General features: G+C 44.2%; 1 protein-coding gene across 1 annotated transcript; it reads left to right on the top strand.

Moving 5' to 3' along the window:
* Positions 1 to 31,505: 31,505 nt before the first annotated feature.
* LOC143776462 (uncharacterized) lies at positions 31,506 to 55,374 on the top strand. The gene is made up of 10 exons (XM_077265878.1): positions 31,506 to 31,681; positions 35,952 to 35,986; positions 37,963 to 38,028; positions 38,759 to 38,824; positions 39,139 to 39,192; positions 41,305 to 41,337; positions 44,515 to 44,583; positions 46,410 to 46,475; positions 51,318 to 51,584; positions 55,181 to 55,374. Exons 1-9 carry the CDS (start codon positions 31,633 to 31,635, stop codon positions 51,576 to 51,578), a joined length of 699 nt encoding a protein of 232 aa, XP_077121993.1. The 5' UTR covers positions 31,506 to 31,632; the 3' UTR covers positions 51,579 to 51,584; positions 55,181 to 55,374.
* The last annotated feature ends 16,715 nt before the right edge of the window (positions 55,375 to 72,089 follow it).

A 72,089-nucleotide genomic window follows, 5' to 3' on the forward strand; every position in this document is an offset into this window, starting at 1 on the left:
ACTCCTGCAGTGCTCCCCACTTTGGCTGCACAGATTTATGAACTAGGGGTTCAGCGTGCAAAACCGGTGACCGCCCGTTGCCACGAGAAACTGGACTGTGATTTGTTTTAATTCATCTGAGGATACCACACTGGCCATTGCTGGTGCTCCAGCTGCCATCAGACTGTATGTGGATGAGGCCTTGAGAAGAGAATGATAAGTGTTGTTTCAATACTAGACTGTTGTGTTAAACCTTTTACTTTCCTTGTTTATTGTTTATTAGCTCCCTGCGAGGCGACCATTGCCATCCTTCTTGTCAAAAATTAAATAGCATTTAACAGCTTTGTTCTGCAATCCCTGCGTTACTGCATTCCCGCACCTGTTTACAGATGTACTCCAATAACCCTTTTAACAGACGTACATGAGTGCCTCCTAAAATCAATGCTCCCATTATTAGGAAGTTGGTACTCCGATACTGTTGGCATATGCAATGAATACAACACCTGTCACAAATTTGGATGCACCCAATAACCCTTTGAAGAGACGTACAGGAGATTCTCCTAAAATCAATGTTCCCATTATTAGGAAGTTGGTAGTCCCATACTGTTTGCCTATGCATTGAATGCGAGGCCTGCCCTGCACCAAATTTAGACGCACCCCAGTAACCCTTTGAAAAGACATACAGGAGGGCCACCTGAAAGCAATGTTCTCATTATTAGGAAGTTGGCCCTCCCATACTGTTTGCCTATGCAGTGAATGCAAGGCATGCCCCAAATTTGGACGTCTTATGAGGAATATTGGGCTGCGAGTACCTGCGTCATGCCGGGTCTGGAACTGTCAAGGCTGCGTCCAGTGTTGCCAGGGGAAAAGAATGGGGAACTGGAGAGGTCCCATGACCCGGGGATAGGTGGCGTGGCTAAGCCTGGCAGTGAGCAGGAAGCAGGGGAAAGAGGTCTCAATTTACCGTCGGCAGTGAGAGCAGAGAGAGTTGTGTGGCGCGCTCCGCAGCAACAGAGGCAGCGCGGAGATGTGCTTTGACAGAGCTCAGGTGAATGTTCCAGTGAGCCAGTGATTGTTCGCCGCACACCCAGCCAAGCAGAGTCAGTGCTCACGCGGAGGAGCTGGTGCCAGTGGCAGGACCCTGAGGTGCATTCCCCTTTGCTGATAGATGCACATCAGCACACGTGTGAGACAGAGAATCCTGCAGTGCTCCCCACTTTGGCTGCACAGATTTATGGAGTAGGGGCTCATTTGGCAAAACTGGTGACCGCCCGTTGCTGCAAAAAGCTGGACCAAAATTAGTTTTAATTCATCTGAGGACACCACAACGGCCATTGCCGGTGCTCCAGCTGCCATCAGACTGTATGTGGATGAGGCCCAGAAAAGATGACGATAAGTGGCGTTTCAATACCAGACTGTTGAGCTGACCTTTTTACTTTCCTGGTTTATTGTTTATTAGCTCCCTGCAAGGTGACCATTACCATACTTCTTGTTAAAAATTAAATTGCATTTAACAGCTTTGTTATGCAATCCCTGCGTTACCGCAATTGGGGCTATCATAAACTGCTCCATTCCCATGGCCTGGTCCCAGGGCTCAAGATGCTGGAGCCAGCTAGAAACACGGGGAGGTGGTGCTGCCACGGGGCTTATCAGCAGTCCCTCGGTCACTGGGGCAGGGACGGAGTCCTTACCTGCCGCATCGGTGTCTTCAGTGCCAGTCGGATCCGTTGGTGGCGGAGTCTGCAGCGGAGCTGGCAGCGGGTACGGAAGCTGTGCTGGAAGCGGTGCTGATGGATCTTCCGCAGGCGCCATCCGACATGTGGCCTTAGCGCTCAGCCCCATCTACAGGAGCTGGTCTATTAACTCCTCCACGCCGGCCTGCAGGAAGTCAGGACCAACGGGTGATGCCTGGCCACAGTGTCTCTCCAGGTGGCTGGGGGAGTCCTCTGCTTCCACCCCACGCTCTGGTTCTGGGGGCGGCTGGCCATGGCGTCCTCCTCGTGGCTGGCTCCTTCCTGGTCTTTTTCTCGCTCTCTCTACTTTGGAGGCGGTTTCTTTTTCTTTGTCTCCTCCCTCCATTGAGGATCAGGACATGTCCTAAAGGTACAGAGGTATTTGGCTGGGTGGCCATTATTTTTTGCGCTTCTCAGTTAGTCCATGCCCACGATGGCACACCCTTCTTCTCCAGCGCTCCTCGTGGCGCGTTAATGGCGGTGGTTTTGGCGGGAATTTTGTCCGTCTTTTGCAATACACAGTCCTTCAATAAATCTCTTTACCTTTACTAAAGACTTCAGCATCCACAGTCCAGAGCACCCGATCACAGGGCAGACAGAGTCTGGAGGCAAGTCCAGAGTCCCCTTGTCCAGGTGGAAATCAGTAGCCTTCCTCTAGCGCCTGTCACGGGGGTACTGGGTAGACTACAGCTGATTACCCGGGCCCCTGCGATATCCCTCAGACTAGGGAAAACCCTATCTGTCCCTCTCCCAGAATTTACACGGATGGTGTGCTTGTCTGGGCCACCAGGCCTGATCCTGACTCCTGTTTCAGCCCTATGCTGAAACCACCACCCACCACCCAGTGAAGAGACCACACACAAATCCCCACAGAAAGCACAGACTGGGAAAACTGAAAATGCACCACGCTGCAGACACACAGGAAAACACTATAATGTGCACAGGGCAAAACAAACACAAATATAGGAAGGAGAAATATGACAAAGGATTATACACCACCAGATACAATATTTCTTCTCCTAGATCACCACTCCAGACCGAGATCACCAGGCTCAAGACACAAGCTATAATCAGCGATGCCCAAAGTACAGAATGACTATTTAAAGGCCACGGGAGAGACCCAGCCTCCAACCCAATTACCAGCTAGATTAACCCCGGACAACCTGGATAAAGTCTAGCCGGCGACACTGAGCGTATAGTGGACGAATGTAGAATTACCGCTGTTTGTCGGACGCCCTAGTGTGAATAGCGTCCGACATGACAGTACCCCGCCTTCTACGAGGCACCCCAGGGCCCTCACGACTTATAGGACCCGGCTTGTCCGGATGGCGGCAGTGAAACATACTGACCAGCCGGTCCGCATGTATGTCCGAAGCTGGTACCCAAGACCTCTCCTCCGGCCCATAACCACGCCAGTGTACCAGGTACTGTAATGTGCAGCGCACTATACGAGAGTCAACCACCTTGGAGACTTCAAACTCCAAATTGCCATCCACCAAGACTGGAGGTGGCATCGGCGCCGCGTCCACGGAACCCACCACCTTCTTTAAAAGAGATCTGTGAAACACGTTGTGTATTTTATATACCGTAGGAAGCTCCAATCGGTAGGCTACCGGGTTAATGATGGAGGCAACCCTAAATGGACCAATAAACCTTGGACCCAATTTCAGGGATGGTACTTTGAGTTTTATGTTTTTTGTGGACAACCACACCCAATCACCCACACTCAGGTCCGGACCTGGCACACGTCTACTGTCAGCCACTCGTTTGTACCTTGCACCCACGCTCAGCAAGCGCTGTTTCACTCTCCTCCAAACGGATGACAGTTGTGCTCCTAGCTGGTCCTCCTCCGGAACGCCAGCAGAGCCACCCTAACGCAGAGTACAAAATTGAGGATGGTGCCCGTAAACACAAAAGAACGGGGACTCCCCAGATGATTCCTGGTGGTGATTATTAATGGCAAACTCAGCCAAAGGAAGGAACGTCAACCACTCCTGGTTGTCAGAAACAAAGCAGCATAAGTACTGCTCCAAATTCTGGTTCATACGCTCGGTCTGACCATTTGACTGAGGATGAAACGCCGAAGAATGCGACAACTTGATCCCCAGCCATGAGCAAAAAGCTTTCCAAAATTTTGCCGCAAACTTAGTACCCCTATCAGACACTATGTCAGACGGGACCCCGTGAAGTCTGACCACTTCCTGCACAAAAACCTGAGCCAGAGTCTTCGCATTAGGCAACGAAGGCAAGGACACAAAGTGCGACATCTTTGAAAACCGATCAACAACCACCAAGATGACTGTGTTCCCAGCTGAGGAGGGTAGGTCTGTAATAAAATCCATGAAGATCTCTGTCCATGGCCTACTGGGTACACCTAGAGGATGTAATGAGCCAGCAGGATGGGAGCGAGGCGTCTTAGCCCTAGCACACGTGGTACATGCTGATACGTACGAGACCACGTCCTGTCCGATTTTGGGCCACCAAAACCGACGAGACACCAACTCCAAGGTACCCCTAACCCCTGGATGGCCAGCCAGAACAGCATAATGATGTTCACCCAACACCTTTAGGTGAAGATGGAGCGGTACAAATGATTTGTTAATGGGAAGCTCTGGTGGTACTTCCTCCTGAGCCTCGGCAATCTCAGCCTCAACCTCTGTCGTGAGAGCCGAGACCACAACACCCTTTTGTAGAATGGGTACCGGATCTTCCCGAGGTTCTCCCCCCGGAAAACACCTGGATAAAGCATCTGCCTTAGTGTTCTTAGACCCCGGTCGGAACGTAACAAAGAAGTTGAATCGCGTGAAAAACAATGCCTAGCGAGCCTGCCTGGGGGACAGACGCTTGGCTGACTCTAAATAAAGCAGATTTTTATGGTCGGTGATAACTGTAACCTGGTGGACCGACCCCTCCAAGAAGTGTCGCCATTCCTCAAAAGCCAACTTGATAGCCAACAACTCCCTGTTGCCGATATCGTAGTTACGTTCAGCTGGCGACAACTTCTTGGAAAAGTAGGCGCATGGACGCAACTCACCCAAGGATGAGCCTTGTGACAGCACCGCCCCCACTCCAACCTCAGACGCATAGAGCTTATTTTCTCTGAATAGCTGTAACACCTGCCTCACATGCTCTAAATGAGAATCACGGTCACATGAATAAATGAGAATGTCATCAAGGTACACAAAAACGAATTTCCCCAGTACATGCGAGAACACATCATTTATGAAATGTTGAAATAGAGCAGGCGCGTTTGTCAACCCAAATGGCATCACCAAATTTTCAAAATGACCCTCAGGAGTATTAAAAGCCGTCTTCCACTCATCACCTTGACGGACTCTTATGAGGTTGTATGCCCCCCTGAGGTCAAGCTTGGAAAACCACTTAGCACCATCCACCTGGTTGAACAAATCAGGTATTAGTGGCATAGGGTATGGTTCACGAACCGTAATCTGGTTCAACTCCCTGAAATCCAGACACGGGCGTAGTCCGCCATCTTTCTTCTTAACGAAGAAGAACCCTGCTGCCACCGGCGAGGACGAAGGCCTGATGTGCCCTATGCTCAAACTCTCAGCAATGTAGTCTTTTAAATCTTGCCTCTCAGGACCAGAGATGTTAAACATCCTAGCTTTCGGCAATTTGGCCCCTGGTTTAAACCTAATAGTACAGTCATAGGGTCGATGTGGTGGCAATTCTGAGATCTAACCACACAGCCAAAATGCCGGGGTTAATAACCACTCAATAATGTGGTGTTAATGTTGCAATACTATAACCACCAACATAAAATACATAATTCATGTGCAGAAAAATTGCAACAATGTACAAATCATGGTCATGTAGCACAGAAAAAAGCCCTGGTGAACATGTTCCAAGGATGGAATATGGAATATGGTTTGAAAAATAATTCAGGAATATGCACATGTGGCCTGCGAGGGGAAGGGAGAGGGAGAGCTGAAAGATGCAAAAGCCCGAAAAACCTCAATCCCATAAGAAAACCCCATCATACCAAAAGTCCAGAACCATGACCATGAATAAGAGTCTGTGTGAGGTGGGGAAGCAACATGTGGGTAGGTTCCCACGCGTATCGCCGCCCAGATAGCGGCTTCCTCAGGGAAAAAATGACATATCACTTTGTTGAGGGAAGCATACTTCTTGTGGGGTGTCATTTTTCCTACCATAGGATTTGACAAATACTCCAGTATAGGCATGTTGTTCTTGCATCATTGCAATTTTAAATGTTTTTAAATGTTTTGTGGTATCGTTCTTTGCATGCATGTATATGCAGTTTTTGAGGTTCATTGTCAATAAAAGCATATATTTTGATATTCATAAATGTTTGGAGGTGTTCCTTTATATATGGGCATGATCTTTCCTCTGTTACTTCTAAGCTTCTCATAAGATCCTTACAAATGTTGTAGATATTGTCACTCTCTCTGTCCCCCAGATGGATAGGACAAACCCGTATGACCGGTGGCTTGAGGCGTTTTACAGGGACTCTATCATGCCCCTGCCTCTAAGAGGGTGCCACCTTGCCTTCTGCGTGTAGGGTGGACAGGTAACGTGAAATTAGCTGTCCTGCTGGTCTCTGGAGCAAGGCATAAAGGATCATTGCTCCCTTAGTGTTCCGGCTACCGGGATCCTGCACCTCAGAAGGAGGCAGCCTGTGTAGGGCTGATCCCCTCCTGGAATCCATTCCTTTGCTATGACTTCTTTCACCCTCTCTGCAATACAGTTCTCCTTCAGTGTCTCTTTCTAGAAGCTGCAGCTCTCAGGGCATGCACAGCTCTGTGTCCTTCTTCCTCGATCTCTGACAGGATCCCACCCCTGCCATGGACCAACTACCTGAGCGAAGTTCAGCCAGCAACCAACTAACTTTTCCTACAGGCAACCAGTTTTACCAATGTGAGGAGTGGCCTAATAAATAGGAGCAGAGCTCCCCCTGGTGGCCTGGAGTGTGAAATGTGTTGCATGTTTGTGATACCTGGATGCAGTTGTCCTTCTTTGCCTCCAAACGTAATATCACTCTCCCCTAGAGGAAAATGACATTACTGCAATGACCAGGATCCTGGGGAGCTGCAGGTACACAGGTGGTATATTTTGACAAGCAGATCTGGCAGCTCTGTGTGGGTTTTGAGAAACAGCTAAACCACGAGGTTAAACACACGGGCCAGGCATGGTATACGTGTGAGTTTGCCTCGCCTCAGAGCCACCGCCAGGTTCCGGCCATTCTCACACACGAACATGCATGGTTTAGGTTCAGCGGTGTCAGCCACAGGTCTGCCTGCTCTTTCCGAGCTCTCCACAACTCTTCAGCATTGTGCGGTTTGTCACCTAAGCATATTAGCTTCAGCACAGCCTGTTGCCGCTTGGCTTAGGCACTGCTGCAGTGCTTCCAGCTTGTGACTGATGTAGTCATTTCAAAGATGGAGGCTGAAGGGGAGGAGGATAAAGTGCAGGAGCTGTAGACTGTGGGGGCAACCCTGTTGTGTGACACGTGCTTGTGTAATGCGGGAATGGCATACCAGGAGAAATAGTGGCGGTTGAGGGACGGCCGCCCCATTGTACCGCCATTGAACCACCAGTACCAAGGGACAGCTTCCGCCATCAAGTTGCGGAAATCTTCCATCTCTATGAGCCTAAAAGGCAACATTTTGAGGGCAAGCAGATGCAAAATTTGTGAATTTAGTAGCGTGGCCTGTAGGGCATTGGCTGGATATTTTAACTTGTGTTCCAAAGACTGGGGTATAGACCACTGAATGCTGCGCTGGGACAAGGACGTGGACTTGCTTGCTGATGACGCTAGTTGAGTGTGTGCAATGACAGGTGCAAGGCAGGAGGCATCTTTGCAGGCACCATGGACAGGGCATTGGCTTGCACGCACAGCAGCGGAAGAAGCAGTGGTGTCACCCACAGACAATGTTCCTGGACCCTGAGGTTTGGCCCACAAAGTCAGGTGCTTTGCTACCATGTGCCTGATCATGCTGGTGGTTGTCAGGCTAGTAGTTTTGCTAACCTTGCTGATGCTGTGTTCTGCTGTCCTTGCTCTGCATGTCCTCCTGCCAGCTTGGGTCAGTTACTATATCATCCACCGCCTCGTCCTCCACTTTCACACCCTGGTCTGCCTCCTGACTTTCTGGCAATTGTGTCTCATCATTGTCCACCTCTTGTGACACTTTCCCACCATCGCCTTCATGTGACCATAGCTGCTCAAATATTTGGGCATCACTACATGCAATCTCCTCTTGCTCCTCTTCAAGTGAACCAGGCGAGAGACCAGAATCTATAAATGAAAAAGTGAACAGCTCTTCAGAGTGTCCAAGTGTGGGATCAGTTGTCTCCGGGCACTCAGCATGGTGGAAGGAAGGAGGATCAGGGTGAGGAATATGCGTTCCAGACTCACAGCTACTGAGACTTGACCATTTGGAAGACAGGGTGGTGGTGGTGGCAAAATGACTGGAAGCTTTATCTGCTATACAACCAACAACCTTTTGACCGTGCTCTGGTTTCAATAGTGGTGTGCTGCGGTCCCCTAGTAATTCGTATAGGAATGTCAGGGAAGAATATGTGGGTGTTTGCTGTGGCACAATTTCAGCTTGCGCACAGCCTCGGCCTCTGCATGCACCATCACCATCACGTCCAGTTCTCCATCCCTTGCCATGTGCCTTGCCCATTTTAAATGGAGGACAGTATTTTCCACATTCTCTACAAATGGCTGAATTTGAAGCAAACTGATATGTGATCCATGTGATGGATAAAACACAGTTTAAAATAGCTGGCCTGTAGGTAACTATTTTTACCAGCAAACTGTTTCAATGAATTTGCTAACACACTGCAACAAAATTCAAAGGGAGGCCAGAAATGGCAGATTTTGAAGCTCACTTTTATTTCTGATCCGTGCGTGACGGAAAACCACAGTTTTTAAAAGCTGGCCTGTAGGTAACTATTTTTACCAGCAAACTGTTTCAATCAGTTCGCTAACACACTCAGGCGAGTAACAAGTAGTGGTGAGCATGCTCTCTCATCACTACTCTCAATGCATTTCCTTTATAAAATTCTTCAAGGGAGTCTAATACATGAAGGTGGGGGCGAGTCCCACCATAATGGCTCCAAGTGACAGCTGGTTTTGTATCCTAAGACCACTGTGCAGTGTGGTGAAGAATCACGCTGTCCCCACATACAGTGGGGCAAAAAAGTATTTAGTCATTCAGCAATAGTGCAAGTTCCACCACTTAAAAAGATGAGAGGCGTCTGTAATTTACATCATAGGTAGACCTCAACTATGGGAGACAAACTGAGAAAAAAAAATCCAGAAAATCACATTGTCTGTTTTTTTATCACTTTATTTGCATATTATGGTGGAAAATAAGTATTTGGTCAGAAACAAACAATCAAGATTTCTGGCTCTCACAGACCTGTAACTTCTTCTTTAAGAGTCTCCTCTTTCCTCTTTCATCTCAATACTTTGTAATATTTCCTTTGTTGGCAATGACAGAGGTCAAACGTTTTCTGTAAGTCTTCACAAGGTTGCCACACACTGTTGTTGGTATGTTGGCCCATTCCTCCATGCAGATCTCCTCTAGAGCAGTGATGTTTTTGGCTTTTCGCTTGGCAACACGGACTTTCAACTCCCTCCAAAGGTTTTCTATAGGGTTGAGATCTGGAGACTGGCTAGGCCACTCCGGGACCTTGAAATGCTTCTTACGAAGCCACTCTTTCGTTGCCCTGGCGGTGTGCTTTGGATCATTGTTATGTTGAAAGACCCAGCCACGTTTCATCTTCAATGCCCTTGCTGATGGAAGGAGGTTTGCACTCAAAATCTCACGATACATGGCCCCATTCATTCTTTCATGTACCCGGATCAGTCGTCCTGGCCCCTTTGCAGAGAAACAGCCCCAAAGCATGATGTTTCCACCACCATGCTTTACAGTAGGTATGGTGTTTGATGGATGCAACTCAGTATTCTTTTTCCTCCAAACACGACAAGTTGTGTTTCTACCAAACAGTTCCAGTTTGGTTTCATCAGACCATAGGACATTCTCCCAAAACTCCTCTGGATCATCCAAATGCTCTCTAGCAAACTTCAGACGGGCCCGGACATGTACTGGCTTAAGCAGTGGGACACGTCTGGCACTGCAGGATCTGAGTCCATGGTGGCGTAGTGTGTTACTTATGGTAGGCCTTGTTACATTGGTCCCAGCTCTCTGCAGTTCATTCACTAGGTCCCCCCGCGTGGTTCTGGGATTTTTGCTCACCGTTCTTGTGATCATTCTGACCCCACGGGGTGGGATTTTGCGTGGAGCCCCAGATCGAGGGAGATTATCAGTGGTCTTGAATGTCTTCCATTTTCTAATTATTGCTCCCACTGTTGATTTCTTCACTCCAAGCTGGTTGGCTATTGCAGATTCAGTCTTCCCAGCCTGGTGCAGGGCTACAATTTTGTTTCTGGTGTCCTTTGACAGCTCTTTGGTCTTCACCATAGTGGAGTTTGGAGTCAGACTGTTTGAGGGTGTGCACAGGTGTCTTTTTATACTGATAACAAGTTTAAACAGGTGCCATTACTACAGGTAATGAGTGGAGGAAAGAGGAGACTCTTAAAGAAGAAGTTACAGGTCTGTGAGAGCCAGAAATCTTGATTGTTTGTTTCTGACCAAATACTTATTTTCCACCATAATATGCAAATAAAATGATAAAAAAACAGACAATGTGATTTTCTGGATTTTTTTTCTCAGTTTGTCTCCCATAGTTGAGGTCTACCTATGATGTAAATTACAGACGCCTCTCATCTTTTTAAGTGGTGGAACTTGCACTATTGCTGAATGACTAAATACTTTTTTGCCCCACTGTGTCTCCATCCTGTCCCCCCATGTCTCCATACTGTCCCCTATATGTCTTCATCCTGCCCCCTCATATGTCTCCATCATGTCTCCTCCATATGTCTCCATCCTGTCCCTTATATGTCTCCATACTCTCCCCCCATATGTCTCCATCCTGTCCCCCATGTCTCCTTTCTGCCCCCTATATGTCTTCATCCTGCCCCCTCATATGTCTCCATCCTGTCCCCTCCATATGTCTCCATCCTGCCCCCTAGATGTCTCCATCCTGTCCCTCCATATGTCTCCATACTGCCCCCTATATGTCTTCATCCTCCCCCCTCATATGTCTCCATCCTGCCACCTCCATATGTCTCTATGCTGACCCCTCATTTGTCTCCATCCATTCCCCATATGTCTCCATCTTGCCCCTATATGTACTCTCATCCTGGCCCCCCATATGTCTCCATCCTGCCCCCATATAACTTCATCCTGCCCCTATATATGTCCTCTCATCCTGGACCCCATTTGTCTCCATCCTGCCCACTCCATATGTCTCCATTCTGCCCCCCATATGTCTCCATCCTGCCCCTATATAGGTCTATGTCCTCTCATCCTGGTCTCCCCATATGTCTCCATTCTGTCCGCTCATATGTCTTCATCATGCCCCTAATGCTGCGGTCCCCTAGTAATTCGTATAGGAAGGTCAGGCAAGAATATGTGGGTGTTTGCTGTGGCACAATTTCAGCTTGTGCACAGCCTCGGCCTCTGCATGCACCATCACGTCCAGTTCCCCATCCCTTGCCATGTGCCTTGCCCATTTTAAATGGAGGACAGTATTTTCCACGTTCACTACAAATGGCTGAATTTAAAGCAAACTGATATGTGATCCATGTGACGGATAAAACACAGTTTAAAATAGCTGGCCTGTAGGTAACTATTTTTACCAGCAAACTGTTTCAATCACTTCGTGATTAGTGGTGAGCATGCTCTCTTATCACTACTCTCAATGCATTTCCTTTATAAAATTCTTCAAGGGAGTCTAATACATGAAGGTGGGGGCGAGTCCCACCATAATGGCTCCAAGTGACAGCTGGTTTTGTATCCTAAGACCACTGTGCAGTGCGGTGAAGAATCACGCTGTCCCCACATATGTCTCCATCCTGTCCCCATATGTCTCCATACTGTCCCCTATGTCTTCATCCTGCCCCCTCATATGTCTCCATCCTGTCCCCATATGTCTCCATACTGTCCCCTATATGTCTTCATCCTGCCCCCTCATATGTCTCCATCCTGTCCCCTCCATATGTCACCATCCTGCCCCCATATGTCTCCATCCTGTCCCTCCATATGTCTCTATACTGCCCCCTATATGTCTTCATCTTGCCCCCTCATATGTCTCCATCCTGCCACCTCCATATGTCTCTATCCTGACCCCTCATTTGTCTCCATCCATTCCCCATATGTCTCCATCTTGCCCTTATATATGTACTCTCATCCTGGCCCCCCATATGTATCCATCCTGCCCCCATATAAAATATGTCTCTATTCTGTCCGCTCATATGTCTTCATCCTGCCCCTAAATATGTCCTCTCATCTTGACCCCCAATATGTCACCATCCTGCTCCTTCATGTCTCCATCCTGCCCCCTATATGTCTCCATCCTGCTTCTATTTATGTCCTTTCATTCTGGACCCCATATGTCTCCATCTTGCCCCCTAAATGTCGCAATATATTGCGCATTTGAGTTTAAAAGTTCTCCTTACCTGGCCGGGGTATAGTGACATGCGCGTTGAGGTCAGATGCCAGCTTCTGACTGGCTGACAGATCCTATTGCTGTGCTGGAAGTGGTCCTGCATGGCAAAAGGTTGTAACTGACCTCGGACACACGTTCAGTTATTAGTGAATGGCTGTATCCTGACCCTGGAGCCCGGTAACGAGGAGGGCCTGGACAGGTGAGGCAGTGGGCCTGGACCAGGCCGCTCTCCTCACTGGGCCCCATATGCCAATAAGGGCAGTAATGCCCTGATGACCGCCCTTTCTGTGAGCGTACATCAGACTGCATTTGGATGACATCTGACTGCAGTATGATGGTTCACAGTCACCCATAGACTTGTATTTGTGCATGTGATCCAATTATCTGAGCCACTCACAGAATGCTGCCATTGTTTCCTCACTGGACCAAGAGCTATCCAGTAAAACATCAGATAGCACTTGGTCGTGTTATGTGCCAGTATGAGCATACCCATATAGTGAGAATTCATAGGCCCCAGCAAAATTTACTTACAGATAATGTTGGACACATCTGTGATTTAAGGCCATGTCACTTTTCTTCACTAATATGATTTTTTTTCAAGGTTCCTATGTAGTAAATAGGGTGAACAGTCTAACATGCCTTTTGCAAAAGAGACAGTCTATTTAATTTGGCTGTGATACAGTACAATACTTCATGTAGGAGGAAGGAAAATTATTAAATTCTCAGAGGCAGTTCAGCTCACCTTTGAGCATAAGCCAGAAGGTACACAAGTCAGAAGCTGCACCCCAAGAAGGAAACACAGCAAACCAGGCGAAGGTGGATTTGAGCAAACCATTTAATTATATTATTTCAAGATCTTTTCATCCACCAGTATTCTATCCTGAAATAGTCCTTCTAACTTAGAAAGTTTAATTTCTTACCATAAATTCTTTTTCCTTTAGTTCAAAGCAGCAGCACAAATGGGGTTTCTATACTCTTGAAATGACAGGAATGTTGATAAAAATTATTTAAATGAATTGTCAGTCTAGATAGGCCTTTCACCTGAGCAGCCTCATTATTATTATTTATTTATATATTATTATTATTTATTTATATAGCACCATTGATTCCATGGTGCTGTACATGAGAAGGGGTTACATACAGATTACAGATATCACTTACAGTAGACAGACTAACAATGACAGACTGATACAGAGGGGCGAGGACCCTGCCCTTGCGGGCTTACATTCTACAGGGTTATGGGGAAGGAGACAGTAGGTTGGGGGTTGCGGGAGCTCCGGTGTTGGTGAGGCGGTAGCTTTGGTAGTGATGAGGAGGCAGTGAGGTCAGTGCAGGCTGTAGGCTTTCCTGAAGAGATGAGTTTTCAGGTTCCGTCTGAAGGATCCGACTGTGGTTGATAGTCGGACGTGTTGGGGCACAGAATTCCAGAGGATGGGGGATATTCAGGAGAAGTCTTGGAGGCGATTGGACGAAGAGCGAATAAGTGTGGAGGAGAGAAGGAGGTCTTGGGAGGACCGGAGATTACGTAAGGGAAGAAATCGGGAGATTAGTTCAGAGATATATGGAGGAGACAGGTTATGGATGGCTTTGTAGGTCAGTATTAGTAATTTGAACTGGATACGGTGAGGGAATTGGAGCCAGTGAAGAGATTTGCAGAGGGGGGAAGCGGAGGAGTAGCGAGGAGAGAGATGGATTAGTCGGGCAGCAGAGTTAAGGATGGACTGGAGAGGTGCAAGGGTGTTAGCAGGGAGGCCACAGAAAAGGATGTTGCAGTAGTCAAGGCGGGAGATGATGAGGGCATGCACAAGCATTTTAGTAGATTGAGGTTTGAGGAAAGGACAGATTCTGGAGATATTTTTGAGCTGGAGGCGACAGGAGGTGGAAAGAGCTTGGATGTGCGGTTTGAAGGACAGGGCAGAGTCGAAGGTTACTCCGAGGCAGCGGACCTCGGGTACGGGAGAAAGCATGATGTCGTTGATTGCGATAGATAGGTCAGGTAAGGAAGATTTGTGGGATGTGGGATTTTGTGGGATTAAAACAACATAGCAGAGACGCATCACATAAGATCTGCTGATGAAAGCCAAGAAGGGCTATGAATCAAGTGCCTCCTTGAAGATCGGTTCCGCTTCTATAAGGACACTGGGTCAATGGCCTCCCTAATGATTGATTACACCTCAGTTAGAAAAGCTATGGATAGTGCCTCCCTGACTCAATATTAAGGATGAGAAGACCAGTGGATGTTTGGGTTCCTTGGATTCGATTGAACTAGAGTAAAACGTTTGGCTTGGTAAACGAACTTGACTCCGACTTTGAACCCAATGCAAGTCAATTCGAACTTCATTGCTTTAAAATGGCTGTAAAATGGTCAGAGTATGGGTTAGGAGACAGCAAAAGGAGGCTAAGTGGAAATAAGAGCAGGACAATTATCCTGCAAACAAATTTGGATACTTAAATTACTTAAAATAGCATAGAATTTAAAAAAAATAATCTTGAACCAGTAAGCGGAGATCAAAGTAAAGGAGGATGTGGAGGTGGACATGGTGATGTAGGTGTAAGAGGCAAGGCATGAGTAGTCCAACACTTTTTTTTACTTTTTTTCAGCTTTTTAATTTTTTTTTTTTTTTTAAGGAACTGACTTAAAACAACCTATAATTAGCTAAACTAAAACTATCAATCTAGAGTCAGGTCTAAGTGGAAGAAGAGTTGGACATGGCAGTATGAGTGGAAGAGGCAAGGGAGGAGTAATCCAACACTGTTTTTTGTATTGTTTTTCAGTGTTTTAGTTTGCTTGTTTTTTCCATTTTTTTATGGAACTAACTTAAAACGACCTATAATTCACAAAACTAAAGCTAGTAATCTAAACCAGGAGGCGTAGTGAAAGAAGAGGTAGATGTGGCGGTATAGGTGGAAGGGAGGAGTAACCCAACTCTGTTTTTTGCATGTTTAGTATTTCTCTTTTAGTGTTTTTTTTATTACAATTTAATCTTTATGGAATTGACTTAAAACAACCTAGATTTAACAAAACTAAAACTAAAAATCTAAAACCAGGAGATGTAGGTCCAAATGGAGGAAGAGTTGGATGTGGTGGTTTGAGTGGAAGAGGGAAGGGAGCAATAATCCAATACTGTTATTCAGGACCGCCATCAGGGCATTACTGCACTTACTACTGTATGGGGCCCAGTGAGAAGCAGAAAGGAGGGGCCTGGACATGCTGTCAGCTTGGGACCCCCTCATTTTACTTCTGCTTGCCGGGCCCATGCGCAATAGTTCAGGGTCGCTGCACACCAGATACATAACAATAGTTCAGGGCCGCTGTACACCAGATACATAACAACACTGGGTTGATTTAAAAATTCACCTACAGTATTATTAATGCACTTGATGGTCAGAGATCGGCGCTGTACCTTTAAGCCGCAGCAGCAGGACCGAGTGCATCATGGTCCTGACGTAGTACACCAGTCATGTGACACGCTGCATGCTCATCTTCATTCTGGAGCAGAGCAGCACACCACATGCGTGGGAGACAGAAGGCATTGATGTATGTGGCGAGCAGGCAGTGGGCAGTGTGTGAAGACTTTGAGGAGGCTGCTGAGGGGATTGAGGTGAGGGGAGGCTGCAGAGGGGAGTGAGGAGAAGAGAGGTTTGCTGTGGGGATTGAGGAGAGGCAAGGCTGCTGAGGGTAGTGAGGAGAGGGTTGCCTGTTGAGGGGAGGCTGCTGAGGGGGAGTGAAAATAGAGAAGGCTCCTGATGGGAGTGAGGAGAGGGGAAGCACCTGACGGGAGGTTTCTGAGGGGATTGAGGAGAGAGGATGCTGCTGAGGGGAGTGAGGAGAGGAGAGGCTACAGAGAGGAGTGAGGAGATGAGAGGCTGCAGATGGAAGTGAGAAGAGAGGAGGCTACTGATGGGAGTGAGGAGAGGGAAGGCTGCAGAGGGGAGTGAGGAGGCTGCAGAGGGGAGTGAGGAGGCTGCTGAGGGAAATGAGGGGAGACTGCAGAGGGGAGTGAGAAGAACAGAGTCCGCTGAGGGAAGTGATTAGAGGGGAGGCTGCTGAGGGGAGTGAGGAGGAGGGCACTGGTAGGAGAGAGGAGAGGGGAGATTGCAGGTGGGAGTGAGGAGAGGGGAGGTTGCTAAGGGGAGTGAGAAGAGGGGAGGCTATTGAGGGGAGTGAGGGGAGGGGAGCCTGCTGAGTAGAGGAGAGGGGAGGCTGCTGAGTGGAGTGATGAAAGGCTGCTGAGAAGAATGATGAGAGAGGAGGCTGCTGAGGGGACTGAGGTGAGGGAAGGGGATACTGCTGAGGGAAGGGACGCTGCTGAGGGGAGTCTGCATCCGGCATGGTGAGGCTGCTGAGGGGAGGCTACTGAGGTGAGTCTGTGACCAGCAGGGAGAAACCAAGCACACCATTGTTTTTCTTCTGAAATTCTCAGTAAGATTTTCCCATTGGAAAAAATAAAGTTGGAGGCAAAATGGCCGACTTCAAAATGGCTGCCATGGTCACCACCCATCTTGAAAAGTTATATATATATATATATATATATATATATATACAGTATATATATATATCTATATACACTGCTCAAAAAACTAAAGGGAACACTTAAATAACAGAATATAACTCCAGAATGAAACAATAGAAGACACTGGCGCTGCACTGCTTCGGCAATGGGACAACAAGGGATAGGGAAAGAAAAGGAAATAATAGCTGCTGGTGAGGTGGCAAAGTCTGTGCTATACCTTGTCTAAATAAGTATAAAAATTCTAAAAATTCCACACCTGCGCTCTAGTTGGTGACAAAAGTAAAATAACGAAGCTGTACACAAAAGAGAGACCTAGCAATATCACACCTGCATGTGCGGTAATGTATATGTGTTCGGCAGATTGTGTGTGTTATATAGCTGCTTACGGTATGAACTGCCTATAGAACATTGCCTGTATATACATATACACTTACTCGTATTGGTGATGTAGGTGGTTGTGAAGAACGGAGAATGTCCAAAGGAGTCCTTCTTACTGAGCGCACTGTGTTACAGCGTGCAGCTGAGGAGGAGAAGTGTCCACGTCTGCTATCCCCAGATAGATGGCTCACCGATAGGTATCCGGATGGGCAAATGCCGCCAACTCCTAGCGTGCCCCGGCCGGAAGCAACGCCGGAGCAGTAGCGGTGTGTGCGGGGGGCGTGGCTAAAAAAGTGACGTCACAGGGTGGGCGGGCGCGTGTCAGGGGAACCAATCCAACGCGTTTCGAAGGAGGTACTCCTTCTTCGTCAGGGCTGGGATTCCCTGATGGGCCCGTCCTAATATAGCCACTGCCCCCTGATTTGGACCTACCCCTATGGTGAGCGGAAGGTGCCGTTGTTATGATCACTTATAATAAAGCTTCCACTATAATGTATATTAAGTATTATAAAGTGGTATCCGCAAGGCTAATAGACAAGTCTGAAATAAAAGGGGGCACTTGATGGGGCATTAGTAGTTTAGATAACCTATGTGCTGTACACTTATGGACAAAAACTAACACATGGGACCAGAACAGGAGAGAAAAGGGCTAGGAGGGACAGAGGGAGGGGGAAGCTGTGCATGGATCCGATACATGGAGATTAAAACACTACTTTATTTTATTTTAATTAGGCTAAAACATACATATCCAAAATAAATAATAAAAAAGGTTAACATGTTTTAAAAAGAATAAATTTAAAAAAGTCATGGTTTATCAACTAAGAACCCCATAAGGTACTGGCATATATCCTTGTACCTCTATTTGACTTATATGAAACATCCTGTACTTGACTAATCTATTATAAAAAGGAGAGAATTAAAATTGTATAAATATATAATAAATATATAATATAATAAACTATTGAAACGCATATAACTCTATTTCTTGATTGAGCCCCTTAGGGGCCAGAGTATCCAGTGTGAAAATCCACTTGGATTCAACTCTAGACATCATTTTTAAAAAATCCCCTCCCCTGGAATTTTGTTTAACTGTTTGAATGCCGCAAAAACGGACATTTTTGTAAGATCGGTTATGCTGCTCAAGAAAGTGGCGAGAAAGGGGGTGACCTTTAAAACCTTTCTGAATGTTATCCAGGTGTTCTTTAATTCTGACCTTTAGGGGCCTTTTAGTTCTGCCAACGTATATTTTATTACACGGGCAAGTGAGTATGTAAATAACCCCAGCTGTTTCGCAGGAAATGATGTTTTTAATAGAAAAACTCCTGGTGCCACTTGAATTTGGAAATATGGTTTGGGTACATCTTTTGCGGGATGTACGAATGCAACAGGAACACTGTCCACACGATGTGAACCCCATAGGGCGGCGATCAGCCGTTGATGTGGGTGCTTGTTTTTTCGCCATGATCGGTTTTGTAGTAGGTGCTACCATGAGACCCAGATTTTGTGCCTTTGTATATACAAATCTTGGATGCTCAGATAAGAGATCTCCGATAATCTTATCTGTTTGTAGGATGGGCCAGTGCTTCCTAACTATATTGGTAAATCTCTTATACCCTGAATGAAACTGAGTTACTATTGGCAAACTATGGATTTGTTGCCGTATATCTTGGGGAGGGTTATTTTTACCTCCTTTGTGAACCAAACTCTCCCTGGATATTTGGCTAACTTCCTGCCTGGCCTTATTCAAAAATTGCAAGTTGTACCCCTTAGCTTCGAACTGTTTAGTAATGTGTGTCGTTTCGTCAACATAATCTTTCAAGTCAGTGCAGTTCCTTCTAATGCGAGTATATTGGCCCTTTGGGATGTTCGTGAGCCAAACTGGGAGGTGACAGCTGTTAATATGTATATAACTATTTGAATCAACCTCCTTGTGGAAACATTTAGTTTTTAGTATGTTGTTTTCCACATAAATTGTTAAATCTAGAAAATTGATTTCGGAACTGCTTATGGTAGGTGTGAATTCCAAGCCAAATTGATTATTATTTAGATTAGAAATGAAAGAATTAAGTTCGGTGGTTGTACCCTCCCAGATAAACAAAATATCGTCGATGAAGCGACGCCAGAGTTTTAAACCAGTGTGTAGACAACCATCCTTAAAGATATATTGTTGTTCCCAGTTGCCTACATATAGATTGGCATAACTGGGCGCAAAACGCGTGCCCATTGCGGTGCCCCACGTTTGCAAATAATACTGGTTCTCATACTGGAAATAATTGTGTTTGAGTATGAACTCTATGCTCTCCAAAAGAAATTTAATTTGGGGTTCCTTATAAATGCCTAGGGAGCATAAGAATAGATGTGCTGACTCACAGCCCTTTTCGTGGTTTATTACCGTGTATAAGGACCTAATATCCAAGGTTCCTAAGATAAAGTGATTTTGCCAAATAATGGGTTCCAAAATTTGTATAGTGTGAGTGGTGTCCTTGAGGTAAGCCGGAATTAGTGGCATGCATTTTTGGAGATGTACGTCTACATATTTTGAAAGATTGGCAGTGAGACAATTGATGCCTGAGATGATGGGGCGACCTGGTGGGTTTACCGTGTTCTTGTGAATTTTTGGTATATGATAGAAAATGGCTATTGTTGGGGTGCGGTTATTAATGAAATTGAATTCCTTTCGGTTTAGAATCCCCAATGTTTTTCCTTTTGAGGCAAGGCTGTTGAGTTTGTGAATATAATTGGTAGTAGGATTAGAAGTCAATTTTTTGTATGTTATTGTGTCATTGAGGAGCCTCAATGCCTCATTATGGTACATCGTGCGATCTAATACAACGATACCACCCCCCTTGTCAGCAGGGCGGATGACAATGTTGTGGTTGGCTTGTAGATCTAAAATGGCTTTCAACGGCTGATCGCCGCCCTATGGGGTTCACATCGTGTGGACAGTGTTCCTGTTGCATTCGTACATCCCGCAAAAGATGTACCCAAACCATATTTCCAAATTCAAGTGGCACCAGGAGTTTTTCTATTAAAAACATCATTTCCTGCGAAACAGCTGGGGTTATTTACATACTCACTTGCCCGTGTAATAAAATATACGTTGGCAGAACTAAAAGGCCCCTAAAGGTCAGAATTAAAGAACACCTGGATAACATTCAGAAAGGTTTTAAAGGTCACCCCCTTTCTCGCCACTTTCTTGAGCAGCATAACCGATCTTACAAAAATGTCCGTTTTTGCGGCATTCAAACAGTTAAACAAAATTCCAGGGGAGGGGATTTTTTAAAAATGATGTCTAGAGTTGAATCCAAGTGGATTTTCACACTGGATACTCTGGCCCCTAAGGGGCTCAATCAAGAAATAGAGTTATATGCGTTTCAATAGTTTATTATATTATATATTTATTATATATTTATACAATTTTAATTCTCTCCTTTTTATAATAGATTAGTCAAGTACAGGATGTTTCATATAAGTCAAATAGAGGTACAAGGATATATGCCAGTACCTTATGGGGTTCTTAGTTGATAAACCATGACTTTTTTAAATTTATTCTTTTTAAAACATGTTAACCTTTTTTATTATTTATTTTGGATATGTATGTTTTAGCCTAATTAAAATAAAATAAAGTAGTGTTTTAATCTCCATGTATCGGATCCATGCACAGCTTCCCCCTCCCTCTGTCCCTCCTAGCCCTTTTCTCTCCTGTTCTGGTCCCATGTGTTAGTTTTTGTCCATAAGTGTACAGCACATAGGTTATCTAAACTACTAATGCCCCATCAAGTGCCCCCTTTTATTTCAGACTTGTCTATTAGCCTTGCGGATACCACTTTATAATACTTAATATACATTATAGTGGAAGCTTTATTATAAGTGATCATAACAACGGCACCTTCCGCTCACCATAGGGGTAGGTCCAAATCAGGGGGCAGTGGCTATATTAGGACGGGCCCATCAGGGAATCCCAGCCCTGACGAAGAAGGAGTACCTCCTTCGAAACGCGTTGGATTGGTTCCCCTGACACGCGCCCGCCCACCCTGTGACGTCACTTTTTTAGCCACGCCCCCCGCACACACCGCTACTGCTCCGGCGTTGCTTCCGGCCGGGGCACGCTAGGAGTTGGCGGCATTTGCCCATCCGGATACCTATCGGTGAGCCATCTATCTGGGGATAGCAGACGTGGACACTTCTCCTCCTCAGCTGCACGCTGTAACACAGTGCGCTCAGTAAGAAGGACTCCTTTGGACATTCTCCGTTCTTCACAACCACCTACATCACCAATACGAGTAAGTGTATATGTATATACAGGCAATGTTCTATAGGCAGTTCATACCGTAAGCAGCTATATAACACACACAATCTGCCGAACACATATACATTACCGCACATGCAGGTGTGATATTGCTAGGTCTCTCTTTTGTGTACAGCTTCGTTATTTTACTTTTGTCACCAACTAGAGCGCAGGTGTGGAATTTTTAGAATATAACTCCAAGTAAATCAAACTTCTGTGAAATCAAACTGTCCACTTAGAAGCAACACTGATTGACAATCAATTTCACCTGCAGTTGTGCAAATGGAATAGTCAACAGATGGAAATTATTGGCAATTATCAAGACACCCTCAATAAAGGAGTGGTTCTGCAGGTGGGGACCACAGATCACATGTCAGTACCAATGCATTCTGGTTGATGTTTTGGTCACTTTTGAATGTTGGCTGTGCTTTCACATTCGTGGTAGTATGAGACGGACTCTACAACCCACACAAGTGGCTCAGATAGTGCAGTTCATTGAGGATGGCACATCAATGCGAGCTGTAGCAAGAAGGTTTGCTGTGTGTCAGCGTAGTGTCCAGAGGCTGGAGGCGCTACCAAGAGACAGGCTTGTACACCAGGAGACGTGGAGGTGGCCGTAGGAGGGCAACAACCCAGCAGCAGGACCGCTACCTGCGAATTTGTGCAAGGAGGAACAGGAGGAGCACTGCCAGAGCCCTGCAAAATGACCTCCAGCAGGCCACAAATGTGCATGTGTCTGCACAAACGGTTAGAAACCGACTCCATGAGGATGGTCTGAGTGCCCGACATCCACAGATGGGGGTTGTGCTCACAGCCTAACACCATGTAGGATGCTTGGCATTTGCCACAGAACACTAGGATTGACAAATTCGCCACTGGCGCCCTGTGCTCTTCACAGATGAAAGCAGGTTCACATTGAGCACATGTGACAGATGTGACAGCATCTAAAGATGTCTTGAAGAGCAATCTGATGCCTGCAACATCCTTCAGCATGGCCGGTTTGGCAGTGGGTCAGTAATGGTGTGGGATGGCATTTCTTTGGAGGGCCACACAGCCCTCTATGTGCTCACCAGAGGTTGCCTGACTGCCATTTGGTACAGAGATGAGATCCTCAGACCCCTTGTGAGACCATATGTTGGCACGGTTGGCCCTTGGTTCCGCCTAATGCAGGTCAGTGCCAGACCTCATGTGGCTCCAGTGTGTCAGCAGTTCCTGCAAGATGAAGGCATTGAAGCTATGGACTGGCCACCCGTTCCCCAGACCTGAATCCGATTGAGCACATCTGGGACATCATGTCTCAATCCATCCACCAATGTCACGTTGCACCACAGACCAGGAGTTGGCGGATGCTTTAGTCCAGGTCTGGGAGGAGATTCCTCAGGAGACCATCCTCCACCTCATCAGGGGCATGCCCAGGTGTTGTACAGTAGAGAGGTCATACAGACACGTGGAGGCCACACACAATATTGAGCATCTTTTCCTTGTCACGAGGCATTTCCACTTAAGTTGTATCAGCCTATAATTTGATTTTCCACTTTGATTTTGAGCATCATTCCAAGTCCATACCTCCATGGTATATTCATTTTGATTTACATTGATAATTGTTATATTTTATTGCATTGTTCTGAACATATTCCACTATGCAATGAATACAAATTTGCAACTGGAATATTTCATTCAAAGATATCTAGGATGTGGTATTTTAGCGTTACCTTTATTTTTTTGAGCAGTATATAGATATATATATATATATATATATATATATATATACACAACTGATGGTCCCAACCCCATTTAGAAGGCACGAAATCCCACTTATTAAACCTGGTGACTACCTCTTGAAGAGAATCAAGAGAATGCCAAGAGTGGGCAAAGCAGTCATCAAAGCTGAAGTTGGCTACTTTGAAGAACCTAGACTATAAGACATATCTTCAGTTGTTTCACACTTTTTTGTTAAGTATATCATTCCACTTGTGTTAATTAATAGTTTTGATGCCTTCAGTGTGAATGTACAATTTGCATGGTCATGAAAATACAGGAAAATATTTAAATGAAAAGGTGTGTCCAAACTTCTGGTCTGTACTGTATATATATATATATATATATATATATATATATATATATATATATATATATATATATATATATATATATATATATATATAAATACTGGTCAAAAAAATAAAGGGAACGCTAAAATACCACATCCTAGATATCTTTGGATGAAATATTGCAGTTGCAAATTTGTATTCATTGCATAGTGGAATGTGTTCAGAACAATAAACCATAACAACTATCAATGTAAATCAAAATGAATACTCAAGATTTCCGAGCATGCTCGGGTGTTCTCCGAGTATTTTGGGCGTGCTCAGAGATTTAGTTTTTGTTGCCGCAGCTGCATGATTTGTGGCTGCTAGACAGCCTGAATACATGTGGGGGTTCCTTGCTTGTTAGGAAATCCCCACATGTATTCAGGCTGTCTAGCAGCCGCAAATAATGCAGCTGCAGCAATAAAACTAAATCTCAGAGCACGCCCAAAATACTGGGAGAACACCCGAGCATGCTCGGAAATCTCTAGTAACGAGCATACTTGCTCATCACTAATACCCACCAATATAAGAGATTTTATGGCTGAAATGACCACCAAGGGGGAAAGCATAAGGTGGCATGAATTCCTCTAATACGACAATGTTCTCCACACTCACCCAAACCTGTAAAATGGGGAATCTCATATGTTGAGGTAGAAGGAGCCATGTTGGGTCTCTGGACAGGTGGGCTTTCAAGGCTTTGAAATGATGTGAGGCTCCTGCCTATGTCACCAAGAACAATACTGATGTGATGGTAGACACATCTAATATGGATAGGGAGAACCATCTGAAGGATCTGGAACATTGACTTCTCTTTGAGTTCTTGGAACGTCATCAGGAGTGGTACCTGAGATGACTTTTGGAGTGATGACAATGGTGGCGACCAGAACCAAAGGAAGTAGAGATTAGCAGATCTTTTGAAATTCACATTTGCAAGCTTTGCCTAATTAAAGTACCTTTCCTACTTTAATTTCTTTCCACCTGTCTCCCTGTTTAATTTAGGCTTTACACACTCTGAATAGCCCCATCTCTTCTTTTCATTAATTTTCTGAAAAAAATGATGCCCTCAGCGCAGGCTGACAGCTTTGATGCTGTTAGAGGGGGTGGATCAGCTGTTCGGTGTTATGACGCAGGAGTGAGTTCTTCTATCCTCTATCAGCTCCCAACTCTAGTCAGCTCGCACTGTAGTGATAAATGGTATTTCACCTCATCTCATGGCAGAAATTGAACTGCAGGGCCACTAACATTGACTTTAATTTGGTGGGTTTAGTGGTTTGCCTAAAAAGTTTAGTTATTGAAGCCAAAAGCCTCCTTGGACTCTGGACACATCTAAAATATTTGTGTTTCTGATAATGCAGATTTGTGAGCGCACACTCATGAACTAAAGCATCTAGGGTAATTCCAGGGTCATGTCCATAAAAGAAACAAGCGATCCGCACCACTAATCCGTCACGCTGTGAGCATGTGAAAAGGTTAACCCTTCGCTGGTCTGCAGAGTATCGGGTGCTATGGCCAGAGGAATACGCTGTACTGCATATGATTAATGAAGAACACGGCAGCACTCACCAATCTTCTGTGCAGATCACTTTATTAAACCGACATCTTCACGGCACGGGGGTGTATGTACAAGGTAATGTGGCAGCTGAACGACGGCCGTTTCGCACCTGTCCGGTGCTTCAACGGGTTCAGTGACACAGTGCTGCGAGCAGGAGCCGAGTGTCATTAGCATATCGCATCCGATGATCTCGCATCAGATGCAATAAGCCAGTGTGACGCCGGCCTTAATCTGTTTGTGTATGGATGCTGTGAGGAAGTGACTAATGCATATAATTATGTTCCTTGGGATTATGAAGTCATCAAAGATCAGCTAGATTCAAGTGATCCATAAACTATGTTAGAAGGAATAATACCCGAGGAGCCTGATTTACTTACCATAAGGCCATACACACCAACCTTCCCAAATCAATAGTATGTTTGAGGCTTCCCAGGTGAGCAACTGGAGGAAGATTGGCACTTTTCTCAGACGGGCATTGCCACACCTATCTCGCCCCAGCGAGTGTGCCAAAGCTGGAGTGAAAATGCCAAAAGTCATCAATTTTTTGCGCAACATGATGGTGAAGAATTCTGTGATAAAGACTATGATTAACTGGAGCCTATGATTTTATATCAAAAAGGTAAAATTGTGAAGTGCTGAACTCTATGTAGGTAATAGAGACGAAGTGCTGGTGCCCTCTGGTGCTTGGAAAAGGAAAAAACAATGAGATCTTTAGAAAACTAAAATCTCTACACAAGGTAAAATACCAGCTGTGAATGCAGAAAAAAATTGTTAAGAGCTGAAATATAAACCTTTTCACCAAGTCTCCAATTTTAAAGTAGTTTGTTTCACGATATTATTGAACGATGCAACGTGCCGTAGCATAACAAAAAAAAGTATAATTGCAGACGCTGCACCTTGTTATTACAGGGTCAAATTGCTATTGAATCAAAACAGTGGATTTTATTAGCCCTGTGGGCTGGAGAAATTGATTTGGGGAAGCTGTGCTGGAAGTTCAGGGTTGTGTCCCAACTTTCACTTGTCGTGATACGTGTCCTGCAGTCTTGACTGCTTTGTAGTTCCTCCTCTCCCCTGACTACATGGGAGGGACAGGAAATTCTCTGCTCTGTTTATACCTACATTCATTAAAATAATGAATTATTCTCTTGAATAGTTATCTCCCCAAGATTCAAACCTCCAACCTGAATCGTAGGATGGACCAGCAGTAGTCATGAGCTATAGGACGCACTGACATACTGTATATACAGTCGGAGAGTTTTCTGTACCTGACTGTGAATTGTATTCTTCTGTTTTATAGGCAATTTGCACAGTACATAGAGATGCATCATTATATACCAGTTAATTTCTGTGTTCCTGTATATTAGCGGTAAAATAAAAGTGAGAGATTTATTTATTCCTATAAAATTAATAAAAAATAATGAAAAAAATATTACAATAATTACATTTTAAATGGACTTTAAAAAAACAAACATCTCAAATCAGCAGAAAACAGGCACATTTGGTATTTCTGAAATAGTAATAGTAAAAGCCTGTACAATACATAGAACAGATTATTTACGATGACGAGGAAATGACTTTAAAAAATTGCGTGATTTTTTTTTCTCCATTAGAGGAATAGGTCACCAAGTTTTCGCTGTGTAATTTGAAAGCACCATAATGTAGAAGACACTGATTCCAGTGATGTTTCACTTGCTTGGTTGTGATTTGCCATTTCAATAGAATCAATGTTTTATCAGCAGGAAATTATTACTACAGGACAACTGGCCCCATGCATCCTATTCCAATTAAGCCCCCACTAAAGATTAGCAGCTTTCTGTCACTTTACAATGCACGCAGAAGGCTGGTGTGGGCCGGCTATTAACAGCTCAACATCTCAGCTTGGTTAGATCTGCAGCAGAGAAAACTATGACTTTCACAACTGCTGCACTTAGTAAACTAAAAGGCGCCTCCCCTTCTAATGAAATGAACCTCGACAATGACGGCGCCTGTGCAAAGTGTACAGGTCACTGATGGAAGAGTGACCTGTCAATCAACAAATAGAGGCTGGCGGTGGATGGCAAAATATAGCAGAGCTATTGAGTGAAATGCCCACCCCATGCTTTTGAGAATAAAACTTTGGAAATAAATTTCTCAAAAATATCCCAGCAAAATTCTACTAGAAAGCTATGAGTGAAATACGCATTAAATTTGGCTTTGCACTCATACCTTTAGTATGGGGTTGAATATCCTGCTGAACAGTCCTTTTAAATTAATTGCAACAAAAAACTGGGAAAACTTAATGACTCGAGTATAAGCCTAGGGTGGGAAATGCAGCAGCTACTGGTAAATTTTAAAAATAAATATAGGTACCAATAAAAGGAAAATTAATTGAGACATCAGTAGTTTAAGTGCTTTTGAACATCCATATTGAATCAGGAGCCCCATATAATGCTCCATACAGTTCATGATGGGCCCCATAAGATGCTCCATACAAAATACGCCCCATATAATGCTCCATACAGTTTATGATGGGCTCCATAAGATGCTCCATATTAAAATATGCCCCATATAATGCTGCACAAATGTTGATTATAACCCCATAAGATGATCCATACAGACATTTACCCCATACAATGCTGCACAAATGTTAATTATTGCCCAATAAGATGCTTCATACAGACATTTGCCCCATACAATGCTGCACAAATGCTGATTATCGCCCCATAAGATGCTCCATAGACACATTTGCCCCGTATAATGCTCCACAAATGTGGATTATGGCACCATAAGAAGCTCCATAGAGATATTTGCCCCATATAATGCTACACATGGCCCCATACAGATATTTGCCCCATATAATACTGCACATGGCCCCATACAGATATTTGCCCCATATAATACTGCACATGGCCCCATACAGATATTTGCCCCAAATAATACTGCACATGGCCCCATACATATATTTGCCCCATATAATGCTGCACATGGCCCCATAAGATGTTCCATACAGATATTTGCCCCATATACTGTTGCTGCGATTAAAAAAATAAAAAATCACATACTCACCTCTCAGGCTCCCAGCACTTGCTATATTCACCTGCTCCCCGTTCCACCACCGATCGGCTCTCCGTCTTCCCCGTCCTCTGCACTGGCTGTTCAGGCAGAGGGCGGCGCGCACTAATCACATTATCACGCCCTAAAACCTGAGCGTCACTGCAGAGGATGGGGAAGACGCAGCGGAGCTGATGGTAGAACGGGGAGCAGGTGAATATCGCGCACTGCGTTATACTCACCTGCTTCTGGCGTGGTCCCTGCACGTCTGTTCCCCGGCGCTGGCAGCTTCTTCCTGTAGTGAGCGGTCACATGGTAGCGCTCATTACAGTAATGAATATGTGGCTCCACCCCTATGGGAGTGGAGTCGGGTCCATATTCATTACTGTAATGAGCGGTACCATGTGACCGCTCACTACAGGAAGAAGCTGCCGGCGTGGGCAACAGATGTGCAGGGACCACTCCAGGAGCAGGTGAGTATTATTAGACAGCTGTCGCTCCCCCTCCCCTGCCAACCCCTGGGTATGACTCGAGTATAAGCCGGGAGGGGCAATTTCAGCCTAAAAATATGGGCTGAAATTCTCAGCTGATACTCGAGTATATACGGTATATTAGCATTGCTATTATATCATTACTGTACTTATTAAAATATAGCATTTTGAATGTTATATTATAATGTTATAATTTGTGAACTTCATGGATAGCTACTAGAGAATAGTGGATTGATCTGCGAAAGATTGGATTTGAGTCAAATTTCTTGACATCCACTGGTAATGTGAATGTGAAATATGTGTGCTCTGATTTGCAGCTTTTTATAGTTACTGCGATTTTGGTTGTTTTTTAAAGAGAAATCTATACAATCCTTAAACTTAACCCCATTCATCACTTTTGATGCAAATTGCTCCTGCCTTTGATTGCAGATCGATCTCACATCTATCCCCGCACTTGACAGCTGATCTAATCAGTCATCAAGTGCCTCTAACAGTTAATGGTGGATCAGAGTTATTAACCAGTTAAATCTCACTGTCAATCACTAAGAACAGGAAGCGCATCAGAAATCCCACACATCAGAGCCCCTGCCACCTGATCACGGTGCTAATGTGTTGTCATGACAGCAGAGGGTGTGCAGAAGATCTCTGCACCTGTTATTGTTAATCTCCTGTGAAAGCCGGCTCGTGGCCGGCATTCGTAGGAGATCATCTTAGGAGATCTTCACTCATAGTAGATTCATAGGGGCAGTGTTATATACAGCAGAGGCGATAGGACGGTCGCAGCTTCAATTCTCCTAATAGGACAATTAGATACTGTTAAAAAAAGTGAGAGAAAAAGTTTTAAAAAATATGAAAAAAATAAAAAAAAACACAAGTTGATATCACCCCCATTTGCCCCATTAAAATTAAAACAATAAAAAATAAAAAACTACGGGGCATTTCATTATCTATACTCTATACCAGACCTGAGCAAAGTCGTGGGGCTGAAAACCTGAGGTCCGTGGGCCGCACCATGCCCGCTCACTCGCTCACTGTCTCCCGCAGTCAGTATTGGTGGAGGAGGGGCCTCCGGCCACTTCCTCCACCAATCAGCGCATGAAACAGCTGATGTACTGTGTACCGCCGGAGAGTCAGTGCATCAGAGACAGCAACAGAATCAGAAGCAGGGCACCTGGGAAAGGGACTGAGATGAGCATGTGGTGTTTCTTTTTTTTTCATGTGTATGAACATGGGGATTCTATGGGGGTGAACATGGGGATTCAATGGGGGTGAACATGGGGATTCTATGGGGTAAACATGGGGATTCTATTGGGTGAACATAGGAATTCTATGGTGGTGAACATGGAAATTCCATGGCGTGAACATGGGGGTTCTATGGGTTGAACATGGGGATTCTAAGGGGTGAACATGGGGATTTTATGGGATGAGCATGGGGATTCTATGTGGTGAACATGGGGATTCTATGGGGTGAACATGGGAATTCTATGGGGTGAACAAGGGGATTCTATGAGGAGAACATGGAGATTCTATGGGGTGAACATGGAGATTCTATGGGGTGAACATGGGAATTCTTTGGGGTGAACATGGGAATTCTTTGGGGTGAACATGGGGGATTCTATGAGGAGAACATGGGGATTCTAACATGGGGAGGCTGTGTGGGGCTCATGCTGTACATGGGGAGGCTGTGTGTGGCTCATGCGGTACATGAGGAGGCTGTGTGGGGCTCATGCTGTACATGGGGAGGCTGTGTGGGGCTCATGCTGTACATGGGAAGGCTGTGTGTGGCTCATGCTGTACATGGGGAGGCTGTGTGTGGCTCATGCTGTACATGGGGAGGCTGTGTGGGGCTCATGCAGTATATGGAGAGGCTGTGTGGAGCTCATGCTGTACATAGGGAGGCTGTGTGGGGCTCATGCTGTACATAGGGAGGCTGTGTGGGGCTCATGCTGTACATGGGGAAGCTGTGTGGGGCTCATGCTTTACATGGGGAGGCTGTGTGGGGCTCATGCTGTACATGGGGAGGCTGTGTGGGGCTCATGCTGTACATGGGAAGGCTGTGTGTGGCTCATGCTGTACATGGGGAGGCTGTGTGTGGCTCATGCTGTACATGGGGAGGCTGTGTGGGGCTCATGCAGTATGTGGAGAGGCTGTGTGGGGCTCATGCCGTATAAAGGGAGGCTGTGTGGGGCTCATGCTGTACATGGGGAGGCTGTGTGGGGCTCATGCCATATAAAGGGAGGCTGTGTGGGGCTCATGTTGTATATAGGGAGGCTGTGTGGAGCTCATGCCATATAAAGGGAGGCTGTGTGGGGCTCATGCTGTACATGGGGAGGCTGTGTGGGGCTCATGCTGTATATAGGGAGGCTGTGTGGGGCTCATGCTGTACACTGGGAGGCTGTGTGGGGCTCATACTGTACATGGGGAGGCTGTGTGGGGCTCATGCCATATATGTAGTAGGCTGTGTGGGTCTCATGCTGTATATAAGGGGTTGTGGAGGGTTCAAAAATATATAGGGGGGTGTCATCATACTTAATTATGCTCAATATTAAGTGACACAATTAATATTAATAAAATAATATTGAGTAGAATTAATTTCAAGCTATTAGTTCGGCCCTCCACAACAGTCATGGTCTCTCATGTGGCCCTCAGGAAAATTAATTGCCCACCCCTGCTCTATACCATAGTTAAAATAGAAAATAATGGATAAGTATTTTTTTTTAATTATACATTTTGAAAATCTTTGCATGATATTGCAGCACGTAGAAGAAGACCAAAAGCAAACAATTAATTACAGAGAAATATTTTTTAGAATTAATTAAAAGCAGGATCTACATCCGTGTAATAAATGGCACAATGACGATATTTTATATTGTGCCAATCAGTAATTACAGAAAAGTGACAAGATCACCCTGAAGCATCGTCCTGGATGTATATAAGAGCGGCACACGGTGGTACAGTTCATCCCAGCTTTTACTTTCCATTGAAGTTAAGAGCTAAGCAACTTTACTCGCATCATGAAAATTGTCGTCATCTTCCTATGCGTGGCCCTTGCCAGCTTTATTGGTAAGCTACTATATTTGTCACACTACATCGAAAAATTTTGTTAATTAAATTGATTTCCATAATGTTTTACTTATGTGAAAGCTATATTTGGACATTTCTGTCATTTTTCTTTTATTTCGTTATTTCACCAGGTTTTTGCTACTCTGTCTGAGAGCAGTAGAGAAAGGGACCCTAAATCCAGCAATGTATCACTTATTGGGCTGCTTGCTGTACTTTGACAAAATCACTGTATTGTCTGCTGCAGTTCCAGTTCTCTGAATGCAGAGCTCTCTATAATCCCACTAACACCTCTGATTGACAGCTTTCTGTGTACACTGTGCATAGGCAGAAAGCTGCCCATTAGTTGTGGAGATGGTGTTATACAGAGCTCATGACTTTGGAAGACTTTATGGCTGCAGGTTTACTATTCTTCTAATTATAATTTCCTACTGCTAAAACAGTGATTTTATCAAAACTACAGCAAGCAGCCCAGTAAGAGACACATCACTGGACCCAGCGTCTCTCTTCATTAAACTGCTCTCAGATTAGATGGCAAAATCTTGGTGACATATTGCCTTTAATATTAGTTGCTGCTGTGCCTAATGTTCTACAGGAAAGAAAATAGACTGAACGCTGGTTGGTCAAAAATCCCAATATTAAGAAAATGTGGGGTATGATACCAACTCTCTCTTTATATAGAGGATTATAGAAAATCTAATTTAAGACAACATATTGGTAAAATGAATAAACTCCATCAGTGAGTGAATGATAAAACATCACAGATTATCACTGTCTAATGTATCTGATAAAGAAAAAGATACTGAAATATCACATAGAATTTCCACCATATTTCTAGGCAGTCGGTTTGTAGTATATCAAGGGTTAATAGGGTTTGGCTGTAATAATAAAATGGTCCATGTTTTATAGTGAATATCACATTCAGAAAATCCATTAAGACATCACAAAATAATGGAAATGTTTATTTATATGTAATAGGTATAACCAGTCTTGGGCTCTTAATCCCTTAATGACTACGCTTGCTTTGCCTTCATAGCACGGAACCATTTTTGTAACTCTTTGCTCACCTGCTTCTGGGTGGCAGGTTACGTCCTATAAAACTTATTGTAAGACATCATTTTAGCATTATAGGGTTACAGTGGTGTAGGAGTCGACAATATTTCCCACAAATTGCAATAAATACATCCAAGGTTGAATTAGTACAACAGAAGGGGTCAATTGAGACTATTTCTGGTGGTTTAAGGACAAAAATGCCTATATATATATATATATATATATATATATATATATATATATATATATATAAATACCGTATATATATATACTGCTCAAAAAATAAAGGGAACAATAAAATCCTGCATCCTAGATATCACTGAATGAAATATTCCAGTTGTAAATCTTGATTCATTACATAGTGGAATGTGTTGAGAACATTAAAACCTAAAAATGATCAATGTAAGTCACAACTAATATCCCATGGAGGTCTGGAGTTGAGTTGGAATGATGCTCAAAATCAAAGTGGAAATCAAAGTTACAGGCTGATCCAACTTCAGTGGAAATGCCTCAAGACAAGGAAATGATGCTCAGTAGTGTGTGTGGCCTCCACATGTCTGTATGACCTCCCTACAATGCCTGGGCATGCATGCTCCTGATGAGGAGGCGGATGGTATCAGGAGGGATCTCCTCCCAGAACTAGACTAAAATATCCGCCAACTCCTGGACAGTCTGTGGTGCAATGTGACATTGGTGGATGGTGCAAGACATGATGACGCAGATGTGTTCAATCAGATTCAGATCTGGGGAATGGGCGGGCCAGTCCATAGCTTCAATGCCTTCATCTTGCAGGAACTGCTGACACACTCCAGCCACAAGAGGTCTGGCATTGTCCTGTATTAGTAGGAACCAAGGGCCAACAGCACCAGCATATGGTCTCACAAGGGGTCTGAGGATCTCCTCTTGGTACCTAACGGCAGTCAGGCTACCTCTGGCGAGCGCATGAAGGGATGTGCGGCCCTCCAAAGAAATGCCACCCCACACCATTACTGACACACTGCCAAACATCTCCAGACTCTATCACATCTGTCACATATACTGTGTGAATCTGCTTTCATCTGTGAAGAGCACAGGGCACCATTGCAAATTTGCCAATCCTGATCTTCTGTGGCAAATGCCAAGCATCCAGCATGGTGTTGGGCTGTGACTTGAGCACAACCCCCATCTGTGGATGTTGGTCACTCAGAGCATCTTCATGGAGTCAGTTTCTAACCGTTTGCGCAGACACATGCACATTTGTGGCCTGCTGGAGGTCATTTTGCAGGGCTCTGGCAGTGCTCCTCCTGTTCTTCCTTGCACAAAGACTGAGGTAGCGGTTCTGCTGCTGGGTTGTTGCCCTCCTACGGCCCCCTAAACGTCTCGTAGTATACTGGCTTGTCTCCTAGTAGCGCCTCCATCCTCTTGACACTACGCTGACAGACACATCAAACCATCTTGCTACAGCTCGCATTGATGTACCATCCTGGATGAGCTGCATTACCTGAGCCACTTTTGTGGGTTGTAGAGTCCATCTCATGCTACCACAAGAGTGAAAGCACAATCAACATTCAAAAGTGACCAAAACATCAGCCAGAAAACATTGGTACTGAGATGTGGTCTGTGGTCCCCACCTGCAGAACCACTCCTTTATTGAGGGTGTCTTGAAAATTTCCAATAATTTCCATCTGTTGTCTATTCCATTTGAACAACAGCATGTGAAATTGATTGTCAAACAGTGTTGCTTCCTAAGTGGACAGTTTGATTTCACAGAAGTTTGATTTACTTGAAGCACTATTCTGTTATTTGCTTGAGCAGTGTAAATATATATATATATATATATATATATATATATATATATATGTGTGTATATATATATATATATATATATATATATATATATATATATATATATACACATAAAGTAGTCAACAAACTAAAGGATTAGATGACACGGAGAAGTGCAACAGAAACAACTGTGAATACCTGTCACAGGGCACAGATGAGACAGAAAGAGCCACAGAGGAAAGGAGAGAACATGCGCTGCACATCTATTTCCATGGAGTAACACAGGCATGATTGACTCCATACCGAATGGCCACTCAGAAGTGAGGTGATGATAACTGTATTGACTTTTGTGTCCTTCTGTAATTTTAGATATCGGGGTTTTGTCATATTGAGATTAATGTGAACGTTCGAATGTTTCTTAATTAGTGACGGAGCCAAATTTTTGAAATCTGACCAGTGTCACTTTATGTGGTAATAACTCTGCAACGCTTCAACAAATCCCAGTGATTTTGAGACTGTTTTTTCATGACACATTATACTTTATGATAATGGTAAATTTAGGTCAATATATTTTGTATTTATTTCTAAAAAATATCAAAAATGTGAGAAAAATGTTAAAAAATTAGCAATTTTCGAAATTTGAAAGTTTATCCCTTTAAACCAGGTGGTCATACCACAGCAAACCATTAATAAATAACATTTCCCACATGTCGGCTTTACATCAGGACCATTTGTAAAATGTTATTTTATTTTGTTAGCATTTTAGGAGGTTTAAAAATGTAGCAGCAATTTTTCATTTTTTCAAGGAAATTTACTAAATTTATTTTTTTAGAGACCTATCCATATTTGAAGTGCCTTTAGGGTCTCATATATTGGGAAACCCCCCAAACGTGATACCATTTTAAAAAGAGTATCCCCTGACATATTGAAAACTGCAGTCAGGTAGTTTATTAACCCTTCAGGTGCTTTACAGGAATTCGTGCAAAGTGGCATGACAGAAATGAAAATATGTATTTTTACCACCTAAATGCCTGTAACTTCTGAACAGATTACTACAGCCGTCAGACTCTGGGGCCGCTATTTGGTCATGAATTGCCATGGCAAACATCAGGACCACAAAATCATGATCTGAGGGCACCAATTGGGATAAAGAGGAAGCTCTCACACTCTGTTAACCATTTATAATGATGTAGTCACTATTGACAGCAGCATCTAAGGGGTTAAACAGATTTGGATGGTGCAAACAGTGATCGTGGCTGATACAGCAAGTTGTCAGCTATAGTGTACAGCCGACAGCTGCTGGATTGTCACCTGTATGGGGAGGCTATTCTCTTATATCTCAGGTCAGTTAAAAGACGTATTGGCTGTCACTAAGGGGTTAAATCTATGAATAATCTAAAATATTTCTGCTCTTGTTATTGTTACTATTGATTCCACCTTTTTCTTTTTTTCACAGACACCGGTAACGGAAACCCGACGCTTACTTTCCAAGTAAGAGCCCGTTATAGACTTACTTCTACAACTGGAATCTGTTCTTTCTATTGTACAGTATCATGAATAAACAGTCCTGTTAGTGAGCGATACAATAGGGTCACAGGGAGCAACACATCCCAGTGACATTGTGATGTCCTACTATAGTTGGCATAAATTCAGGTGGCATTACCTCAGTGCCGGCCCCGATGCCCTATATCATCGAGAACGTCTTAGATTAGAAAGGCGACTGCAGCATCCAATGTGGAAAGCTGTTGTGTGTGTATGGGTGTGAATACAAATACATGGGCCTTTCCCTTTGTAATGCCGTAATCTTCTTTTGGGGGGGATTGTAATAATTCAATGGGACGCTCTCTAGATAGCTGTGCCACAAACATAATGACTAGTGTGGATTCAAATTTTGTTTTTATATATATATATATATATATATATATATATATATATATATATATATATATATATATATATAATGAGCAAAGGTACAGTCACACACACACATATATATATACACTCACCGGCCACTTTATTAGGTACACCATGCTAGTAACGGGTTGGACCCCCTTTTGCCTTCAGAACTGCCTCAATTCTTCGTGGCATAGATCCAACAAGGTGCTGGAAGCATTCCTCAGAGATTTTGGTCCATATTGACATGATGGCATCACACAGTTGCCGCAGATTTGTCGGCTGCACATCCCAAAGATGCTCCATACAAGGCAGGATGGATCCATGCTTTCATGTTGTTTACGCCAAATTCTGACCCTACCATCCGAATGTCGCAGCAGAAATCGAGACTCATCAGACCAAGCAACGTTTTTCCAATCTTCTACTGTCCAATTTCGATGAGCTTGTACAAATTGTAGCCTCAGTTTCCTGTTCTTAGCTGAAAGGAGTGGTACCCGGTGTGGTCTTCTGCTGCTGTAGCCCATCTGCCTCAAAGTTCGACGCACTGTGCATTCAGAGATGCTCTTAGGCCTACCTTGGTTGTAACGGGTGGCGATTTGAGTCACTGTTGCCTTTCTATCAGCTCGAACCAGTCTGCCCATTCTCCTCTGACCTCTGGCATCAACAAGGCATTTCCGCCCACAGAACTGCCGCTCACTGGATTTTTTTTCTTTTTCGGACCATTCTCTGTAAACCCTAGAGATGGTTGTGCGTGAAAATCCCAGTAGATCAGCAGTTTCTGAAATACTCAGACCAGCCCTTCTGGCACCAACAACCATGCCACGTTCAAAGGCACTCAAATCACCTTTCTTCCCCATACTGATGCTCGGTTTGAACTGCAGGAGATTGTCTTGACCATGTCTACATGCCTAAATGCACTGAGTTGCCGCCATGTGATTGGCTGATTAGAAATTAAGTGTTAACAAGAAGTTGGACAGGTGTACCTAATAAAGTGGCCAGTGAGTGTATATATATATCTATATCCTACTACGTCCCATGCTATTCTCAAATCAAGGTTACCTGGCTGCCCTCCAGCATCTACACATCATATATATATATATACATAGATATAGATAATGAGACTGTGAGGTGATGTGTAGATGCTGGAGGGTAGCCATGTATGATGGAATAGGATTGTGGGGGAATTGGTAATATGCTGAAGATGGTGGAGAAGTGAGGTTATGGAGGGGGAGAATATGAAGGGTCCCATCTGTTTAATTTGAATGACCAATCAGGTTATTTACTATGGGTTTTCTTAACCTGAAAGCCCCTTTAAGGTAACTGTTATCTCAGTTTAAAGGGAAGGTCTCAACTTCACAATAGTCCTTATAAAGACGGCCATCTTGAATCCTCAGTGAATAACTGTTATCACAGAAGTGGAGAAATTGCAGCTTGGCACAAATACGCCCATTACAGGGCTCTGGATGTACACGGTGTTAGTGTAAATCTATTTATGGTTATGTAGACATAGCAGAAATGATGTTTTCCTTACTGATATTTGCTGACTCGCTGTCTACTTGTGAATTGTTTTTCAGAATATCAATGTTGACTCTCATGTTCGTTCCACTTACACAATTACGACCAAATATGAGGAACTTCAGGTAAATTTTTCTACAAATATATTCAGTATAATAATAAATCTATGAGAACATTTAGAAGGTAATTTGTCTGGCTATTATTCATGAAAATACCAATATCAATCAGTCATAAAGGATATAACAAGTGAGAAGCAAGGTTTTCTGGTGGAAATGTACATAAGAAATGTCACCATTGCCACTAGTTTCTCCATTGTATCTCTGCACCGGGAGCTGTCAGTGAAAGTGCCGGGCCGCGCTTCCAGCCTCACAGTATAGTGAGCGGGGAATGTAACCGCACCGGGCATGCCTATATGACTGAAATCCGGCAGCTCCCTTGATGAGGGGGCCTTGTGGAGTCCGACGCCCCTGATTCATTAAGAGGTGCAAGCCTCCTTATGAATCAGGACCATTGGACAATTGACGTCCAAGTCTGAGTGATCTTCACCAGAAATCTTACCCAAGTCCCTGCCGGAGGAAGATTGGTGTCATAGCAAATGTCAACACACGTCATTCATTTATCGGACCTGGGCGAAAAATGGCACGAGAACGTCAAAAGTAGCAACATTTTAGCGCAGCCTTGAGTTATACCAAATTTTATGACTTTTGACTCCATAATTCTGGTGCAAAAGCTTTGATGAATCAGGGCCTATATCCGTAGGTAAATAACGTTTTCCAAGGTGACGGGTTCACTTACCACACAGTTTGCCTACTTGTGCCACAATATAATTAAGACGAATCTTTCTTTCTTTTACAGGGATATGTTGGCCTTGAATGGAACACACAGGCCCGATGCATAGTTAACGACTTAATCTTTGAACTGGTATTTGTCTGACATTATATATTTTTTATTCTTTTTTTTTATAGAACTGATGTCAAGGAATGTCATTTTGATCTAACAATAAACAATTTGAACATATTAAAAAATATGAACATTTGGACAGCACATGAATGGTTAATAACATTAGATTAAAAGGAAAATAAAATTCAGAGTATTATTATTCTCTCATATAACAACATTCATATTTTTACCTCCCAGTGACACCCTGTAATAATCTATTCTTGAAACGTAACTCATGTCCCATGTTCTATTACAAAAGTTTACTTACTCATTCCATCAACACTTTTTCTTTCCAGCAATGTTTGGCCCGTGAGCTTGGTTGTTCACTGCAATATCTTCTGCAAATTTCAGTAAGTTTCTTCCTGCTTATGTTATGTTATTGATAGTATTTTTCTAAACCTTACCAAGGTGAATGATTTTGTTATTACATTTAGATCGAATGATTTAATCCTTACAATGATAATGTAAAATATGATAAACATTAATAACACCCGTCATATGTATACTAGTAGAATAAATACTGTAAATCTAGCTTGTCACCCTATTTTACAGAAGCCCACCATTGCTTCTACTGCAGAAGATGTTCCTAGTATGGAGGGGTAGGGAAGCATTAAAGGGGGTATCCGGGACTACACAAAAACCAAACATGTCCCTAAGCACTAAGAGGCAGGTAATTGCAGCTTACTGCCTGTTGTGCACGATGCTGTCACAGACCGCTCCTGCTGGAGATTGAGCTGCCTCTGCTGATGTGACAGGGCGGGACTCTTTCATTTTGATTGACAGCAGGCTCCCCCAGTTAGGCAGCGGGGATCTGGCTGTCAATCAGAATGACCTCAGAAGTCCCTCCCATCAACAGAATGGAGCGGAAAAGAAGCCTCCGCTCTGTAGACGTGACGTCATTAGAGGCTTCTGAATCTGTGGCAGGGGCGGCCTGTGTCTGATCTGTGCCAGGGAAGAGCAGTGCTGGGCACAACTGGAAGTTGCAATAATCAGCCTGTTGGTGCTTAGGTACTTTTTTGTAAAGTCCCGGATACCCCCTTTAAACAGTAGAGTCTATCTCTCTGTAATTCAGGGTCAGTTATTTGTTCTACCATGTCTCTGGCTTTCTACTGCTCAGCAAAATGTCCGCTGCCTTTATTTTGCTGAATTTGCATGGAGCAAATTACAAAAAATATTCTGTATTCTGAAGAAAATAATTTTTTTGTAAGATTTAAGGAGAATTAATTTCCATTCTCATAAATTCACTGATCTCTGGTCCATACCATTGTGGCTCTGCCTGATAATGCAGCTGAAGTAAGGCCATGATTAACAATAAGTCCAGATCAATTCACTATGCAGCAAATAGCTATTCATTTATAGATTGTGCTTACTTACATGGTGCCATCATACTCCACAGCGCTTTACAGATATTTCCATCACTGTCCCCAGTGTCACAATCTAAATTCTGAAATCTAGAATGTGGAGAACCCGGAGAAAACCCACGCAAACAGGGAGAGAACATACAAACTCTCTGCAGATGTGGTCTTTGGTGGGATTTCAACCCAACTCTACAAAGCAACAATGCTAACCACTGAGCCACCGTGCAGCCCCCTCATTAATGTGGAGTAAATAGACTTCAAGGAAAATGTCCTGAAGTTCACAGATCCTAACAGGATTGGCTTAAAAATAAAACAAGCCCTGTGCCATTTCACACGCTGGTGAAGCGGGCTAATGGCGTTAAGCCCAGAAGGGCAGGCTTTCCCACAATGCTCAGCTGTCAAGTCAGATGATATAGCGCAGCCAATAAGGGAGGCTGTCACATCCGGTGTAACAGACGGCGGCAAGCCATGGAGCGCCATCTTATGTCAGTGAGGTGTAGGCATAGGGGATTATGGTGTACTATTTTCAGTGCTCATGTAGATTAGTTTTTTAACGCAAAATCTCCATAACTCGGAAGTTTTAAAATGTTTTCATCACAATAGAACTCAAACAGGTTCACTGCACACCTAGGAGACATCGCAGTGTTAGAAATCTGTTCTATGGGCAATTGGAGGCTTTTCTGTATTGCTGGTCCAGACAAATGTATTCAGCGCAAATCAAATCCTTGGAGAAGACAACAAATTCCATTTAGAAAAATATCCATGTTTCTATGATATTCCTAAAAAGCAGCATTTATTAACCACAGGCATATTCACATTTTCACTCAAGTCTGATCTATAGTATATAAGAAGCGTCAAATAATGTTCACATCGATCATAGTTATAACATCTTTTATTCACTGTCAGACGGCGCAGTGAAAACTGCACGATAAATTGGTGCCAAACAGCCGGTTAGTAACGTTAGTGCATGTTAGGGACGGTTCTAGGAGCTGAAACACCTCTGATAACTGCGGGAGAGCCTGAAAACCTACATATACAGTAAGAAAATATTTGTCCTGGATAGGAATACGTGGAATTACCGTACTTTCTTTTTTCTTTGTTTAGGGAATCCCACCTCAATACTGTAAGCTAATCTTGGTAAGTAACAACCTACAAAAAGGAGGAATCTACATACAGTATCATATATAATGTCAGATCAGAAGGTCATAGATCATAGATTGTAAGTTACATGATATATGCTTTGTAGCAAGTGTGTTAAAAAGAACAAATCACAAATAAAGGGAAATGACGACGACACTGGGGAAAAGCTCTATTGTTACAGGAATAATTTACTATGTGGAGAAGCAAATATATTAGAAGTGCTAGCGAGATATTTGATGAGAAGGAAGGTTCTTGGATATTGATTGAATTGGAAAGCGAATATGACACAACATACACATGTATAGTCTAACGTCACTAACACACCATTGCCAGAAGAAAACACACCGGCTGCTGCTGAGCGATCGTTGTACACGTGATTCCCTCCTGCATTTTGCAGAGAGACGTGTATGGGATTCTGTGCTCCAACCACTTCTGCTCTGGTGCGAAATATCAGTGATATTGGGATCCTGAGAATGCGCCTTCCATCCTGTATAATCCCTTCCCACAAGAAAACCCTATTACATACAGGACCCCAGATTTCTTGTAACTGGGTAACATAATCCTACAGACATTCTGCTCTAAACAGCGGCACAAAGATTTGGTTCATCAAGTTTTTTCTCAAACTTTCAGTTTTACATCAATATTTTATATAGCAAAAAGCATAAAAATAATCCCACAAGTTGTATGGCTTCTGGATATATAAGGATTGAAATGGAAAGGTTTTACTATAAACAGGAAATAATCTTCTTTTTCATACTATCATTATTGGATTTTCCATGAATAAAAATTGAAGGGTTTGTCCCAAATTGTACAAATTTGAGATATTTCTGTTAAAAAACAGGCTCCTTCTAAGTTACCCACTGGACTCCTACTGCATTACCTTTTTACCATCTTAAATCACAAATCAATAAATACATATTATTTTTTCAAGCTTTTCATTCATTACATGATTTTTTCTGCTGATTTTGATGTCCTTTATGTAAACTTACAGAGAAAATGCTAGAAGAAAAATAATGGTACGCACAGAAAATGCCACTGCCTCCCAAAACACTACAAATACACTCCCCTAAAAATACTGTGCTTACGTCATTAATATTATATAGAATTTATAGTAACATAAAATTAGTGACTTATCAAATAAAAAACTAGAAATCGGATTAAAAGTGGCTTTAAGTTCTGTCTTTAACTCCAACATTAGTGACGTTTCTTTTACCATAGGTGATTGCTTCTTGTGTTGAAAAATAAAATTGTATAAAAACTTTATGCAAGCACGGCCTCACTGAAAAATCCAATTTTACTATGCAATTTTTAGGATTGCACTAGATGGACATAATCTTTTATATGCCCCTTTAGGAAATACGGGTGGCTTTTAGGGGAATCAGTCACCAGATTTTTGCTAAACCATCTGAGAGCAGCATAATGTAGAGACAGAGACCCTGATTCCAGCTATGCATCACTTACTGGGCTAATTGCTGTCATTTTGATGAAATCATTGTCCTTTCTGCTGCAGATCTAGCTGTTAGCTGAAGGTTGCGCTCTGTATAACCTCACCTACATCACTGATTGGCAGGTTTCTGCCTATGTAGAGTACACACAGACTGAAGCCAATCATGGTCATACAGGACTACCGGGCAGGAGATTTACTATTCCTCCAGTGATAAATAATCTGATGTTGAAAGGGATTTTATAAAAAGTACACTTAGCAGGCCAGTAAGTCATACCTTGCTGGAATCAGGGTCTCTGTCTCTACATTATACTGCTCTCAGAATAAGTGGCAAGAACTTGGTGACAGATTCCCTTGAACTCCTTCACAACAAGGCAATTATATGTTTTTTTATTTTCAGGATTTTCCCTGCCCTTCTTCTAAGAGACATGGCTTTTTTTATTTTTCCGTCCACATAGCCACGCCAGGGCTTAGGTTTTGTGGGACATGTTGTGCTTTTGAGTGAAATCATTCATGTTATCATATTATGGACGAGAAAGTGGGAAAAAATTCGAAGTGTGTTAAAATTGAAAAAAAAGTGCAATGTCACAATTGTTTTTTGGGTTTTGTATTTACCATGCTCACTATTTGGTAAAACTGACCTGACAATGTGATTCTCCAGATCAGTACGATTACGCAGATACCAAACGTTGTTTTTCTTTATTTAATTGGTGAAAAAAATTCAGAATTTTATTTATTTTAGAAGTTTGCTTCTGTCGCTTTATTCCAAGACCTGTAATGCTTTCAGTTTTCAGGATCTGGGGCTCGGAGATGGATTATATTTTGAACCCTGAGCTGCCATTTTTACTGGCACCATTTTGGGGTAGATACAACATTTTTATAGCCTCTTACTGCATTTTATTTTAATGTTTTGGTGGCCAAGAAAATATAATTCTGCCATTTCGATCTTTTTCTTGTTAAGCTGTTTACCAGTCGGATTAATTTATTTTATATTTTAATAGATCGGATTTTTACAAGTGCAGCGATACCAAATATGTGCATTTTATGGGGGGGAAAAGCCGATGAAAAACAGTTTTTCAAAACGTTTCATTGTATTTAATAGTCCTTTTAGGGGACTTGAAGCTGCGATCGTCCAATCGATTGTACCAGACATAGCAGAGCACCAGCACTGCTACACTGAAATCATAATCTCCTATGAGCTCCAGCCACAATCTTGCTTTCATGAGGGTATCGCCATGACAAGCACGGGGTCTTCAGCACTGGTAAAGGCACAAGATGACTGATAAAATCAGGCATACTATTTTGGGAAAGGTATGGATTCAAGTTGCAAGGGGCATGACCTTTGACGTACATGTACATCAAAGAACGTGAAGGGGTTAAAGCAGTTTTCTGCTTAGGTCTCCCACCAGTCGCTATAAGGGAGAGCTGCTATCAGGTGACTCCTGTTGTGTAGGAATATAGGTTCTGTTACCTGTGTTTTATTCAATGCTTGGTGGTAAATGTATAGCTCCGCTGCATTACGGCAGGGCTGTGTTCTGTGACTACCGATTGGCTGCCGTGTCTACAGGAGCTGAGATGGTCCAAGTTCCTCCCTGACTTGTCATCTGCTGCTGCTTATAGCCTCATGTACCTGCTAGGGAATCCAGCAGGGCTGGTGTAATGGGTTAATGCATGATTACATTACTTTCTAATAATGATTATAATATAGTAAATCATCCTTTACCTTTCAGGCAGGCGATATAGATGGGCTTTTAAGACTGGATATTAAAGACCTTCTGACAAAATTTCTCTTCTGTGTGGTAAGCTACAGCTATGGACAGTTCATTCCACGACAAGTAGGGTCAAAAGACAAGAGAATAGCACTGAGCACAAGTAAACTGTATATATATAGAGAGAAAGGCGGACACATTTTATATAGTTAGACATGAGCGGATCACCTCACTGTTCTCCGGCCGCCCCTGTGCTTGCTACATGCCGCCCTCTCCTCTCCACTACCATGCTCCACATCTCTGGCCTCTTCACCTAAGGCAAGGACTAGTCACCATCAGGCCTTGGAAGTCACGGCATGTCATAAGGTTACAATACCATGATATCACGACGTGCGCTGTGACCTTATAACGGGCCGGAAGTCCTGGCCTATAGTGAAGAGGACGGAGACTAGGTGCACAACTACAGAAAGAACAAGCCTGGATGGCGGGCAGCGAACTGCGAGCAGATGGGGGCTGAATAGGTGAGCAGTAAGGGAATGTTAGTTACTTTTATTTTTTACATGTTACATTTACTATTCTCTGGGGACTGGAGAGACCCCAGTGCATAATAAGGAACATTCAATTTGCAAAGAATTCATCAAATTTTAGGTGAAAAATCAAAAAGTCGGCAAATTCGATTCCTTAGCAATCTGCTTAAGACTATACTGTATATAATACATGTGGAGTGTATCCAAGTCACACATGTTGCTCTGAGAGTGCTGTATTCTAGATTATAGGTTTTATCATAGTAATAACATATCCATGGCTAGAATCAGCTTCGTACAATACTCTAGTTACCTATAATAATATTGTCAAAAATACAGCTTCCCAAGTACAATTTGTGTTAAAAATGATATTTCTACCAGGAAATGTAAATACATAGAATTAACACATGGGGAGATTTACTAATGAAAACAGCCAGAAATCAGTCTAAGGCCCCCCTTACACGTCCGCTTAATAAATGTATGTGTTAGATGGTCCGTTTTTACCATCTGTGTTTTTCTGTTGTGCGTCCATGTGTACATGTGTATCTGTGTGAGTTATCTGTGTGACATCTGTGTGTATGTGTGTACCATCCAGGTAGGTAGATAGGAAGGTAATAAATAGATAAATAGATATCTGTCACATACATAAGTTGTGCCCTGAATGTGTAGCTTACTGTACATCTTTTAAGCAAATAAATAAATAATTGGAAAAAAATGACGTGCGGCCCCCTAGTTTTTTAAACCAGCAAAGGTCAAGCAGACAGCTGAAAGCTGGTAAAGCAGACAGCTGAAAGCTGATATTTTCAGGCAGGGAAAGTCCATAGTTATTGGGCACTTCCCAGTCTAAAAATACCAGCTCGCAGCCACCCCAGAAGTGAAGAATCGTTGAGAGACGCCAATTCTGGCGCTTTGCCTAAATCTGTTCATGTAGTGTAGTGTGAGTGTAATAATATACTCACCTACTGCTGCTTTCTCCAGGATCCAGCAGCGCTCTGCTCCGCTTCTGAGTGACGTCACCGCTCTGCAGAACCTCCACATCACATTGTGCTCACCCTGGCCCCATAGTGTTATTTTTACAATGTAAATCTATGGAGCGTCAGAATGAATCTCCATAGTCCTTTCACTGTAAGAGATTTCCACCTCACACATAGAGCGTAGCGTGATCCGGAGAGTCTGAAGTGCGGTGACATCACTGAGAAGCGGAGTGGAAGAGCGCTGGATCACGCAGAAAGCAGAGCTAGGTGAGTATATGAATACACTCACACTACACTACATGCACATATACATACATTTAGAGAAAAAATATTCATGAAAGTGCTGCTGTAAGATGACTAAGAAATACACAGTATTTGTAAATCTATCCCATTATTTTACATTTCTCAAAATCTGCAGGAAGGACTCTTGGCAAAACTAGGTTATGTTCTGAGTGATCTATTGAATACACTAACTGGAGCTTTGGTAAGTGGTATTTACTTATGGATTCCTATGTCTGTTATGCGCCTACTCACAGGGGTGGCAAATTTATCCTTCCTTCTCTGTCCATTTCCTTAAATAAAAAATTCACATATTTACCACAAGAGATAACTGAGAAAAATGTTTTGTAATTTCTGTTGTAGATAAGCCTTAGTACCTTTCTAAACAGTGGATGGGGCTTAGTTAGAGACAAGAGGCCGACTACAGGCAATTAATCTCCTTTAGTCTCAGCCAGAAAACTGGTTTAAGTTCTAGTGATGAGCGAATGTGCTCAGATGAGGTGTTATCCGAGGTTCCTCGTGTTCCTCGGAGTATCTTCAGAGTACTCGAAAAATATATTCGAGTCCCCTCGGCTGCATGTCTCCGGCTGTTACACAGCGGCAACACTTACAGGGATTGCCCGTTTGTTAGACAGCGGAAACACATGTAGGGATTGCCCGTTTGTTAGACAGCCACAACACATGCAGGGATTGCCCGTTTGTTAGACAGCCACAACACATGCAGGGATTGCCTGTTTGTTAGACAGCCACAACACATGCAGGGATTGCCCGTTTGTTAGACAGCTACAACACATGCAGGGATTGCCTGTTTGTTAGACAGCCGCAACACATGCAGGGATTGCCTGTTTGTAAGACATCCACAACACATGCAGGGATTGCTCATTTGTTAGACAGCCACAAGACATGCAGGGATTGCCCGTTTGTTAGACAGCCACAACACATGCAGGGATTGCCCCTTTGTTAGACAGCTATAAGACATGCAGGGATTGCCCATTTGTTAGACAGCTACAATACATTCAGGGATTGCCCGTTTGTTAGACAGGCGCAAAATATGCATGGATTGCCCATTTGTTAGACAGCCTCAACACATGCAGGGATTGCCCTTTTTATTAGACAGCCGCAACACATGCAGGGATTGTCCGTTTGTAAGACAGCCGCAACACATGCAGTGATTGCCCGTTTGTTAGACAGCCGCAACACATGCAGGGATTGCCCGTTTGTTAGACAGCTACAACACATGCAGGGATTACCCGTTTGTTAGACAGCCGCAACACATGCAGGGATTGCCCGTTTGTTAGACAGCCACAACACATGCAGGGATTGCTTGTTTGTAAGACATCCACAACACATGCAGGGATTGCTCATTTGTTAGACAGCCACAAGACATGCAGGGATTGCCCATTTGTTAGACAGCTACAATACATTCAGGGATTGCCCGTTTGTTAGACAGCCGCAAAATATGCATGGATTGCCCATTTGTTAGACAGCCGCAACACATGCAGGGATTGCCCTTTTTATTAGACAGCCGCAACACATGCAGGGATTGTCCGTTTGTAAGACAGCCGCAACACATGCAGTGATTGCCCGTTTGTTAGACAGCTACAATACATTCAGGGATTGCCCGTTTGTTAGACAGCCACAACACATGCAGGGATTGCCCGTTTGTTAGACAGCGGCAACACATGCAGGGATTGCCCGTTTGTTAGACAGCCACAACACATGCAGGGATTTGCCTTTTGTTAGACAGCCGCAACACATGCAGGGATTGCCCGTTTGTTAGACAGCGGCAACACATGCAGGGATTGCCCGTTTGTTAGACAGCCACAACACATGCAGGGATTTGCCTTTTGTTAGACAGCCGCAACACATGCAGGGATTGCCCATTTGTTAGACAGCCACAACACATGCAGGGATTTCCCTTTTGTTAGACAGCCGCAACACATGCAGGGATTGCCCGTTTGTTAGACAGCTGCAACACATGCAGGGATTGCCCGTTTGTTAGACAGCCACAACACATGCGGGGATTGCCTGTTTGTTAGACAGCCACAACACATGCGGGGATTTCCCTTTTGTTAGACAGCCGCAACACATGCAGGGATTGCCCGTTTGTTAGACAGCCGCAACACATGCAGGGATTGCCTGTTTGTTAGACAGCCACAACACATGCGGGGATTTCCCTTTTGTTAGACAGCCGCAACACATGCAGGGATTGCCCGTTTGTTAGACAGCCGCAACACATGCAGGGATTGCCCGTTTGTTAGACAGCCACAACACATGCAGGGATTTCCCTTTTGTTAGACAGCCGCAACACATGCAGTGATTGCCCGTTTGTTAGACAGCCGCAACACATGCAGTGATTGCCCGTTTGTTAGACAGCCGCAACACATGCAGGGATTGCCCGTTTGTTAGACAGCCGCAACACATGCAGGGATTGCCCGTTTGTTAGACAGCTACAAGACATTCAAGCCCATTTTTTAGGATGTCCCTGTGTAATTTCCGACTGTCAAACAACCAAAAGACATGTGTGTGATTTGTCTAAAGCTTGAAATGTTAATATCACATGATCTCCAGGAGAGACAATGCCGACACCAGAGGGGAATATAAGTGTTATTATTTTACTGGGTAGAAATATAGAGATTAAGAAAAGGTTATCTGAGTAGTGGACAGCCCCTTTCACTTTACCGGGTACCTATCATTTGAAATTATTTTCTATATGTTGTACAGACTTAAAAGGATTATCTCATCATTAAAGAGGTCACCCACTACTTTTACATAGATGCCCTATCCACAGCTATTATCGGTGCCAGCGGCAGCAGCCGCCGACCAGAAGTGCCTACTTGCAGAGCTTGGTTATCTACTACTAGTGGACGGAGCTTGTTACTACATATCTGCCTCCCATTGAATTGAATAGGAGGCTGATGTGTAGTTGCCCACGATGATCAGACAGTGATGCCCTATCCTAAGTATAGGGCATCAAGGGCATCAATAGGGCATCAATGTAAAAGCAGTGGACGACCTGTTTAAATAGCAAATCTCAGTAAACTTTGCACTTTACCCTGAGTTCTCAGAAGTGGAGGGGCTATTAATTTTCTAGTTTTCTTCTTGTTGTCAAGTTTACCGGTCTCTCTGCCATGTATCTGTGGTTCCCTGTCTCCTAGGCGAGTAGTACACGCTTTCAAACACTGCTCAGTACTTTTAACTTGAGAAAACCACTGTAAATGTGTTGCTGATTGAAGGGGGTCCAGTGTCTGAGCCCCCTGATAGCTCACTTTCACTGCTCTGTGCATGCCGTCATGCAGGATCTGAGCGCTGAACACTGCAGAGCATTATTTGAGCCATGGACTGGGGTCTCCGGACTTAGACTTCAACTAATCAGCAGCATATTTCAGTCCATATAACATATATAAAAGCCCTCCCATGAAGATTTGGTTTCACTAACTCCGTGTACATGTGCATGTAGTATAATCTCTGCGTGGTAATATAATCACCTAGCGCTGCCTTCTCCGGGATCTAGCCGCTGTTCCGCTCCACATCTCAGGGACGTCACCGCTCTTCAGACCCCCGGGGTCACACTGCGCTCAGCGTGACCCAGAAGTGGCTTTTCCAATGTGAGTCTATGAAGCATCAGATCCATAGGCTCATATTGTAATAGAGATATCGAGCTCACACAGAGCATGGAGTGAGCAGAGCGGAACAGCGCTGGATCCCGGAGAAGGCGGCGGTAGGTGAGTATATTAACGCCCAAATCCACAGATTTAGTAAATAATATTAAAGTAGCTATCTTTCAGGCACATTCATAGCACTTTTCTCATACAGTATTAACCTTTGCAGACTCACTTTTTCTCTTTATTACTGGGTACCACATGTGGTCTCTAAAATTGAGTCCAGTGCCCCCATCACTGAGCTCGGCTGTGGTGCAGAAATCACAACCATAGAGGAAAAACTGGAGCAGCAATTGTGTTACTTGTAAACAGAGCAAACCTATGAATTATTACAATGTAGAACACGCCATTAAGGGGTTAAAGATATTGTTATACAAATGCCGAACAATCTCCTGTGGACATCAGCTAAGGATAGTTCTCTGATAACTACTCTTTATAGGCCAGAGCAGAGAACACTTAACCAGAGAACATTCTATACCTGTTTAATTCCATTGTATTTATTTATAACAAAAATATAAAGCCGGCGACTACAGGAATCGTTATTATAAGGCTGCATAAGCCGGACGTCTTCAGCTCTCCTTCCCATCCACATACTCTGCTCTGAGAGACTTGGGCCATCTGTGTAGTTCATGGACATCCATTCATCATAACAGCTACCGTACAATACTTAATTTACTTATTCAGCTCCCTGACAAAGTCCCATTAATTCCACAGCACTTTACCCACCATCATCACTGTCAGGATTGCCAACTTGACTTTTCTTATTTTCTCTAAAAGGCTAAAAATCATGGGCATACAATATTTTTAGGGACACATTGGAACCATAATAAATCTTCATGACTATAGGTGAGCTTGGTCTACAGCCCATAATTCTAATATGATACATGAGCTGCATTCATTGTAAACTGTAAATTATGAGAATTACAGTTAGAATAATCTGTAGAAGTTTATTCAGCTTAAAAAAATCACAGACACCTTCATTTTAGTTTACAAACAGTGCAAAAAAAATGGCCTATTTTTACAGACTGTCCTGGAATTTCTGGACTGTTGGAAACCCAGATCTCTGTCCCCATTGAGGCTCACATTCTAAATGTTCTATTTTGTCATTGGTGGGATTTGAATCCAGGGCCCCAACGCTGTAAAGCAACATGACATAAACCCCACAGCAACAATGGTAGCAGAGATAAATAGCCCCTTGCATGAGTAGCTGGGTCTCAGAAACCGGATCAGTGGCAACTTGCCATGGCAACTCTCATAGTAAAGAGATGGGATGGACAAGTGATAAGAAAGCTCGTTTAATATTACAATAATTATTAAACCAGCGAGTATATTTGTACGGTATCCTTGATCTCAAAATACTAATTGTTGACAAATCTTTTTTCCAGGGTATTGTAGGAGGTCTGCCTTCAATTTGCTCTGGTCTGCATCTTGACCTTAAAGCTATTATAAGCTTCCTGTCTGGTACCCTTCTTGGAGGTGCTCTGGATATTGTTGGTGGTGTACTCCAAACTGTTGCTGGAGTGGTCGGAGTGGCTGAAGGTGTCCTAGGAAGTGTCGTAGGTGTCGTAGGAAATGTTGTAGGAGGTGTCGTAGGAGGTGTCGTAGATGTCGTAGGAGGTGTCTTGGGTGGTATTCTTGGACGTTAAACAAAGGTAACAAAATATACAGTGACATATATTTACTTCCAAAATTTAGACAACTAGCTTAAAGTTTCCTATCAGATACACACAAATAGTTTATAAGACCATGCGATGAATGTACTGACCAATGCCAGTAAAGCACTGGGAAAAGAGAAAAAAGGTAAAGCTTAGCTTTTAACAAACAACAATTAAAAAGTTGTATACTAATCTCTAGCAGAGCATGGACCACTATTCCCACACATTTCAGGTGTACCAATGTGTTTCCCTTGTCCATGCATCAGATAGGTCAGGGACATCATATATCATGAGAAAATCAATAACAAAATATAGATGAAGGGACTCATGACCCTGCTGTGCATAGTTATATGGTGAGCATGATCAATGTCGCCAAGTGCTGGATAAAGTGATAGATGGTGCAGCTATACCGTCAGTGTAGCTTGGATAACGAGTTACCAAACTTCATTAAATGATATCATTACTTATCGCTTTAGCCAGCACTTACTGATCATTCCCACCATATATAATGGTTATACGCACAACAGGGTCATGACTTCCTTTATCTATATTTTTTATTTATTTTCTCATTATGCGGGAGCTGATGAACCATGGAGAGGGAGAACGCGCTGGTACCCCTGCTCTATGTGATACGGTGTTTGGGGTTACCGGTTACATGGTACTACTATCCCTCCTGTTTGTAGTGAGATTACAATATGTAGCAAAGTGTGGGTGACAGTAATATTGTCCATTATCTTCACCTGTGATAGTTCTTTTTTTTCATGCTGAGGATTATCTAGCAAGGATTCAGTTTTGTCTGGTAGCATTAAACTGCCTTTTTTGGTGTTGTTCTAGTTAATGGTTTCTACCAATATGATATGATATCTCTCTGAACCCTCTGTATCTTCTAACATATCCCTTGTGTATACTAGGATAGGGCATTAATATGGTTCTATAGGAGCACACCATCCTTACCATTCTGCATATTAACTGGATTAACTGGCCAAGCTCTATTAGAGGGTGGTATATGACATTTTAGTTGTTTTTTATTCTAATCTTTTTTTTAAAGCATTTTTAATTGCACTTTATTGGGTTTGACCAGAGTGCCTTATTGCAATGAATTCATATGACAGATGTTTATGAGTCCTACACATATACTGTAGTTCGGCATGTAAATAAGAACATCTCTAAGTTGTCTTTTTTTCACAGATGAACATGTCTGATTTTTAGAGCTTTTCATTGCATAATAATCTAGTGCTCACAGGTTAGATCTTTTTATATACCCATAATTACACTTACCTTTGCATCTGCTGCTTGTCATTGAGCGCTGATGCTTAGCTAACTTGTAATCTGTAACATCTCTTTAGTAACATCTGAGCGCTAATAAGAAAATGTTTCTCTCCTGTTGGAAAGATCCATTCAGAAGAAGCATCTCTGATCTGAAGGCACACGGCAGTGGCATTAGGCCATGTGCACACGTTCAGTATTTTTCGTGTTTTTTTCGCGTTTTTTCGCTATAAAAACATGATAAAAACGCGGAAAAAAAGCTAACATATGCCTCCCATTATTTTCAGTGTATTCCGCATTTTTTGTGCAAATGTAGCCTTTTTTTCCGCAAAAAAATCGCATCGCGGAAAAAAAAGCAACATGTTCATTAAAATGCGGAATTGCAGGGGATTCCGCACACCTAGGAGTGCATTGATCTGCTTACTTCCCGCACGGGGCTGTGCACACCATGCGGGAAGTAAGCAGATTATGTGCGCTTGGTACCCAGGGTGGAGGAGAGGAGACTCTCCTCCACGGACTAGGCACCATAAAATTGGTCAAAAAAAAAAGAATTAAAATAAAAAATAGTCATATACTCACCTTCGATGTCTTCCCGCCTCTCCGCTGCATGCTGCCGCTTCGGTTTCTATAGCTGGTGTGCGGTGAAGGACCTGCGATGACATCGCGGTCTTGTGATTGGTCGAGACCGGTCATGTGACCGCTCACGTGACCGCAACGTCATGGAAGGTCCTGAACCACACCGGCATCTATAGGAACGGACGCCTGCAGGTGAGTATAACCATTTTTTTTATTTTTTTTTATTATTTTTAAGCATTCTATGTTTTACTATAGATGCTGCATAGGCAGCATCTATAGTAAAAAGATGGTCACACTTGTCAAACGCTATGTTTGACAAGTGTGACTAACCTGTCAGTCAGTTTTCCAAGCGATGCTACAGATCGCTTGGAAAACTTTAGCATTTTGCAAGCTAATTACGCTTGCAGAATGCTAAAAAAACACGAAAAAAACGGAAAAAAAAACCGCAAAAAAAAATGCGTATTTCTTGCAGAAAATTTCTGGTTTTCTTCAGGAAATTTCTGCAAGAAATCCGGACGTGTGCACATACCCTTAGTAATTTTTCCAAAGCATGTGAATGCCTTACGGTCAATCGGGTGATGTTTTCTTATTTCCAATTGTTCCTAACACTTGCAGTAGTTTTCTAAAACCAATGTCTAGGAAATTTCTGAACATAAGATCTGAATATATAAAAAATAAACATTTAAACATTTTAGATTTAACATTTTTTTATCAAACCATTCAATGATATTCAATTATATCTAAAAATAACAAAAGTTGTTATCGAGTTCATGAAAAAAAGTAAATTGGCGGCAAAATTTTCAAAAAACCTTATTCATCTCTCCATTCACTTACCAATCCAGAGCTCATTCCCTGGCGGTCCACCAGGTCTTTGTTCAGAAGCAACCAGCAAGTGACCAGCTGTCATTTACCAAACTGTGCTGGAATCATGACCAGCATTATGCCAGTTGTATGGTATGTGGGCCCCAAGGTGGTTGACTGCAGTGGTCACTTGGTACTAAGCTATAGGATAGAAAAGATAAATAGTATTTTTATAGCACTTGCTGCTGTTCTTTTCTTCTCACAAACAAAATGGAAACCCACATTATAGTCCTATAAAGATCATATTTTCGTAAAAAGCAACAAATACAAAGATTTAAATAAATTTGTGTATTTTGCTCTCATGTCTGTTACAAAATGCTTCATAGTATTTGCAGTTTACCTTATTGCTTGCTACCCTGCTGTACCCCCAGTAATATCTGCCATGGATAATAGTAATCCACTGTTCTCCATTAGCATTGCTTTCCATAAAGATGGAGACCAGGAGAAACTGCCTTCGGAGGTGTCGTTGTATCATGCGTTTTATGGGTTAAATAAAAATACAACATTCTTACCTTTAAGAGGTCGACTCAGGATCGACCTTGCTAATATTAGAATTGAGCACGGACAAGTGTAGTCAAGAGACGGAATAGAGAGACTGAGCGTTGAGCAGTAGGTCTGAGGTGAGGGCACCTGAGGGCAGATCCTGGAGGACCTGACATGGCCTATGGTCTAGGGCAGCATGAATCTGACACTGGCACTGACACTGGATTGCAAATATCAAGGTATCATTTGATTCAGCCTCCTATGACCTACATGCCCATATAGACGGCTTGGGAGAGATGGTCCAACTGACAGACTCCAGTTAAGAAGGATAATGTTCACACATACATGTACAGTACATAGTCTGTAGCATGATTTACCCACTAACTATGGCTTCTTATTTTTTGCAGGTCCTTCACATCACTATGACAAAGTCATGTCATAAGAGAGATTTCTTTCTATAAACTTTCTAAATCTTTAAATTTGCATAAATTTCTGATGGGGTGAAAAATCATATCTGCAGAAAATTATTATTCTGATAATCAATTATTGTGCTTGCGGTTGGTTCTTTTGCAATAAATTCTTTCTGAGCAGTACAATAAAAGTGTTTGTTAACTTATTGGAAAGACATGAATAATGTGGACAGATCCCAAAACATCGGACTGAATATGGGGCATTAACAAGCCTTACTGGATATAGATCTCTGTTCTAGGACAGTGTAGGTTCTTTATATACTTACATTATTTTATATCTTTAGGCAAGAATACAGATATGGGCCAAAGCAAAAGCAGACTAGTCAGAGGAGGTGGTGGCCCGACTGTGACAGTTCTCTCCCTATGTCTGTATTGGGAAAGACCTCAAACTAGAGAGCTGTATATAAAAGCAGTGAATACACAATATATCATGGGCACCTTTGGAGATCTGATATAGGCCCAAAATCGGCAAACAAAATACGTGTTCCAAAAGCCAAACAGGGCTCCTTCCCTTCTGAGTATTGCCGTGTGCTCAGACAATAATGTACAATATATGGAGTGTTGCCATATCCAGTAGAAATTGAACAAGATACATTTTCTACTAGTAATCCCTGTGACAATGAAAAATGTGATAATAAAGTAACATTTTATTCGAAATAATAGAATTTTTAATTTACACACTGAAGCATTATGGATTAATAATGCTCACTACATCATTAGACGAATTCCTTGAAAAGTTTAGTTTTCCAAAATGGGCTCACTTGTGAGGATATCTACTGATAGCTCAGGATCTATTCAAATGCAACATGGCGTCGCAATCTATTCCATCCAAATTTGTGCTCCAAAATGAAATGTTGCTTCTTGACTTCAGAGCCCTGCTGTGTGCTCAAACAGTAGTATACAACCACATATGTGGTATTATTATATTCAGTAGAAATTGCCAACTTATTGTGGAGTCCATTTTCTACTATTACTCTCTGTGATAATGAAAAATTTGAGGCTATACTAACATTTTAATGGAAAAATAAATGTCATTTACATACCACATTTATATACAATTCTATGAAGTATTGTGGGTTACAAATCCTCGCTACACCACTCTCTGAATTCCTTGAGATGGTTAGTTTCCAAAATGGGGTCACTTGTGGGGTTTTCTAGTGTTTTGGTAACTCAGGTGCTCTGCAAATGTGACATGATATCTGCAATCTATTCCAGCCAAATATGCACTCCGAAAGTGAAATATGGCTTCTTCCCTTCCATGTCCTACCATATGCCCAAACAGTAGGTTTTGACTACATATAGAAATATTCCTTGCTTGCGAGAAGTTGTTTAACAAATTGTGGGGCCCATTTTCTCTTACTACCGCTTCTGAAAATGATATATAATATAAGGTTAAATCAATATTTTAGTGGAAAAATGTACATTTTCATTTTTTTCTTTCCACCTTGCTTTAATTTCTTTGAAGCATCTGATTTAACACATTTTCTGACAGCCATAGTCCTCTCAAAGTCACTTTAAAACTGAAAAAGTCCATAAAAATATGAAAAATTGTTTTATATTTGTTATTCTTCTAACATCCTCATAAAATAAAAGTTCAGTAAAAAAAATTATGCAGACATAAAGTAGACTTATGTAGAATGTTTGTTATTAGAGCACCACTTCAGTAAGGTAAGATCCCTACATCTGGAGTTATACTCAGCACCTGCTGTCTTCAGCTCTTCCTAGCGCCACTCCGGTCCCGCAAAGCCGTCTTGTGACAGCAACTTCCGACTGACCGGAAGTTAGAGGTGATGGTCACAAGCTCTCAATGTAAGTCTATGAGAGCCTTATTCTGCCTCACATAGACTTACATTGAGTTGTGACTTCTTAATTACATAGCACACACTGGAGCAATCTGGCAGGTCACAAACTAATGGAGACTGACAGGAGCAGAAAGAAGGCAAAGACGGCAACTAGTAAAACTAAGACTAAGTGCAGGGACCTTCCATTAGTAGCTCCACTCCATTACAGCAATAAACTGCTGGAGTGGTGCTTTAAATATCTTGTGTGGTATTACTATCTGGTTTAAATGCGTAAAAATTAAAAGTCAATATCAAACTTCAGATAAGCAAATGTGGCGCCCCTAGGGGTATTTGCCACAAAAATAGTTATTGACACAAATAAATGTTAAAATAGCAAGACTGCACTACCATCTCCGGCCAGAAGGGGGAGCTCCAGAGATTCCCCTTGATCTATTCTGGTCTGAGAAAAAGATTGGCAGTTGGGTTGAGGAGCTGAAAGTGAGAGGTCATATAACTGAGCTCCTAACAGCCCTATGACGGATTATAGGACCGTAATACCGATAGTAAGAAAAGAGGAATAGAGAAAAAGGACATTGTGAGAACCGGGTAGCAATAACCTCTACCCAGAATAGGCGCAGAGACGGATACCGGATCCGTGGCTATATTCATTATATATAATACAGCAACCGGAAGGAAGTGAGGTGATATCAGCTTCACCAGGGTAAGACGCAGCAACAGACACAGAGTTCAGCAGTACTCCCAGAGGGGGTAAGCCGACAAAAAGGGACTCGGGTTGTCCGTCGAACCAGAGCACAGAAGAGACAGATTAGGTCGGCAGCCAGTTCACAAACAGCAGCAGGACCATACAGAAACTGCGCATAATAAGAGGTGGAAATCCTGACAGGGTCAAAGTAATTCAGGGTTCTTATACAGACTCCGGTGACAGTATTGGTGGCAAATCCCTTTATGTTGAAGTAAATTGGTTAAACGTTTCAACGCCTCAGTCTTTCATTTGGACAATAACCATCGGTCCAGGATCGGGGCCATCATAGCTGAGAAGACCTGCTGCTGACCAAGTAAGTGTCTGTTCCTTCATGATATCCCTTACACTGTGCATCGCCTGAGGCCACAGCACCGGGTCAAGCCACTAGTGACATCCCCCTTAAGAGACAGACCTCATTGATCTGGTGCTGGGTACCTCGGTCTCCCGGGCGTCACACAAATCACCCCTTCGGGGAGGAAGTGGACTAGACCTCTAGTGCGACCTATTGGAAGTAGCAATCCTAAGTCACATGACTTAGTATAAAAGACCAATTAGAATCTCACTTTGCATACACAGTTTATGAGGTGCCAATATCAGAAGTATTAAAGAAAAAACACAAACATATTGACCTATCTTTATCATTGACCCCTAAAGTACAATGTGTCACAAAACAACAGTCTAAGGCTACTTTCACACTAGCGTCGGGCTCGGTCCGTCGCAGTGTGTCGGGCCGAGGTCACCGACGCTAGCGTTGTCTCCGCCGCACAACGGGGGCAGCGGATACATTTTTCCAGCGCATCCGCTGCCCCATTGTGAGGTGCGGGGAAGTGCGGGGAGGTGGGGGCGGAGTTCCAGCCGCGCATGCGTGGTCGGAAAAAGCGGACCGTCGGGAGCAAAAAAACGTTACATGTAACGTCTTTTGCTCCCGACGGTCCGCCACAACACGGCGCAACCGTCGCACGACGGTTGCGACGTGTGTCAATGCGTCGCAAATGCGTCGCTAATGTTAGTCAATACAGAAAAAACGCATCCTGCAAGCACTTTTGCAGGATGCGTTTTTTCGGCAAAACGACGCATTGCGACGTATTGCAGTTAACGCTAGTGTGAAAGTAGCCTAAAAATCACTGGGATTCGTTAAAGTGTTCCAGAGTTATTCGCACATAAAGTGACAGTGGTCAGATTTGAAAAATGGGTCTTGATCAATATTGACTCTATCACTTATATTCATGAATTACAACTTCTTAAAAAGTTGCAAATAACATAAAATTCTCACTCCAGTAGGATAGTGGTGTAAAAATTGGTAAGACATTCTTATAGAGAAGTATCAGGCTGGGTTTAGATGAACGTATAAAAAAAATTATTGTTTTCTTAATTAAAATTTTCATCCCTTTGGTGTACCACATGTCCAGTTTTCACATTTGTATGCTATATGTAGGTCCATTCCTTAAGTTTATATGCCATCCATATTTTACATAAACAATTACTGTAAGGCAGCCTGGGTGGTAGTTGTGGCAACAGGCTGTAGTGTCCCCACACCCTGACACCCTACAGATTAAATACGGCGTATTTTCTGCTGTGTGTGTTATGTGCAGCAAGGTACTCACTTTGGTTGCTGGAGTTGCCTCCTTCTCTGTCACTCCAACTTCCAGGTTCCAGGAAATACCATGGAGTCACGGTTCTTTTCCAACAGTTCAACTTCACTGATAACATGAGTGTGATGCCCCAGGGTCCTGGTCGTCACAGTGACATTGCTTTCCTCACGAGGAGAGTGATGTTACGCTTGGAAGCGATGAAGGATATCTTTTTATCAGGTAACCACAATGCACACAACATGATCACACTCCATGCCACAAGGGGGAGCTTTTGATCTTATTTCTAGGCGACTCCCCTATATATTGTGGTTTGGAGGCAAAGAGAGTTCAGATTGTCAGAGAGTCAGAAGAGACCAGACCGACATGGAGTGTCGGAAGGTCTGAAGGGGCCATATAGTCTGAAGTACTACAGCCTCTGGAGAAAGAGACATACAGAAGGAAATAACATCATTCAGTGAGCGTTTGGTAGTGCGAAGCACAGGAGAGTGATATCAGGGGAGACAAGCTGCAAAGGAGCTGCCTCCATCTGAAGCGCAGATAACCAGTAGCCGGAATACCGAGGTTGTAAGGGACTCTAGGACTTACAGCAGAGACAGCTGAACTGCAAGTTACCTGTCCGCCCCCACATACCTGAAGACACAGTAACACATAGAGCCTGGGACGTGATAGAGTCCCTGTAAAAAGGCTCAAGTTACCTGCCATACAGATATTGTCCTATCCTATATGGGGAACAGAGAGAAGAACTGGATTTGATTCCAAGCTGGCCAGACCCTGCCTGCCCTGTGATCTGGTGCCCTGGACTGTGGCTGCCTGAAGTCTTCAGTAAACCAGGTAAAGAGACTGCAAACCTGTGTCCTTGTTCTTTACTGCACCATTCACCACCTTCCATCAACACATCAGGAGCCCTGGGGATATACTTCACTTGTGGGAAGTTATACCATCTATCTGTCATAACATCACCCCAGAGGACCCCTTAAAGCAGCGTCGGTCCCCACTAACCGAAATCCACAGGTGGCATCACAAACAAAAACCTTATTCAATTCCCCTTTTACATGGGCACCCAGGGCCACGGACCAGGTCACCACCGTGACATCCCCCTGTGAACACCAGACCAGGCACCGGGTAGCCCACAGCCCTGGCAGGCGACTCATTAGCACAGAGCACTTTGGCAGCACAATTCTCACAGTCTCACATCCTGTTCTATCTATGTCATCTGGACAGATCCTGTTCCTTCCAGTGGCTCCCACTGCCCGGGGCCCTGTCTTTGGACAATCCGTGTCTAATCTGTACTTTCCATGTCACCAGCTCCCTTTCAGCCCCTCAACCACTTCCATTATGGAAAGGTGCTGGGAATGTCATCTCAGCTGCTCCTGCCCCGGTCTTAGACACTGAATCCTTCCTGGGGTTGATTCCGCTGAGCTGGTGCCCATTTACACTGTTCTCCAGCCTGGGGCCCCTTACTGCCATCTGCAGAATTATCCCCATGGTTTACCACTGTCTCAAGCATATATCCTGCGCTTGGGCAGATTGCCCGGGCGTCTGACAGAGCCAGGAAGTGCCTGTCCCATATCCCCCTTGCTCACTGCTCTGTTCTAACTCCTCCCCACTGAATAATCTTATCTATCCTATCCACTATCTCCACCTCTAATATGCCCACTCTATTCTAATCCCCTATAGCCCTTCACTACTTCCTAATCTATCCCAAAGCCTAGGCGCAACACATATCAGTAACAAAGCTAGCAAGGCCGAAAAAAGACATTTGTCAATCCAGTTCAGCCTATATTCTGTCAGAATAAATCCCCAGATCTACGTCCTTCTAAAGAACCTAATAACTGTAAGATACAATATTGTTACACTCCAGGAAGACAACAGGCCTCTCTTGAACCCCTCGACTGAGTTTGCCATCACCACCTTCTCAGGTAAGGAATTCCTGATTCTCACTGCCCTAACAGTAAAGAATCCTCTTCTATGTTGATGGAAAAACCTTATCTCCTCCACAGGAAACTTGGTCAAAGTGGAAGGAAAGATGAATGCAGCACGTTATCAGTAAATACTGGAGCTAAATTTACAATCATCAGCCCAGAAGCTGCGCATGGGATGTACTTGGACGTTCCAACATGACAACGATCTCAAACACAAGGCCAAGTCGACCAGTCATTGGCTACAGCAGAACAAAGTGAAGGTTCTGGAGTGGCCATCTCAGTCTCCTGACCTCACTATCATTGAACCACTCTGGGGAGATCTCAAGGGTGCAGTTCATGCTAGAAAAATATTTAGAATTGAGAGTCCTCAGTGGTTGATACCTTTTAATGGCTAACTGAAAGGATAGTAATAAGTAAATAAATTGAAAGCTTTCGAGACTACTCAGGTCTCTTTATCAGGTATAGACTAATAGAAATTCTGAAGAATCGCATATTTATGCAAAACAGAGCACAGAAAAATGCCATAGATAAGACAGGTGACATTAAGCACAATTACCATTATGTGAGTGATAAACAGTTATGTCCATAAATATTGGAACAGTTCATAGATAAGGAGTGTGAATGTTTTATTGTCCTCTGATTGGGGTCTGGTTCTATGTTATGGTGACCACACATGGTCTGAGGAGCAAATTCCTTAGTTGACGCAAAAAGACAAAAATCCATGTGACACCTTCATTCTTGCACTGAGAGTGTCAAAGGTCATCATCAGCTTATATTCCCTGACTCTATCTCTGAGTAGGGTTGAGCGAAACGGATCAGACAAATTCAAAAATCGCCGCCGTTCGGCAAAGTCGGGTTTCATGAAACCCGACCCTAGTGTGGGATCGGCCATGCGGTCGGCGATCTTCGCGCCAACTCGCGTTTCGTTTGACGCTTTCTCAGCCAATGAAGGAGGACGCAGTGTGTGGGCAGCGTGATGACATAGGTCTCGGTCCCCACCATCTTAGAGAAGGGCATGACAGTGATTGGCTTGCTTTCTGCGGCATCACAGGGACTATAAAGGGGCGTGCACGCCGACCGCCATCTTACTTCTGCTGATCGTAGCATAGGGAGAGGTTGCTGCAGCTTTGTCAGAAGAAGGGACATAGTTAGGGAGGGAAGATTAACCCCCAAACCGCTTGTGCTGTAGCGATTTCCACTGTCCAACACCACCTTTGTTTTGCAGGGACAGTGGAGGCTATATCTTTGTGCATCAGCTGTGTAGCTTATTATGCTGCCTTATAAAGGTACCGTCACACTCAGCGACGCTGCAGCGATATAGACAACGAGCCGATCGCTGCAGCGTCGCTGTTTAGGTCGCTGGGGAGCTGTCACACAGACAGCTCTCTCCAGCGACCAACGATCAGGGGAACGACTTCGGCATCATTGAAACTGTCTTCAACGATGTCGAAGTCCCCCTGCAGCACCCGGGTAACCAGGGTAAACATCGGGTTACTAAGCGCAGGGCCGCGCTTAGTAACCCGATGTTTACCCTGGTTACCAAAAAAAACAAACAGTACATACTCGCCTTCTGATGTCTGTCAGGTCCCTTGCCGACTGCTTCCCGCTCTCACTGAGTGCCGCCGTACAGTGAGAGCAGAGCGCAGCGGTGACGTCACTGCTGTGCTGTGCTCTCACTGTACGGCCGGCAGTCAGTCAGAGCAGGAAGCAGACGGCAAGGGACCTGAAGGACACCGAAAAGTGAGTATGTACTGTTTTTTTTTTTTTACATTTACGCTGGTAACCAGGGTAAACATCGGGTTACTAAGCGTGGCCCTGCGCTTAGTAACCCGATGTTTACCCTGGTTACCAGTGAAGACATCGCTGGATCGGTGTCACACACACCGATTCAGCGATGTCAGCGGGACCTCAACGACCAAAAAAAGGTCCAGGCCATTCCGACACGACCAGCGATCTCACAGCAGGGGCCTGATCGCTGGTACATGTCACACATAGCGAGATCGCTACTGAGGTCGCTGTTGCGTCACAAAACTTGTGACTCAGCAGCGATCTCGCTAGCGATCTCGCTATGTGTGACGGGGCCTTAAGTTCAAGCCTCGCTTTATTGGTCCCTATAAGATTTCTTAGATTATCAATCCAGTATCTTTTCGTTTGGCCCTTCCTGCCTCTTTTGCCATCCATAATGTTTTCCATAGATCTTTGTTGCGGAGATATGTGGTGCCCGTTGTTCCCTCTGTTGATCCTCCTGCCCTGGTGTTGGTTGAGGGGGAGTTGGAATATGTCGTGGAGAAGATTTTGGATTCTTGTTTTTCGAGGCAGAGGCTTCAGTATCTTGTCAAGTGGAAGGGTTATGGCCAGGAGGATAATTCTTGGGTTGTTGCCTCCGATGTCCATGCCACCGGTTTGGTTCGTGTCTTTCACTTGGCTCGTCCTGATTGGCCTGGGGGCTCTGGTGAGAGTTCGGTGACCCCTCCTCAAGGGGGGGTACTGTTTTGAATTCCGTTCTTGGGCTCCCTCCGGTGGTTGTAAATGGCACTTTTGTGAATTCTGCCCTTGGGCTCCCTCCGGTGGTTTTAAGTGGAACTGCTGCTCCTTGGATTTAGCTTAGCAGCTGCTTCCACTGATCGTCTCTCCTGCTCTGCTATTTAGCCTGGCTCGGATCTTCAGCCAGTGCCAGCTGTCAATGTTTCTTGGTTGATTCAGATCTCTCCTTGGATTTCCTTGATAGTCGGTCCTGTTCAGCAAAGATAAGTCCTTGCATGTTCATTTGTTGTCCTCTTGCTGTGGACTTAATCATTCAGCTCATTTTATGTTTGCTCTAGTCCAGCTTGTTAGTATTCAATATTCAGTTAAGCTGGAAGCTCTGGGGAAGCAGATTTGCCCTCCACACCGTTATTCAGGTGTGGAGATTTTTTGTAAACTCTATGATGGCTTTTTCTAGCTTTTAATACTGACTGCACAGTGTCCTTTCCTATTCTGTCTATCTAGTTAGAAGTGGCCTCCTTTGCTAAATCCTGGTTTCATTCTGTGTATGTCATTTCCCTCTCCACTCACAGTCCATATTTGTGGGGGGCTGACTGTCCTTTGGGAATTTTCTCTGAGGCAAGATAGCTTTCCTGTTTCCATCTTTAGGGGTAGTTAGTTCTCCGGCTGTGACGAGATGTCTAGGGAGTGACAGGAACATTCCACGGTTACTTCTAGTGTTGTGTTAGGTTCAGGAACTGCGATCAGTAAAGATACCATCTCCTCAGAGCTCGTCCCATGTTGCTCCTTAACCACCAGGTCATAACAGTCTCCTATGCTATTATTGCCTATGCAGTGAGTGGCTGGGCTGCCAAGAATTACAGTGCACCCCAATACCCTTTTCATGAGAGGTACTGGAGAAACAGAGAGCAAATACAGCAGAATGTAAGCATGAAATGCCCAAATTTGTAGCCCACAGATAGATCTGGCATCTGACAGAGAAACCACAATGCTCAATATGTGGCCTGTATTTTCCACTCCAAAATACTGTATAGAACCAGGGCAACAGACAGCAAATACAGTGGAATGGAGGCGTGAAATGCCCAAATTTTAGCCAACAGATAGATCTGGCATCTGACAGAGAAACCACTATATGTGGTCTGTATTTTTTACAACAAAATACTGAATAGAACGAGGATTACATACAGACAATACAATGGAATGGAGGTCTGAAATGCCCAAATTTGTAGCCCACAGATAGACCAGGCATCTGACAGAGGTACGACACTGTTCAATATGTGAACAAGCAAAAAAAAGGGGGGCTCTGGATTGTTTTGGAATAAAATAATCAGGATTAAGATGCCAAAAAATTCTTCCTAGCCACTGACATCTGGGGCTAGGTATATATGTAATAGGTAGCAGCAGCAGCAGCAGACAGTAATGGAATGGACCCTCTTTATGTATACAATGATATCTATATACCCACATACAGTGCCTGCATGCCTTGCACTGATATGTATAGAGCCACATACACTCCCCTGCCTATCTAGCACTGCAATTTACTGTATATGCTCCATACTTAGTCCTTAGAAGGACTATTGGTTTTGCTGGATTTGTGGATTCTATGATGGTAGACCTACAGTAACTAATAAATCCCCAAATCTGACCCTATCTTGGCAGCAGCTCTCCCTACACTGTCTGAATCCGGCGCTGAATGCGCCAAGCCAGGTGGCGCCAGGTTTCTTATAGATCTGATGACGCTGTGCGGCCAGCCAATCTCTGTAATACCACAACAAAGATGGCTGCGGCATTACAGTGTGTGGCACACAATCCATGCATGTTGATTGGCTCTGTAAAGAGCGCTAATCATGCAGGGTGGAGACCCGAGCTCCCGCCGAGCAAGCCTAGAAATGCTCGTTGCTCGCTGAGTACCGTGAGTACAGCGATGCTTGGGCGAGTAACGAGCATTATATCGTATGCTCGCTCACCACTAGTGATGATCGAACACTAAAATGCTTGGTACTTGAGCAGGTCAGACGCTCGGGCAAGCTCGACCTGAGTACCCTTTATATTGCAAGGAAACGTGAGCATTTTTCCCGAACACCCTAACAGGAGGGCTGGAGACGCATGAAAATAGCTGAAATGAATGGATACAGGGCTCAAATGGAATGGGGAAGATGCCTGGACCATCTCTGACTCCCAGGTCGCTGCGGAGAACAATCAGAGTATCAGAGTATTACTTCACTTTTATGGACTGACAATAAAAAATACAAAACGAAAGATAAAATGTTAGGAAACATTTTTTCCTGTATAATAACTTGTATATAATTAAAAATTAAAAAGAGAAAAAAAATAAGCCTCCTCCATCCCTTAATAGCTTGGTCATCGTTCACCATATTTCCCCATTGTCTATGATTAAATTAGATGGCATAGTGGAGGGGGAAATAAAACTACACCCATCGGTAGTCACCGCTAAATGTAATTTTAACATTTTACTACCTTAGCTGTGGTGTGTGCAAGGGCTGCCAAAAATGAGAAGGAGGGACAGCAATACATCCTGTAATACATGTAGAGGAGAGCCTCAGAAAACATATTTTTAGGGAGTGTGACTCTCAGACAGGTGAAGCCTATGCTCTAAGTGCAAGGGCTGAAAAATATTTGCCTCCTGGGGTTATGCATATATATGTAAGTGAATTGTAGCAGTAGGCCTCATACACATCCTTTAAAGGGAATCTGTCGCCTAATTTTTCACATATAAGCTGTGGCCACCGTCATCAGGAGCTTATCAACAGCATTCTGTAATGCGGCAGCTTATATACAAAATATTAGGTGACAGATTCCCTTTAAAAATTATGAAGGAGGGCATCATACAAACTGTAGAAAAATTAAGAGCAAGTGTTACATGATTACCCTCTATAAATTATGAGCAAGGGCCACCAGATGATCCTCTAAAATTATGAGCGAAGGTCGCCTTTTTACTCTCAATAGATTTAAAGTGAGGGCTATCTGACGACCCTTTGAAAATTATGAATGGGGGCCACCTGTTTACCCTCTAAAAATTATGAGCGAGGGTTGCCTGTTCACAAAAATAAAAAGGAACTTTTGCGATTAGGTGTGCACTTTGAATTAGATACATAATACATGCTTGCAAATGTCACAATATTAATAGAGAAAAGAAAATATGTAGCCCTGAAAAAGACTTTTTTTTAGGTTGCACCAGCAGTAAACCTATAGAAGGACTGTAAGGCTACTGTCACACTTCCGTCGGTACGGGGCCGTCGCAAACTGTTGGCCCGACGTACCGAAGGACGTTGTGCTAAATTTACCACAACGTGGGCAGCGGATGCAGTTTTACAATGCATCCGCTGCCCAGTGTGATGAGCGGGGAGGTGGGGGCGTAGTTCCGGCCGCACATGCGCGGGAGGAAATGGCGGACATGTCGCACAAAAAAAGTTACATTGAACATTTTTTGTGCGTCGCGTCCGCCAGAACACGATGCATCCGTCGCACAACGGATGCGACGTTTGCCCATTTGTCGCAATCCGTCACTTATTCAAGTCTATGGGCAAAAAACACATCCTGCAAGCACATTTGCAGGATCCATTTTTTGCCCATAACGACGGATTGCGACGGAGGGCAAAAGACGGAAGTGTGAAAGTAGCCTCAGGAAATAAACCTTGCCTATATGTCTCTAATCCAAAATTATCCCTCCTCCACCAGCTATCCCTAAATTGAATGCAGGTAACTGTAGAAATGCAGGTTACCAGAGAAATGACAGTATTTCCCCTGAAAAGGACTATTGTTTTATTTTTTGCAGCAGCAGTATACAAATACTGCAATTACACAACACTGCCTGTTCCAATCTAAGCTCTCCCTTCTTGATCAACTCTCCCTCAACTGCTTGCAGAGGAGAGTGCTGCAAGCATCGCATCATCAGGTCTTGCAATCCCCAAATATTTATTGGCTTTCTAACATCCCCAAAACATGCGAGACGGGAACTTGAGCATGGTGCTCGAGCACCCGTGATACTTGATTGAGGAGTTAGCATAACCGAGCCCCCGATCCTTGACGGAGTATAGAGCAGTGGCGAACACGCTCGCCCACAACTACTGCTCAGCCAAACGACAGGACCCAGGAGAGATGAAGTGCAATTTGTGCAGCGCCCCAGAGTCCTGGTCGTTGCAGTACTGAGGCTCCGCCGCTAAGGGGGGCTGTGGTACGTCTGATGGCACTGAAGGAGTTCATCTGACCAGGTATCACATACACCAATACATTTCACAGTCTGGCCTCCAGGGGGAGCTAAGGGTACTATTCACTAGGCCACTCCTCACACTCTGGTAAAACTGGGGGTTAGGCAGGAAGTTAGATGAGAAAGCTGACTGGGTTGGAACCAGGCAACACCTTGTGGCAGAGGGTGTTGTGGGGGAAGATTCGGTAGGGTCCCTGTCAGGGGTGGGATCCTGACAGAGGCCTGGCAACCAGAGAGAACGTTACGGGACCGTGCCTGCACAGTATAGAGGCGGTGCCCTAAGAAAGGATAAGAAGCGAGATTTATTGTGCTGAGTGAGAAACGAGATCAAAGCAAGAAGGAGAATACCAGTAGGAGTCGTGCTGTTAGACCGAGGCAACATCCTACTGAGGCGCACAACCGGCGGCCGGAACGCCGAGGAAGTATAGAGCTCCAGGCAATACTTCAAACCAACGGCAGGACAGTCAGTCACAGGCGGGCTGTCTCACCTAAATCACCTACGAAGACATAGGGGGCAACCTTTGGAGAGGGGCGACTCTAGGGTCCCGGAAGAGCTCCAAGCCTACCTGTCATACGGGTGCGTCCCAACCATAACATCAGGGAGGGACGGATTAGCAGAACATCATCTAATCGAGTTGTGAGGGAACACGAGAAACAGACACAACAGTTGTGGGGACTATTCCGTAAGCACAGCAGGGGAGGACCACAACACACAGCGCTAGCAGGAAGGCACAGATTTCCACCTGCGAAGGGAACTCTGGAGGTGCCATCCGACCGGCCGGACTTGCGAAGCCTGGTTAACCGTATTCCGGATTGAGGACTCAAATTTCTTCAGTAAAGAGGTAAAGAGACTGCAACCTGGTGTCCTCGTTATTTACTGCGACCTGCACAACACCACTACCTCACCACCATTTCCACCACCTTTCACTGGACGCCCCACAGCAGGGTCACGGACCGGGTCTAGCCAGCGTGACAACCCACAGAACAGAGACTCAGAGGCCCGGTACCGGGTACCCCTCGGCCCTGCGGCAGTGGGGGCGCTCCATTTGCTTCCTGGAGCACAGATTTTCCAAGAATAGTTTTCCAACTCCATATAGTAAGCCCCTGAGCTCTAGATAAGCAGAATACCCCCTCAAGTGACCACATTTTGGAAATTACATGCCTCTGGGAATTTATCTACAGGTGTAGTGATAATTTGACTTCATGACCGCGTATAGCCCATATGGAAGATTTTTTCCCTATACATCATTCCTTTAAAACTGCCACCTGTAACCAAACAAAGTTCTACTGCAGCGCCTCAGAGTCCTGGTCGTTGCAGTAATGTCGCTCTGCCGCTAAGGGGAGTGATGTTACGTCTGATGGCACTGAAGGAGTTCATCTGACCAGGTATCACATACACTAATACATTTCACATTCGGGCCTCCAGGGGGAGCTAAGGGTACTATTCATTAGGCCACTCCTCACATACTGGTAAAACTGGGGGTCAGGCAGGAAGTTAGAAGAGAAAGCTGACTGGGTTGGAACCAGGCAACACCTTGTGGCAGAGGGTGTTGTGGGGGAAGATTCGGTAGGGTCCCTGTCAGGGGTGGGATCCTGTATATAGAAAATTAGTCTGCACTCTGTTTTAAAGAGGGTGCTGGTGTAACGGACATGAAGTCCCCAATAGCATTAGTCAAAAGATACACCGCACTCACGGATGGAATATATTGCAAAACATATAACAATTTATTTATGTACATACATATCAAAAGATAACAGTGCAATCAATCAATCAAAGCGTTTTTTGACGTTTCGAACCCAACCGGGTCCTTACTCATATATCGCTTGTAATGATATGTAGTTTATAAATTCAGGACCGTCTCAGCCGAGACAGAAAATTGCAGCAGTTATGCTATAAACGTTGTGATGGGAATAATCCAGATGTAGGCTAGCTGACGCTAGGTAGGAAGACCTGAAGGCAGAATGCTGAAGAGCGGCGCTCCCGCGCCTAGCTGTGATCCTAGGGGTGGGATCCTGACAGAGGCCTGGCAACGAGAAAGAAGGTTACGGGACCGTGCCTGCACAGTGTAGCGGCGGTGCCCTAAGAAAGGACAAGAAGCGAGATTTATTGTGCTGAGTGAGAAACGAGATCAAAGCAAGAAGGAGAATACCAGTAGGAGTCGTGCTGTAAGACCGAGGCAACATCCTACTGAGGCGCACAGCCGGCGGCCGGAACGCCGAGGAAGTATTTATATATATAGCTCCAAGCAATACTTCAAACCAACGGCAGGACAGTCAGTCACAGGCGGGCTGTCTCACCTAAATCACCTAAGAAGACATAGGGGGCAACCTGTGGAGAGGGGCGACTCTAGGGTCCCGGAAGAGCTCCGAGCCTACCCGTCATACGGGTGCGTCCCAACCGTAACATCAGGGAGGGACGGAGGATTAGCAGAACATCATCTAATCGAGTTGTGAGGGAACACGAGAGACAGACACAACAGTTGTGGGGACCATCCCGTAAGCACAGCAGGGGAGGACCACAACACACAGCGCTAGCAGGAAGGCACAGATTTCCACCTGCAAATGGAACTCTGGAGGTGCCATTGGACCGGCCGGACTTGCGCAGCCTGGTTGACCATATTCCAGACTGAGGACCCAGAGACCTTCAGTAAAGAGGTAAAGAGACTGCAACCTGGTGTCCTCGTTATTTACTGCGACAGGCACTTCACAACTACACCACCATTCACCACTCATTCACTGAACGCCCCCGCGCAGGCAGGGCCACGGACCGGGTCCAGCCACCATGACAACCCCAGAACAGAGACTCAGAGGCCCGGTACCGGGTACCCCTCGGCCCTGCGGCGGTGGGGGCGCTGCAGAATCTTGGTGTCACGAACAGGATCTACTTAAGCCTGAAGAATCAGGTCATGTGTGCCTTGGAACTGTGATTTATTCTACTTGGACTGTGGCTTATTGCAAATACTGTGTATTGCCACTTGCCGCCAAAAGTTCCCGCCAAAACCGCCGCCATTACAGCGCTAAGGAGAGCGCAGGAGAAGAAGAAGGGCGTGGAAGTGGGCGTAAACAAGCTGAAGAGCGCGAAAGACAATGGCCACCCAGTCTAAGTATTTCTGCCCCTTGAGGACGTGTCCGTCAGCAGCCGAGATCCACCTCCTAATCCTCAATGGTGGGCAGAGAAAGAGAAAACGGAACCGCCCACGAAGGAGAGCGCGGGAAAAGGACCAGGAAGAAGAAGTCAGTGACATGGAGGACGCCATGGCGAGCCACCCGGAGTGGGAGCGTGGGGTCGGAGCCGAGGACTCCCCCAGCTACCCGGAGAGGCACCGCAGCCAGACCTCCACAGTTGACGCTGACCTCCTGCAGACCGGAGCGGACGGGCTGATCCACCAACTCCTGCAGATGTAGCTGAGCACTGAGGCCGGGTGGAAGAAGACCATCATCGGGAGCCTCACCAGACGCCTGTCGGCAGCCTCACTTGGTCCGGATCAGGAAAGAAGGTCCAGCGCTCCGAAGCTGGAAAGCAAGGCCCTGCCGGAGAGTGAGATGCTGCAAGCAGAGATGACAACGTCGCAGCACAAGGCCCCGCAACCAGCGTTCCAGACCCCAGCGCAGACGGAGCAGACCGGCACCGGAGGGACCGCGTCTGAATAAGGTATGAAGGACGACCCTGCCCTGACGACCGACACCACTCCAGTGACTGCTAGTGCCACAGCTGCTGACTCCGTTCCAGTGACTGATCTTGCAGCAGCCGCTACCTCTGCTGCAGCAAATGCCCATACTCAAGCTGCGCAGATCTCATCGATGCGCACGATTTAACTGTACATGCAAGACAGATTAACGGCGTTTGTCCAGCACTGGGTATAACCCTGGACCTCACTTTTCCCAGGCCAAGAAGGGTTAAGTGCCAGGTGCAGCCCTGGAAGCCGTCCAACTAAACCTCGGAAACCTGAAACTGTACATAGTTAACTGTTTGTTTCCCTGCTTTTTGCTACTAATACCCGACCTGGGTTATTCTTAAAGGGATCCCTTAGTTTACCCGGGATCCCTATTGCTTTTATTTTGGTTTTTATTTTCCT

This window comes from Ranitomeya variabilis, chromosome 5, assembly GCF_051348905.1.
Source record: "Ranitomeya variabilis isolate aRanVar5 chromosome 5, aRanVar5.hap1, whole genome shotgun sequence".
NCBI classification, from domain to species: Eukaryota; Metazoa; Chordata; class Amphibia; order Anura; family Dendrobatidae; genus Ranitomeya; species Ranitomeya variabilis.

Excerpts from the sequence above, each read along its gene's own strand:
- LOC143776462 (XM_077265878.1), top strand. The coding sequence starts at position 31,633 with ATGAAAATTGTCGTCATCTTCCTATGCGTGGCCCTTGCCAGCTTTATT. Across the intron at positions 35,987-37,962 it reads ACCCGACGCTTACTTTCCAA|AATATCAATGTTGACTCTCA; the intron begins GTAAGAGCCCGT and ends ATTGTTTTTCAG. Across the intron at positions 38,825-39,138 it reads ACGACTTAATCTTTGAACTG|CAATGTTTGGCCCGTGAGCT; the intron begins GTATTTGTCTGA and ends TTTTCTTTCCAG.